At 36.9% G+C, this 72089-nt stretch overlaps 1 protein-coding gene across 1 annotated transcript; it reads left to right on the top strand.

Moving 5' to 3' along the window:
- Positions 1-35986: 35986 nt before the first annotated feature.
- On the top strand, positions 35987-38835 carry LOC145132095 (glucan endo-1,3-beta-glucosidase-like). The gene is made up of 4 exons (XM_079066744.1): positions 35987-36772; positions 36883-37231; positions 37948-38242; positions 38605-38835. The coding sequence occupies exons 1-4, from the start codon at positions 36099-36101 to the stop codon at positions 38631-38633; spliced, it is 1347 nt and encodes a 448-aa protein (XP_078922870.1). The 5' UTR covers positions 35987-36098; the 3' UTR covers positions 38634-38835.
- Positions 38836-72089: the final 33254 nt, after the last annotated feature.

The raw sequence follows: 72089 nt of genomic DNA, 5'->3' as shown, positions 1-72089 counted from the left end.
ATAGACATTGACACATCTCGCATTGGCGAAGCGTTCAAGGAAACCACAAAGTTATTCTTGTCCATTGAAGCAAAATCGACATCCTCAAACCTCTACCCACTCCATCTGAGTAACTGACAACAGGGTACCTCGTAAAAAAAACCTTCAAAATGAAGATCGATCTTCATGCAAACAACCACACGATAGAAAAAAGCACTTAATTGATTTTACAGACAAAAAAAAAATTGAGGAAAAGTTAGGAAGAAAACGATTGTGGTGTTGTTCTTATCCAACTTATAAATAAGCATTCTTTTAGGTCAATAATTGTAATTGGCAACGACGTGGCATGTTTGTAAACGACATGACAACAAAAACTGCTGATTAGGAAGGGTTGGTAGGGTGGATGTGGGTGAGGCCGTGAGGGTGAGGGTAAAATGGTAAATAAGAGCAAGGGTAAAAAGGTAGTTTTACAGTATTTAACGGGCTCTGAAGTTACAGTTAACGACTTAGGGACCAAGTTTGTAATCTCGAAATAACACAAGGACTGAGTTTGTCCATTATATTGAAGTTGGACTATAGTTGCCTATTATGCCATACCACAAGGACCATTTATCTACTTTTCTCTTTTTTAAATATAAAAAAAAATGAAAACTATATCCCTTTTTTAAATTCAAGTTTGAATAGAACTGACCATTCCTCACACCAAACAAACATGTAGCAACCTTTTCTTTCGTGAACAACAAAAACCAATAGCACATGCCATATGTTGATATGGTCAATGGCGGTCCTTTCAAGAGGAAACAACAATAAACATATAAAACTCAAGAAAATGTAACTACATATGCTGAGAACATTGTAATCCCTTCTGAATTAAACCTCAAGAATCCTAACAGGCTCAAAAGTTGCCTCATGGGAGAAGTCAAAGAGTTAGAGATGCTTGAAAAGCTATTATCCACACTCAAGGAGATGGAATTTGCAAATTACAACATGAAATACGAAAGTGGTCTTAACCTGAGACGTTGAGATAATGGACATGTGAGGCAAAAAAAAAAAAAGGAATAACCAACAAGTCAAAGACTGTTGGAGTACTTGGTTTCGAGCGTGGTTTGGGGTTCCAAGTGTGTTAGGCTGGAGGGAGTGGTGTCACACTCCCGCATTTTGTCATATTGCCACGTAGACACCACATCAATATTTATCACAAAAGTGTGGTTTTTTGCCACACCCAAATGAGTGGTGTCACACTCCTTTTTTAATAATTTAATTTTGTTTAAAAAAACTTCACTTTTAATAATAAAAACTCTATTTTAATAAAAACATTTCATTACTTAAAAATACTAATAAAAAAAACATTACATTGCATTACTTAAAAAAAACAACATACCATGACATTAAAATAACTAAAAATATAACATGACATTAAAAAAATTCTTAAAAACTTAAAAAAAAAAACTAGATAACTTAAACCTACAACCTTAAAAAAAACACAAATGAAACAATTAAAATACTATAAATTTTAAACCTACTTAGGATATACATAAATATACATAAATATATAGATAAATTAAAAAAAATGGATTATATATAGATAAATATGAAGAAATTTAAGTGAGGCATGATATTTTTTTATACATAGGTAAATATACAAATAAATTAAAAAAGAAATGTTGAATATTTGACCTTTCAAATAGTCACTTGCCCATCCACCAATCAGATTTCGTGGCCAAAATGGAGAGAGGTGCGGTAAAATCGCACCCAAAACCGCATAGGGGGCAGTGTTCCCCTAATTATATGGCAAAAGATACGATCAAACCGCTTCCACTCCCCACAGTCGTAGTTGATTTGTTTTTGTTTCCAAAAGACAAAATTACATAGTCCCAAGGCCACAACTTCATTCATTTTTATTTTTATTTTTATTTTTATTATATTTTATATTTTTTATGGTCTCTATTGTTTCTCAAACTTACATGGTCTGTGTGTCCTTGAACCACCTAAAATAATTTTTTACCCTTTTTAATTACTTTTATCTTTTTTTTTTACTTAACTTTAATTTAAATAAAAACAAAATAAAGCAGCCCCCATCACCAGGTCCACACCCACCCCAAAACCCCTTCCGTTATCTTTCTTCTGTCAAATACATATACATCTTCAAATTAAACCATTTATTCATTGAAGCAAAGCTGAAATACAAACCAAAATCCCATTTTCTTCTTCAAAGCAGAGCAGAGCAAGAGATGAATCGATGAACTAATGTTGCCTTCACAAAATTACAGTTGGAAGTTGAAAAAGGAAAATGAAATCGTGCAAATGGGGTTAGCAAAAAGGGCATAACAGAGCAAGAAAAACACGGTGGTACGTTACTGGAGAGGCACCTTGATGTGTTTTCACTTGCCGATCTGTCAAGATTGACTATTAAACACATCCATAATTCGATTTATGCAATTCAAACACAAATCCACCATTAAACCCACCTGCAAATCGATGTAGTCAAAATTGGCTATTAATTTCCATCTAAACTTCCATACGATCCAGATGATGTTGGCTTCTACTTGATCATGTCATCTTCTTTTTTTGGATTCAATAAATTAAAACCTAGTCTCCAAACAATCTTAAACTTATGTTGACAAGGTTTGTTGATATGTGTACAGGAAACTCAAGATGTTATCATCAGACCAACTCACTCTCTTCGTTGCCAATACTGTTGTGACCCATATGACCATTTATATAATTTTATTTGGATATATTTTACAATTAAATTGATTAAGGGTATAATTGTCTTTCCACCAATTATTCATTAACAGTATCAAAACATTACCTTTGGAAATGTAATGTTGATAAACCTGGATTTATCCGATTGGATAAAATGGTGGTTGTGCACTTCTAAGTTCTAACATGGTTATATGACCCATTCCATATCTTTCTTATTTTATCTCATATTTTTATGATCCAAAGATTTGAATAGATAGGTCTCGTTTACTTAATAAATTTAAGACCCACAAAGTTTATAGGAAAGATTTATCGGGTGTCGGTTTTAGTCCTCTATTTAATTTTGCATAAAATATGCGATCGAACATTTTTTATAAACGCCACGAAAGATTTTATTTGCTCGTCTCCATTCCTTACAATGAATCCGTTGAGACTGCCTACATGGACTCTCAATACAGCCCAATCAAAGGCCCAATGTATTGATGTTTTTTTTTTCTTTAAATGTGTGGTGTATGTTTGATAAAATTGGTCATAAACTGATCCTAGAAAAATATCAATTTATGATCAATCTTGTCGTAAACAACTAACTACAATATGATGATAAAAAGTATAACTGATGATGAAAAAGTATAGATTTGGGATAAAGTAGAAGTGGATTAGTGTTAAAAAATGAATCCTATAAAACTATAAAAAGATAAAAATAAAACTAATACAGTAGAGTATTTCTATTCAATGCTTGTATTTAACTTTTTCTAATAATATGTCCATAAATTCTATTTTTCTTAAGTAAAAGCTCGTGATAAATTACAGAATGCACTTAAAGTGATTTTATATGTGCAATGATTAATGATAAATGTTGGAATCCTAAGTCAATGAAGACTGTTGGAAAGTTTAGTTTATGGCAAGTGGGTCATAAGTTTCTAGTCTAATACAAGTTGGTTTGTTAGGCTATATATACATGTCCATAATCGAGTTTATGATTATGAGAACAGATTGTAAAGCATCGGTTTTGAGTTAGTTTCCGATTAATCAAAGAGTTATTTTGGTTATTTTGTTTTGCATTCTTGTTTTCTAAACTTTAATTGGTATCAGAGCGAGGTGAAGACGGTGCCGGTTTGAGATTCGGTTTCAAGAAAACTGTAGCCTTTCGTTGCGAGGTAGACGCAGCGGGAACCAGGTTCGGTTTAAGGGGGTGTTGATTGTTTTTGAGCGTGAGTTGAAGCATCTCAACAGCAGCCCCGATTTCTCTTGATCGGGCTTGTTCTAAGGTAGAGAGAGACTAACCGGAGGCGTGGAATAAACGAACAGGAAGACGTTAAAGCGGGTGGCTTTGATTCGGTTCGTTTTGCGGGTGATGGAAGACGGTAAAGGTGGACGTGACCTTGTCTTGTTGTTCGGTGGAAAAGTGCTCTTGGAACAAGCTTGATTAAAGAGGTCGGGGTGGTGAAAAGAGATAATATGATGTTGATCGAGGTTGAAGAATTCTCTAGAAGGACTTAGAGATTCGGGGGTGATTGTTGGAATCTAGAGTCGATGAGTACTTAGAAACCAATCAATATAATTTATGGAAAGTTTAGTTTATGACAAGTTGGTCATAAGTTTCCTAATCTTATTCTACAAGTTGGTAGTCTAGGTATATATATATATATATATATATATATATATATATATATATATATATATATACACACACACACACACACACACACACACACACACACACACACACACACACACACACACACACCGAGGCATGGACTATGCAGAAAAACATTATTAGTTTTGAGGTATTTTCCAATTAATCAAAGAGGTGTTTGATTAAAACTGTTTTGCAATTACGTTTTATAAACTATGTTTAAATATACAGAGTAATGGTATATTATACTAAAAGTTCTTTTAAGTCACATTTAGAATTATATAATGATGTGTTTATTTGTAAATGAAGGTCATGTGTTGATTATGTTATGTCGAATATCAGTTAAAATAATTATCAGGGAGATATAACATTATTTATATATGAATTATCAATAAATTTTGTTTTAGTAATATGTTAAAATTTCGCCATGCATAAATTTTAAATTTAGAACAATTTATATTGAACTTTAATGTTTGGATATTTTATTTTGCGTATTGGTTAGGATGAATTATTATTTTGGATTTCATATTAGTTTTGGTTAATGAAATTAGAAGTGAAACAACTCCATCAATAAAACATATGGTAGACGAAACTGTACAATCTCCTAAAAACTAACTCTCAAACCAATCTATATTTTTTTATCAAAAGCAAAATATACTTAATAATCAACCTCAACTAATTCTATGCACCTTTGCGACACTCTCTCTTTGTTCTCTATGCAAACAAATCGAAAAAATACCACATCGATTTTTGACAACAACAGATCTATCGAAATCCATACCATAAACTTTAGGGAAACGACTTTTAAAAGTGGTATCTCCAAGTCAAACATCTTCCCAAAATTTCATGGAGTCACCATTACCAACTTTTTTCCTATATAAAATTTACAAATGATAACCTTTGGATTAGGGATGGCAAAAAAACTCGAACCCAACGGCTTTCCTTGTAAACAATCGTGTCATTCTCTTTACCTTTCTCTATTGCACAAGTCGAACATCACAACCTCTCATTCAACTTGGTTGATTTATACTTGTGTAATTTTTGACAAAAACAACTGTTATGCTAAATTTTAGAAAAATCATAATTTCCTCATACGAAGTCAGATTTGGACATTCTCTATATGCACGATTTCGGTTTAACGTCTACTAAGACTTTCGTTAAGATCGCTATGGCTAAAGAATAATTTATCAAAAATTCACTTTTTACGTTACGCGGTAACATGCCGGTTTAGCCGTAAAACTTCGACGGGTCATAACTTCTTCGTTATAAGTCGGATTTTAGCGTTTCGGATTTTAGCGTTATTTATATGTACGAAACCCTTGTGACATATACTATAACTTAGTTAATATTATTTATTCTAAATAATCTTCTATTAAAAAGTCATTTTTGACGTTTATTGTCTCTAAATTGACTAGTATGAATCTGTGGGCGTTACAAATGTGTTCTTGAATCAAGTTGTTCACTTGATTTCTTTCACGTCTTGGATTCTTGCATTCCGCTGCATAGTGTCTGTACTCTTGACAGTTTTAGCAATGTACTCCATTCTTGTCTTGACTGCTGGACGAACAATTCTTTTTATTCTATCTGATGGTGTGAGCCACTTCTGCCACGACCGCCTTGACCACCCTGATTACCTCCTATGCTATGACCTCTGCCTCTTCCTCGTGAGCCTCCAAACCCACCATGGTTTCCTTTGTGAGTAGATTGGAGTCATCTTCTGTCTTCTTCTTACTTCTTTCAGACCATTCCTGGTGAGTCAAAAGAAGTTTTTTTTCATCATTTTCACTAGGCCCTTTGATCCGTTCTTCATGAGCCTTCAACCTCCCTATCACTTCTTCAATTGTCATCAAATCCTAATCACCATATTGCTCTAAGGTTGAAGCAATTTGAAGGAATTTGGATGACACTGCTCGTAGTAGTTTCTTCACCACATACGCTTCTTCAACAATTTCACCCGAGGTACGAATGTTACTCACGATGTTACTCACTTTTACAGCGAATTCATCTACAACCTCCGTATATTTCATGCTCAAGGCTTCAAACTCCGCCTTCAAAGTTTGAATTCTTGATGTATTTACTCTATCTGTCCCTAAAAACCGTCTCTTCAATGCATCCCATGATTCTTTTGATGTTTGCTTCTCCGCCAACGACAACCACATGTCTTCTAGAATGCCTTGGTAGATGGCTGCCAAATCCATCTTGTCTTTATTTACTTCTACAAAAGTATTTGCTGATATGGTCTCAACTGCATCCCAAACTCCTTGGGCTTGCATGGACACCTTCATTTTTATAGCCTAAGCAACATAGTTGTTTCTTGACAGCATAGGGTAGTGGAGTGTGATTTGTCTGTCTTTCTCATTCTTGTCATTTCATGTCATCTCTATATCATAGGGTTGGTATTTAGGCATGCACTAGGTTGTGCTCTAATACCAAATGTTGGTAAAAAGGGTAGACTATAGGTGAGAATTTGGAGGTTTTAAGCATAAAAAGGGAACAGAGGATCAATAAAGATATGGGGCAAAAGCTGCACTTTATTCACTTTTCAATTAATAACACAATGACACACAACCAAACGTACACTTTGCCATTTTAAAGGAAAAATCTAATGCAAGAAATTAGGAAGCAGATTCCACTACTACTCTAGACCCGGTACTATACCCCTCATGGTATATGACTTATTTAAACTACTTAAAAAGGCTAAAAGAATAAAATAAAATACTTAAAAATCTGGATTAAGTCAACAACGATCAATAGCAAACGACTTGTGTGTGTGTGTGTGTGTGTGTATATATATATATATATATATATATATATATATATATATATATATACTCTCGTATGAATCACTAGGGTTTGGAGGCTCTTGCTATACTTGTCGCAAAAGAAGAAGAGGGCAATCTAACCCATCAAAATGTTGTGTTGCTGACAAGGATTTTTGGTGACATTAGATAACGACATAAGCGAGAGATAAAGAGGAAATGAAGGTGAATTCGACAATGGGGATGGATGACCCACCATGGATGGTCTCTGGTGGTGACAGAAAATAGAAGAATAAGAGTTAGCGAAAGAAATCGGGTCTAGGCCTCCGGTAGGAGGTATGTGAAATGATCCGACGACTTGGATTCCTACGGCTTCACAACAACAACGTGATAAGAAAATATACATAAACAAGATACATGAAAGAGAGAAGTGACCGGTGATTGCAGTGAAGATGTAGAAACATAAAAAAGATCGTCTAGGGTGAGAGATGGAGGATCTTCGACGACCGCTTGAGAGAGACACCATTTCCGGCAACAACTCCATTTTCTTATTCGACAGGTGTGTGTCTCATTTTTCAATAAAGACCTTCGATGGTGGAAAAAAATGGTGACCTTAAACGATTATGTCTTGGGGTTGATGCTAATAACGTGGCTATTCATGGACTTGGAGTTAAGTTGACTTTGATGAAGTCATACATCAACATCAATATGGATAGTATAGATATAACTGCCTTTAAAAGATTAAGGTAACTTCTTTATTTTGAGTACCATGTACCTATGTATATTTTAAGAGTAGATATTATAGATATAGAAGACATGGAAGGTGGAGAGGTCAGATACTTTAGCAACTTTAGCTAGATCGACTTTAAATAAGCTTGACCTACTTCCTCCTTCATCAATGACAAATGCACCACTGAGTGCCATCAAACACTTATCCTTTCCTTTATCTTCATCATCCACCCAATTTTACACTTCAACTACCAGAGTTTTCACATCAATGTTCTGCCTCTTCAAAGAAGCCAACAACTTCTTATACTACAACTCATAATCTTAATTCATGTCCACTTTCTTAGACTTGCACTCTCTGACAGAATGATCAGTTCCTCTATAACCGACACACTTTGGTCATTCCTTATTCTCAGCAACAATCTACCTACCATCTTCATAACCCTTAGACGCTAATGTGTCAGACTTTGATAGAAATCTTCTAGGCCCATACGGTTTCTTTGCGCTTCGACTAATTTAGCGTTTAACTATCAAGGATTTACCTTCATATTCACCAGAGAAGCCATTGTCACTATTTGGGGTGACTTCCTTGAATAGAGAGCCACATATCTGTTCCTGTGAGTGTCTTGCATAATTTCCTTTCACAAAATCTTTGTTTCTTCATGATTACAAAGATTGCCAAATAATGAAGACAGATCCATGGTTGCAATCTTCTCACTGTTCTTTAGAACATCAACATGATGTTCCCAGCTATCATTCAGTGAGTCAAGAAACTTGAGAACCAAGGAGTTTCTAGTTTCGTTCATATTAAGACGACGCATTTTGTTCACCAAACAGTTAAAGTGATTGGAAACTTGAGTAAGGGATTTATTTTTCTACTAGAATAAGTGATTGTATCGTCGATTTAGACTGTTCTTATTGACAACCTTAACTTCATCGGCTGCTTCATAAGTTACCGTCAGCGTATCCATCATATCCTTGACAGATCTTCAATTTTGAAAAAAAAATGATAGATGTCATAGGGAAGAGCGTTTCCTATAGAGGCATGGGCTTTGACATCAAGGGCAACAAGACGCTTCTCGTCTTCAGTAAACTTATGTGTCGGTTTCTCAATCTCATAACCATCCTTAACATTATCCTTCATGGGTTGATAAATAGGAACATGATGACTTTTCTTAATGATATCTAACATGGAATAGTCAATGGTTTCGAGGACCATCATGGATTTTGACTTCCACGTGGTGAAGTTCTTCTCATCAAACTGTGGGATTTTGTGATTAGAAGTGGTTTTAGAGTGATTAGACGAAGAAGAAGACATTGTTAATCGATATCAGTGATATGCTCTGATACCAGCTGTAAGATCTTTGATCATGATCGATTAACAGAAAAGACAAAGAACAATGGTTTATCACAAAGGTTTTTCACTAAGAAAGTTCTCACCAAGAGAACAAGCACAAAGCTAGGGTTCGTGAATCAACAAATGACACGAACCCTTAATACATGATTTATAGTAAAAGCTAAGAGATTTGAATCCTTACAAATCAGGGATTTCACCTAATCTATATTAATATGGAATATGTATGTTATCCCTAAGCTATCGGATATGCTAACTATCTATGCGGATAACTATACATACAAAACATCATCACGCTGACGTTGGCTTTGTAGATTAAGTCTTCATGTTGGCGTTGGTAAGACGCTAGTGCTGATGGAAGTCAACATGTCCTGGTTTTACTTCATCAGATTCTAAGGTTCGACCTTATAGACCCATATGATATCCATTCAACGAACGACCAATACTACCATTACCTTATCCGTTTAGTACACGTAACAATATCATACAATCAACAAGCAAGACCCTACCAGTCTAGCATACCATGACACCAAGTTTCCTACACTTCACATGCATGACAAGGAATTAGCCTAGTCAATTAGCATACTTGTACTCTAACAATATCTATATCCTACCATACAAAGTATATACGATGTTACACGAGGTATAGTGAGAATACTCACTTGAATCGTAAAACCGGAGAAGTACAACTACACTATCAACTCCTTGCATCTCAGATCCGCGAACCGCCTAACACCAAATAAAGGTCAACCTCAGTCTACAACCCAAAACCTTCAAGTTTGACCCAAGGTCAAACTGGTCAAAGTCAACAGTTAACGGTCAACAAAATCAATGGCCACCACAACGTGGCAAATCCTTGGTCGCGTCGAGACCAGGTCAAAACAAAACAGTTGCGATGTAACATGTAACCACGTCGCAAACCTTACTTGGTCGCGTCGCGGTTTAGGTCAAAACCATTTTCTCCATTAAGTGCTAAATCCTAACAGATTAAGGCTCATAACTTCATATATGATTCATCTCAGTGACTTAATGGATAAAGTTTCTAACTTTATCCATTATAAGGGCTAGATCTAACTAAATCTAAAACCCTAACAAGGTTAAGTCCATAAAAGATCATAAATCTAAGCAAGGTTGGAAATGGACACAAGCAACCATCTTTTATTCTTCCTTAAGTTTAGAAACGTGATCATTTAGCATCCCAAAGTTCTGGAGTTACTCAACCTCTAAGTACATAAGGTCAAAGTGACAAAAAACCTATATAACTCTTAGATCATTGCACAAACTTGAATAAAATTAGGATCTTGAAGATCTGCAATGTAGAAAAGGGGATTAGGGGATGGTTCTTGAGCTGATGATTGAAGCAAACACCAATCTTGAACACTTTAGAGCTTTTTAGACCACCAAAATCTCCAAGGATGCAAACACAAGGTTATGGGGGCTAGAACTTCGAGTATGGAGGATGGAGCTGAAGAAAATAACATAACCTTGGAGTTTATGCCTTTAAATATAGAAGAAACCGTAGAAACTTGGGCTTCGGATGCAACCAAACTACTCCTTTAGCCCAAAGTCTTAAGCTCATAGTCCAATAACCTTATCCTTTTAAGGTCTAAACTTACTCCTTAGAGACTCGAAACCTTTACCTGATCAAGTTACAGTCCAATCATTTTAAATAAGAAATGTCTCGAAACAGAATGTTATAGTAGGTGTATAGAGAGTTGGACAATCCATCTTAGCCACTTCAATGGTTTTTTCTTTTGTTTTGTTGTTTCAGGTGAGTTCTCTTTTAGGAAGGTGGTCGGGGGACTCAGTACAACTATAATGTAAGTAATATATGACTTGTTATTTAAAGTATGTGCTATTATGTGTATTGCATAATATCTTTATAATGGGCGAGTGTTATGATTAATCATTAAGCCTAGGCTTACAGTTGCTACTTTATGTTTTTAGTTGCAGGTCCTTCAAGCTCGAGGGGCAAGGAGCTTTCATGATTGGATATGTGTACATTCTCGGAGGGGCATGGCATATAGTTTAACCATTCTATGTTATGTTATGGTTTTCAAAAAAAAAACCTAGCTTCCACATTTTTACTATGAATATGTTAATGTGACATGAAAAGATGATTCATGATTTAGTAATGAATATGAATGAAACCTTTTGGTAAAACCTATACTCTGATTCTTTCAAAGTTTTATTGTTGGATTTTTGGGATGTTACACGAACTTAGTAACGGACCGAAAGAATTTATCATAACAGGTATTTATGTGACTACATACTTCTCGTAAAACATTTAAATCAACTCATTCCATCATTATCCAACACAACCATCCCTTTACATCAATTCTCACGGATTTTACATGATTAGTTTTTTTATCGACTAGGTATTAACATATAATAATATTTTGGATGACCGAATGTTACCCAACTTGCCGCAACATGTCTCTTACATTATACACCACTCTTGTATGCATTACACACAACATAATCTCCCCGTTATAATCTTCGTAAATTATGTGTCGCTACTATTTCCTATTTGCATCGTGATTTCATTCAACTAGTTTAAACATCATAGTTTATAGTCTCATCGTGAATGCCTCTTGTTCGCGTCGCGTTCTCCACATTCAACTATAACATCATACTTCACAGTCACATCGCGTATAAAACCCAACCGCGCTGGGATCCCCACATTCATTTATAGTATCGTACTTCACGACCGTGTCACACATACCACTTGTTCGTGTCGCGCTAAAAAAAGTATATTGCTATTTTATTCGACTCATTGTGTCACGTATCTTCAATCGTCGTATCGTGTAGTTCGCTAATCGTCGTTCACCAACTTTCAGAAATATCTCTACAACTCTCCGTGCATTGTCAACACCATTAACTTCAAAAAATTTCTGGAACTCCTATTGGTATAAAATACCAATACAACTTCATCAAATTACCCAACACGCCTGTAACACCCCGTTTATTAAATAAATAAATAAATTAATGAGTGTATAGTAGCCCTAAAATCAATAATTATATAGCAGGGTGTTGGTTTCGAGGACTTAACTGGCATAATTTAGAAGTTTAGGGTTAAAAGTGTAAGTTCCGGATTGGTTTTGTAAGTATTACTGAAAGCAGGGACTAAATGGTAACTTCTGGGACTTCACTTGAAGAGATTTTGGCGCTAAGGGGTTGTTTGGTAAATTAGGTATCAAATTTGAGAGGAATTATGGAAGCAAGGGTGTAACTGGTAAATATTGTACCTAAATGTAATGGATTTTAATGCTGAGGGCTGAAAGGGTAAGTTATGGATTAGTTTCGAAAATATTTATGAAAGGAGGGACTATTTATGTCATTATGGTATGAAGTTTTTAATACCGGGTATATAACCCCAACATCACCGGTTATCAACCCTAACCCTAAGAGATTTCGTCAGCCGCCATCTCCTTCCCCTACCTCCAGCCGTCACCTTCCTCTTCGTAGTTCCGATCAGGCAAGATCGGCGTGCATAGCGCTTCGAGCCGACGTCGCTGCCGCGGCCACGGTTGTTGAGGTCGAGAGCAACCACCGCGACCATCCCATCTGTCGGCAAAGACGTTCATCGCTACTGTTTCATTTCCGTCGACCCTCCGCTTCCAACTTTCTCGTCGCCACCTTGCACCACCGAAGCCGCCGCCGCGAATTGGTGCATCGACGGTCGCTGTGAGCCGTTGCTTCTGCCTTTCCCAGCTGACAACAGTGCCACCGGACTTCCTCCAATCTTCTTCTCCTCCTTCAGCCGCCATCGAAGACGGAAGTCATCCAGCCGCCGCTGTCATCTTGTGGGCGGCCATGTTGGGTGTGTTTCTGTGATTTTATTGTGCTAATGTCCGTGTATTGCTGCTACAAGCCTAATGATCGGGTGTGTGTGTTCTTTTGGCCAAAAACTGAGGAGATAACCACCATGACCGCCAGCCATGGTGGCTGCCACCATATACCACCATCGGCCACCCCAAGGGTGGTTGTGTGTGTGTGTGTGTTTAGCTTAGTGTGTGTGTTACTAGGATTTTGCTTTGTATATTGTAATCTGCAACAGAATAATCAAAGAAAAACTCAAACCATCACCGTGGGGTGGTGGCTGCCGTCTCCTACCGCCATCAGCCGCCGTGTTGGGTGGCGGTGTGCTTTGCATGTGTTTAGATTACTTTTGGGACGTTTGGACTCGATTGGACTAGAACCCTAACCACCACCACGAGGTGGTGGTTGCCGCCGTGAGCCGCCGTTAACCACCACTACCCGAGGTGGTAGTGGGTGGTGCCCGACTAATGAAACCCTAATGGGCCTAGTGAAACCCTAATTGACCTAATGAAACCCTAATGGGCTTAAAGATTTAGTTTTGGGCCTATTGGGCTATGATTGGGTGGGAAACCCTAGTTAGGGTTTAGAAAACGCTAATATTGGATTTATGGGCCTTGGGCTTATTGGGACCCACATTTGGGCCATTGGAATGGAATTGTGAATTACACCAATGACACCATATGATTTATCCAGTAGGGTGATGGACTTAATGGATTAAGTCCTTAATGGGTTAAGTGAGAAACACTTAACCCTAATTGTCATTTTATGTAAAAACCTTAATCTTGTTTGGGCTTTAAGTTGGGCCTTTCCTATTGGGTTTTGGTAATTGGGCCAATAATGGGCCATCCAAGAATAATCATATGGACTATAATATTTAGATGGGCTTTAGGGTAAGGCCCATATGAGGGTTTGGGCCCAATTTGGAAAATTGGGCCATAGATGGGCTATAGTATGGGCCTTGAAGATTATGAGATATTGGGCCATCAGAATGTCAAGTGTTGGACCAAGAATAATTGGTTGGGCCTTAAGGCAAGACCATGTAGAGGTTTGGGCCCAATTTGGAAAATGGGGCCATAATTGGGCCTTGGTTCATTATTAGACTTTTGGGCCTTTGGTTTGGGCCTTGGGCTTGAGTCAAGCTAATTTAGGGGTAAAGTAGTCTTTTACCCCAAGCATAGATTTATGGATATGTGTTGGGGACCCAATTATTAATTGGGTGTTATTTTAATGTTGACAGATTCGGGAATTTGTCATCCACCAACTAGGGTTTTGTCAGCGGGACTTCAGCAGTGTGAGGTGAGTTCTCCTTCAATAGGAACGGGTCTAAGGAACCAAGGCCAGCTCGTATATGTGATATGTTAGTAGTTGAGTGTGGGCAGGGCCCGTATCTCATTATTACCAGAGTATAGATTTCAGTCAGATTGTTGGATTGCTATACTTGTTGCTGTGTGATACTTGTATGTGTTTGTTTATATGTGTGAGTGTGGGCGGGGCCTGTATCTCATTATTAGCTGAGTGTGGGTGGGGCCCATATCTCATTATTATTTGAGTATGGTTATTGGTATAATGGTAGGTTGTGTATTTGTTATATGTGTGATACTTGTATGTGTTTGTTTATGTATGTGAGTGTGGGCGGGGCCCGTATCTCATGATTAGTTGAGTATGGGCGGGGCCCGTATCTCCTAGTCAGCAGAGTGTGGGCGGGGCCCGTATCTCCTAGTTAGTGGAGTGTGGGCGGGGCCCGTATCTCCTAGTTAGCGGAGTGTGGGCGAGGCCCGTATCTCCTTGAGTGTGGGCGAGGCCCGTATCTCTCAGTAGCATGATTATGTGTATGGTATGTGGTAGTTTGGGGAGACTCACTAAGCTTCGCGCTTACGGTTTTCAGTTTTGGTTTCAGGTACTTCGAAGTACATTGCTCACGAGTATGCGTTTACACGGCCCGTGTAAACTATAGGCTTCCATTTACACGGCCGTGTAAATCTCTGAAAAGCTAAAATCTTCATTTTCCTCTTATCTCTCTCCTCAATGATCCGCAAGTCCCGAAATTTTGCCCTCAACTCTTTTTAACCTCCTAAAGCAAGATCCAACCTCCAAAAGTCCCTGAAATATCATAAAAGTGTGTGAATGGAATTGCATCATGAAAAATCCCGAAAAATATGCAAAATGCATGAGTTTAAACCTGAATGCAATGCACTTTTATGGATTAAAACTACAAAATGGATGCATGAAATGCACCTAACAAATCTCCCCAAGCTTGAACCTTTCTTGTCCTCAAGAAAGAATAAGAAAAATTTAAACAGGGGAAAATAGAATAAAGGAGAATAAAAGAAAATCAAAGTCAAAACGTTTTGAAATCTAATGCATGAAATTAAAACAAACATGATAAAGATCTAACCCAATTAACCCTGTTTTTGTACCATAGTTGAGAATGTATCTGTCGTGTCTTGAGTCAACTTAGCTTTAGTCTCAAAATATTATATAGCAATAGAAACAAGACTTAACATCTCCCTAATGCAACTCAACAGAATCAAAGATCACATCACTTGTTCCCTCTCAATATCAACAATTCAATTTCATGGAACAAATTATGGTCTTACTCTCGTAAAATTGTATGTGACAAAACATGCTCAATCATCTTTGTTTCACAAAATATATCAATGCCCGATTCCAGCTGTTTGCTGGTCAACAACAATCTTTTTCTGAAAAATCTTTTCTAAAAATTCCCTAATATTTACCCAGATTGGTTACAAATTTCAAACCACTTACTCCAGTCAAAGTAATTAACATTCAGTCCCAATGTCATAAGTTCAAATTCAAGTCCAAGGGAATCTTTTGGCAGCCAAATATTTTTCCTAGATATATTATTCAATAAAGATATAAACACAAATATATACAAACTTCCTAATTACATTTTCCTACAAATAAAGCTCATGGCTTTCTTTGAAATCCGTGTAATGGGCTTCCAACCAACACATCCAAATCAAAGGACCTTAGTGTGCTAGATTTAAAGAGATCCATCGGGTTTACTTGCCCGAACCTCAAAGGCCACAGATTAGCTTTATTTGCTATTATTAAGTTCATGACTTTCTGTGGAACCCGTGTAGCGAACTTTCAATCCAATCAGTCCCAAACAATTTAGCTTTAGGCGATTAGGTGTAAAACACCCCTCAGAGTTTACTTGTTCGAGTCCCAAAGGTCACATATTAACTTAATAACAATTATTATTATTATTATTATTATTATTATTATTATTATATATATATATATATATATATATATATATATATATATATATATATATATTAATAAGATATATTCACTAACTAAGATAACACATAACACTCTAGTTAATTTATTTGTTTGGCCTATTTCTTTATATTTTCATCCTTGACTTTTTTCTATGGTGGGACATCTCACAGTCTATTACCGTGAGGGGCTTCTAGACATTTTTTGGGGGACTGAAGTTAACATGCAAAGACCCGTAGGTATAGTCTGAAACTGTCAAGGTATATAAAAGGGAATGAGCAGAAATGACTTTTAGAGCACTGGAAGGCTCGGAACATTGAGATTTTATATTCTTTTTATGAATTTTTGAATTTGGCATTTTAAGTTCAATTGAGCATTACTACTCATAAGACCAGTCATATGTCCGAAAGAATTAACTCATACCTGCTGTTATGCTCCAATGTTGACAATCTTCTCACTTTCTGTTTTGCACAAGTAGCTTCGGGAGGCGTGTTCGTGTGTGATTAGCTTGATTTTAGATTTTTAATAAAATGAGCAAGCTAATCTCAAGGCACATGACTCACTTACCATCTCAACTGTTTTGAAAAGATTCGGATGCTTGGGATTGGATCTATTTTTTTTTTAAGAATAGACGAATGCAATGCAAAAATTTAGATGCAAAATGCAAAGAATAATAAAAATTAGAAAGAAAATCTTTTTGGCTTTTGAAAAATTTTCTATGCAGAAAAAAATGAAAATGAAAATGAAATGAAAATTAATGCAATATGTACAAAATTACATGCAACCTACATGCAACGGGATTTATGCATGGATGGATGCCCCTCCCCAAGCTTAAAATATAGCATCGTCCTCGATGCTTGGAGAGAGGCGTAGCCAGCCTATTGAGGACCGGGCGGTAGAGGATATGGCGAGAACTGTGAAGGGTAATCAGAAGGATAAAATGGAGGCCACTCGGGTTGGGATGATGATGGAGGCTGCTGCTGCTGGGTGGGAAGCACAAGTTGTCACACCCCAAAACCAGAAAGGCGGAAACGTTCTGGGGTGGAGGACGTCTTGTATAGCATCACAACCAATGTATAATAGCAATCATAGCAACACAACCATTACAGTGAATACTAAAGTAAAAATGTTTACATCAATTTGGAATTTGTCTGAAACTTGTTTGAATTACATCAAATAATTTGTATGAATATAAGCATAAAACTCTTATTGCTCCAACTCCTCAAAAATCCAGCAGGTACCTGTCTACTGATTTCCTGAGAATACAAGCAATTTGAAAGAATATTAGCATAAAGCTGGTGAGTTCATAAGCGGCAGTTTGTAATGAAAACTTGTTGATGAGCTCGTAAAAGTGTTTTGTATAGTTTCAAGAAAATCCGATATTTTCTTTAGTGAAAATGTAGTGTTCTCAATTCTGTATGAAATCGTGAATGTTTGTTACTGAAAACCGTAGTGATGTGCGAAAATAATACTTCATGTGACTAGCTAATGCTAATCATGATGTATAAGTATTTCGTACGTGAAACCATTGTATGTTCAGTTTTGTTTGAAAACTCTGAAAGTTCTCCAGTTGTAGTGTGTATTAGTTCTATTTAGTATAAATAAAACTATTGAAGAGTGTCAGGTTGTAAACTAAAGATGATTTATACATAATGTGAGTCGTATAACCATGCTTGATATGACTAGAGACCTTTCCAACGTTCTTCAGGCATCGAGTTAAATGACATTTGTACACCCCAGGCGTGCCCGCCTAACTGTAGCTAGCAGTTCAGGTGTGGGATTGTCAGTCCCGAATAGATCTATTCACAAATCTCACGCTCTCCCTCCAGGAGACTCTGGTTATACTATGATAGGATTTATCCCTGTACAGCCAAGGGTACAGTAACGAAGTAGCGCCTCACAGTATCGTACAATCTAATTTACATGTAGTGTATTAGCGTTCTACCATAGTGACAATCCGTATGTATATCGTATGTAGTGATAATTACAGTTATGAATACCATGATAAAGTAGTGATATAAACTGTAAACTGTTTCTGTCTTAGTGCATATGTTTAGTAGTGAAAGTCTCTGTACTTGTTATGTTTAGAAAATCCCAAACTATACCGATTATAGTTTGCATGTATAACGTAGTGAATAGTGAGTCCGGAAAACTATGCAATTTTAGTGAAAACGCCCCTTATGCTCAACACAGTACAAAAGGGTTAAAGTATGAGAACTGCATGAGTTTTGAAAACATTTATGTTTAGCTTGTATTTGTTGGGTTATGAGCATTCTAACACTCCTAAGTGTACATGCAACCCTAAATACCTTGGATCTATGTTTTCTCTATTATACATACAATTATGAACATCCAAGGTATTATCCTAATCTAGCATACAAAAATAATAAATATAACAAGATAGAATACATACCTCTTTGATGTAGAATGTCTTCATGAAGCTTGAGTGCCTAGTGCCCCAAGTGTGACACCTCAAATGGTTCACACAACACCAAATACACTTGGAATAACTTGAGAGAAACTTGAACACTCCTTGAAATCGTCTAGCCCTCACACTCACACATTAGTGCACGATTTCTTGAGCCATGGGATTCTTTTATATGGTGGCTATTAGGGTTACACCATGTAACTCATAACTTTACCCATTCCTTATGCTCCATGGATTTTAACCTCCATGGAGTATCCATGGGTCACCCCATGGACTTAGTCCAACATAAGGAATCTTGGATCACAAGCCCACATATATAAGAATGAATGATTTACACAATCAACCCATATATTTAATTAGTCTCCTTTTGATCACTTAATTAATTCCAAATTAATTCTTGATCAATACTAATTAAATAACCTTATTAATATATTAGAACTTATAATATATTAACCAACCTTAAGTGTTATTTCTCTCATTATAGTCTATCCAAATGCATGATGCCATGCAACCCAAATGGACCATGCCGGGTCGGGTCAAGTCTTACCAATTATAGTTATGGACTTAGACATTAATCCAACAGTCTCCCACTTGGATAAGTCTAAAACTATTATTGCGTATGACTTCAGGAACCGATCAGCAATCGTAGCTCTCAAAAGCTTCTGTCGAACTCTGACCTTGTTGATGAACTCTGACCTTTGTCAATGACTTGTCCATTAGATAAGGGATCATATATTCCTCCATTCTAGATATCATATGGACTGAGACATGGATTATCAATCATTCTCTCTGTCCATTTGTTGTTTCCCGATTTCCGATTCATGATGACTGACTGATTGAACAAATCAAATCAGTCCTGGCTTGGCCAAGCACTCACATGTATCATCTTTAAATCATCGAGGGGCCCACAGATATCGCTTTTATCCCGAAGGTAAAAGGAATGGATAAACTTCGACTCATATGGCTTGTTCTACTACTTGTTGAATCATACACAAAGGCACGTTTTATAACATCGAGTTACCAATGCGTTTTCGTGCAATCAATGTATAACCAACTCATAGTAACAACTCATATCTCTAGGTTTGAAGAATATAAGATATTATCGTCTCATGATCACTCGTGATAAAATCCATGAAGTGATTCAAATGAGCGCGGGTTGAATCCAATACTCAGAACTTATGAGCACTCATGAGTGTTGTAGCACCACTTTGTCCACCAACTTGGACCTCTACAAACCAACCCATGACAGTTTTGATTCATATCTACTTCCAACATATGACCGACTGTGGATGGTTTGAATAACTTAATCATTCAGGAAGAGCGACTTAGTTATTCTGGAAGTCAAAACATGCAAAGTAAAACACAATAATAAATGAATCAAATATGGTATCAAACCCTATGAATATAAATAAACACTTTTATTTATCAGCATACTGATTACTCATTATTCATTATTTCGGTTTTATCAACTTTATACTTGAATTTAAAACAATAGTTGTCCCATGCTCCAAGCATGTACACTATGTTTTCTAAACACTAGTCATGCCATACACCAAGTATGCATACTATGTTTGTCTATGATCTTTACTTTGTAAAATAGATCAATTGAACATCACTCCAATGATCCTCTTTTCACAGTCCCAAATCCTTACTGCAAATGCAAGAATTCCAAATTCATGCCATTTACTGTAATATGTTAGATTCTAAACTTATATGCATTGATCCTCTTAATGATTATGCACAAAGTCAGAAAGACTTGACAACAATCATTACAGAGCATTCCAAAGGAGATCAGCTCCTTGGAAACATCCTTCTTTCATTAAGTTTCCTAATCTTACACAGATTGAATAATTTCTAACTTTGAAACATTTCCATATTCCATTTTGACTATCATTTCTGAACAAGAGTTGCCTCCTTACAGATTATGTCAATATGGTCCTTCCAGAATTAACATTATACTTCCAACTGTCCTTGAGCAACCAATCTTTGGTAAACCTTAGATTGTCCTCGACAATTGCTTAATCATTTTAGTCATATCCAATTCTAGACCTTTTCCCTTCATAATGCCCCAGGCATTTGGAAAATTTTAGAAAGGATGAATATAGCACATGTAATCGATCCTATATCCGAAGCATATGGGACACGATTCATGATGTCTCACATAAAGACTAAACCAGTCTTTTGCTATAATATTTCAATTTCAATTTGCCAAGTTGTCAAAATTCAGATTATGAAAAGGGATGTCGTAATCATAATCGAATTTTAGAACGCAAATAATGGACCCATATATAGAATTTCCTTATGTTGAGCCATTCCAACATGAAATTCATATATATATCCTTGATTAAATATGATTAAAATCTCAATCTAAACTTTTAGAATTGAAATGAAGTATAATTTCCTCTCCCTTAATTATAGCAAAACAACTTTTTCAACCCCTGCAACCTCACGAATTGAAACTTTTGTTTTCTATAATTAACATTGCTAACTTGCAACCTTTGTCATAATTATCATGCTCCCACTAACATGATGATTATTAGCATAACACTTATGCTCCCACTAGCTTTGACATGTACTCAGAAATCAGCTGACTTTCTTACCAAAGTTCAGATTTCTGATACTAGATTGTTTTGATAAAACTTTATCAAAATCATACACCTCTCTTAGATAGCTCACATGTGTGTCTAAACAATTTTAGAACTATGAAAAGGGATGCCGTAATCATAGTCTCAATTGTTTAGACCTTTGCCACTTCTCACAAGTCCATGTTAGTGTGCCGGTAAACCACACACACTCCACTAACGACTTTGAGAATGCAAATATCACAATTGCTATCTAGCTAAAATCTACTTAGTGAAAGTGTTTCCTCACCATCATTTTCATGAATCGGAGAGAAACCTTATGACACTTAGATTTAATAGTGTATGTGTGGTTATCCATGTGAATTTGTCAAAACCATTATCACAAGACAAAATTAGTGACAAATCCAAACTCATATTGATTAAACTTGTGCAATCTTAAATTCTTGCCATTTGGCAGCTCAGGTGCCTGCCATTGCTTCCAAGTAGTTGTGCAACCAATTGAGAACTCTCAGAACTCCTATGCAAAGCCAACTTGAATAGGCACAAAAATTTCAACACGATAGGTTATAAACCTCAAGTCGTGTGCTAGTGAAGGACTTTAGGTTTTATTCTTGATTAAGTCTTGAAACTTTCAAGAGCTTTAAGACTCCCACTGTCCTCTTGACATATAAGACTCCCTTGTCAAATATTCAAGAGATAGTGCGGATTCTTTATCAAGACTAACACTTTACACAATTGGCCTAAGTTGGTATCTGTTTTATCCAAAACATCACAACTTACCAATTTCAAATGTACAAGAGTAGATAACCTTTTACTCTTACATTTGACTAGTGTTAACAAACCCTCTTTAAGATATGTCACTCAAGTTACAATCTTGGAGTATGACTCTAAGAATTGTTTTGGAACGAAGTATGACTCATCTTTTTGATTTAACCATTTCAACAATTCATGACTCCTCTTCTTAGTCATAAGAATGCACTAAGATGACTTTAGAGGACCAATTGTGATATGGTATCTTAATCATTAAGATGATCATAAACATGATACTAAAGTACTCTCCCATCTTTTCAGATTTGAGAAACTTTTATCTTTCTGCCATACTTTGATTCTTCTTATTCGTTCTGTCTCACATTGAAACTTCTCCAATGCTACAGACTTATACTTAAACTTATAAGTATAACCATATTTACTGAACTTAAGTAAATCACGACGAATAGTCTTCTTGATCTTTTGTGGTGGACTTGACTAGTGCACAAGAATGTGTACTAGATCCCTTAGTCCTTTCCTTATTCACATAAGGAATTAGTCTTAATTTTCCAAGCTGAAAGTTCTCATTCATCATACTATACAACTTGCATGATTCCAAGTTTCGGTCCAATTGAACCTTGGGTGATGAGAATCTTTCCTTATTTGGTAATATTAGACACTACCACAACCAAAAGAATCAAATCCATTTTTCCAATATTGCTATCAATGAAATCTTATAAGCAACAACTTTTCACAAATGCCATTGTAAGGATACTTAAAATAAATAAAATCAAAACCTTTTTCTTTTATTTTAAAACTTTGCGGAAAAACTTATCCTTACAATCCATATGAAAACCTTGTTGTTATCTATTCCTAAGCAATATAAATATCATAACTCTTAAGTAATAGCCCAAAATTCTGATCACCGAACCATGCGATTGAAATCCATCTTCGCGATCAGAATCAGCATGTACTTAATAGAGTTAGACAATGGACTTTACCTGAAGTAGAGCCAAACTTATTGACTTTAACATCCTTAGGTAAATTTGGCAGCTTCGTAACCAATGCCCCTTCCTTTGGCAATAGTTACCTATGGACCTTGATAATGGGACTATCTCAGACTTCGCCTCTCTCTTTACCATTGGGTCAACCGAGTTGACTATGGCCGATCCCTTTCCATTGGGAAGAGAGAGCTTTACTGGATATCCAATGTCATCATTGTCAATGTCCATAGCGTTTTAGGAAGTTGATCTTAGCAAATAGATAAGACCATTAAGGGTCTTGTCTTAGTTTGTTTCATAGGATTCCCAAAAGAACTCACTATGTGACTTAGAAAGTAGTTGAGCCACCAACTTTCTCAAGACTTTGACACCCAACTCTCCCGGCTTGTCAATATGTGACTACATCTCCAAGATGTGATCACACCTAGACCTTGCCTTGCCAATAGGGCTTGAGTGACCTTAAACTTTTTAGGAACTTGTGGGTTAGGGAGAATAATTGGAGGAGGTGAAAGAAGTATGATATCCATGGGACATCATCTTCATTTAGGAAAGCTTGTTTCAAGAGATTTGGGAAGATCATAAATGTCTAGACCAGACATCTTTTTGGGAGATATTCAAGATAGTTGATTTAAAGTCCTTAATATGACACCCAATATGAAATATTAAGGCTAGGACCCAACAAACTATTTTATAACTTAGAAGAGGGATGTCGTAATCCAAGCTATAAAATATTTGAAGGTAGGTGAATGACGATTCACCAATTTCCACCATGAAAAACGAAATAATTTATTAGGTTTTAATTGGATTTGAAAGTCCTAGATCTTTGAGATTCATTGAACTGTTCAAAGGCATGTTTCAATCTCGAGTGTGCCCTTCAGGTTTTGTGACTGGGATGCCGAGGATCACAAAACAAGGTGTGAATAACCATGCAAATATACTTGGTACCCTTAATATTTACCCCTTAATCAGTGTGCCGGTTAACCACACACGCTCCACCGATACTATGATAAATATTAAGTTACCCTTTGCCTACCTTGTTAAGTCCATGTTAGTGTGCCGGTTAACCACACACGCTCCACTAACGACTTAAGCAAAGTGCAAAGTGTAATTTCATGGGTTAGCACCAAATTCACATTTTCCTAAGTAACTAAGATTGGGTATTAATAAGAGTTTAGTTACTTAGTATTTATCATTAATACTTTTAATGAAAGGAGAATTATAGTCCTTGTCCTACCCGTTCGGCTAACGACCCTCCACCAGTCAAGGAAGCGGTGGGTGAGAGTGGACACCCATTAAACTGCCATTTTATAGGCAGTAACCTTATACCCCCCTTATAGACCGGCTTCGTGAATGAGGCCTACTAACGGTAAGACTGACTTTACTCTTATACATATATATAAATATTATTAACTTATAATATTATAAAGCATAAGGGTTGAATTTTAACTTATAAAATTCTAAGGGCTAACTTGGAATTAAAGTATTCATAAGTGAAAACTTTTCAAATTCCAAAACTTGAGGGCAAGTTTTGAAACTATTCAAAACTAATTAATTCCATAACTTATGAGTTTAAAGTAGTTTTAATTAAAAAAAAAACTCTTCAAGTTCCATAACTTGAGGACAAGTTATGGAAGACTTTAAACTAATTAATAAAAAAATAACTTTTTTTTATTGTAACTTATGGAACTAATTAAGGTTACACTTTTTTTTTTAATTTAATGAAGAGACTCTTGAACCTCCATAACTTGAGGACAAGTTATGGAGTCATAAAACCATTTAATTAGAACTAGACTCTTCATTTTGTAACCTTTGCCAACTTTTATGAGTTTTATGATTCTTAAATGTGACTTTTCATATAACTTGAGGACAAGTTACAAAAACACACTTTGGAATCAACTCTTAGATTAAAATGGATTGAAAACAACTATTTCACACAACTTTTCTATTAATCTAAGAACCTCATAAGAACAAGATAATTCAAATCATCAATCTTCAAGAAATTAGCATGAACATACAAACTAATACAAATCTTGAAATTATGACAATTATCTTAGAAATTGGATTAGCATGAACATTACCACATCAAAAACAAGTTTATAAGTCCAAAAACATCTTAGGGTAATGTTCCTAGTCCAATTCCAGCCAAAACAATCGAATATATGCATCCAACTCGATTTTTCAGCTACTTTTGCAAGTATAACAAGAAAACAAGCCTAGGCTCTGATACCACTGTTGGGTTATGAGCATTCTAACACTCCTAAGTGTACATGCAACCCTAAATACCTTGGATCTATGTTTTCTCTATTATACATACAATTATGAACATCCAAGGTATTATCCTAATCTAGCATACAAAAATAATAAATATAACAAGATAGAATACATACCTCTTTGATGTAGAATGTCTTCATGAAGCTTGAGTGCCTAGTGCCCCAAGTGTGACACCTCAAATGGTTCACACAACACCAAATACACTTGGAATAACTTGAGAGAAACTTGAACACTCCTTGAAATCGTCTAGCCCTCACACTCACACATTAGTGCACGATTTCTTGAGCCATGGGATTCTTTTATATGGTGGCTATTAGGGTTACACCATGTAACTCATAACTTTACCCATTCCTTATGCTCCATGGATTTTAACCTCCATGGAGTATCCATGGGTCACCCCATGGACTTAGTCCAACATAAGGAATCTTGGATCACAAGCCCACATATATAAGAATGAATGATTTACACAATCAACCCATATATTTAATTAGTCTCCTTTTGATCACTTAATTAATTCCAAATTAATTCTTGATCAATACTAATTAAATAACCTTATTAATATATTAGAACTTATAATATATTAACCAACCTTAAGTGTTATTTCTCTCATTATAGTCTATCCAAGATGCCATGCAACCCAAATGGACCATGCCGGGTCGGGTCAAGTCTTACCAATTATAGTTATGGACTTAGATATTAATCCAACAGTATTCCCCCCCTAAAAACATTAAAAACACGGAAAATGTAGGGGTATGAACTCACAGTTTGTCGTAAGATCCGAGCGTAAGGTCGGTGTGGATGCTGAGTGTCAACTGATGTTTCGTACGCAAGTGGATCCTATTAACATATGGTAACACATATATGCATTAGATGAGGACATAACACTATTTGTTATGGAAGGGAACCACCTTAGGGGCTAGGAAACACTTGAAACTAAGTGTTAGAATCACACGTGATTGAGGATGGGGAGTTTGCGGCCGTAATCAGGAGTGTACGGTCAGGGGTTTGCGGCGTAACAGGGTTTACGGCCCACGAGTTTGCGGCCCAAGCCTTTGCGGTCCACGGGTTTACGGCATGTGGGTTTACGGCCTATATGTTTACGGTCGTAAACACTTGGTGAAAGGTGCGATTTTTGGTGTTTCAAGGTCCTGTCTAGCCTCTTGGAAGTGTTCTAAGCCTTATGCCCAACTCAAGGAGGAGCTTAAAGGCCAATAATCGACCAAAAATGGAGTTTACGGTCATTGAAGGGATTACGGTCGTAAACACCTCTCGTGTTCGTGATTTCAGGTCGATTTCTTGGTGAAAACAAGTGATTCCTAGTAGATAACAAGCATAGGGAGTAGTTACTTACTGTAAGATGCTTGGAATGAGGTTTTTAGCCACCAAGAACTAGTGAGTGTTCTTGGTGTTCTTGGTGAGAGAGAGAAGATCTAGAAAAAAGATGAACTTTATGAGATGAAACATGGATTCATCACTAGAAAAGGGATTGAAACACCATAGAAGTGAAGAATCACTTACACTTTGAAGATCCTTGAGCAAAACTCGATTTTTTTAGAGAAAGAGTAGAGAGAGAGTCCTTTGAGCACTTAAAGCTGGAAATGAAAGCCACTCACCCTTTATATAGGGGTGAGTTTACGGCCAAGGGGGTGGTGGGGGGTTTACGGCCGTGAATAGGGTTTACGGTCGTAAACTGAGTTTGCGGCCGTAAACTCCTCTCGAAGGGGGTTTTTGGCCCGGATGCTATGCTTTGATTTAGAAACCTCATTTTTGAACCCAAAACTTAATTGGACCGAGCCTAGAATATTTAATTAAGCTCAAAATAATGACGGCAAGAGCAGAAATAAATTCCAAATTGATTTTTTTTAACGATTTGAACGAAAAAAAGTTTCGGGTTGTCACACAAGTACTCTGTGGATATCGCTCAGCAAATGATGAACATTGCGGTTATGCTGCTCTTGAGCCACCCATCGCTGATCCTGCTCGGCCCATCGCAGCTCTTGCTGGGCCCAACGCTCTTCTCGAAGGTTTCGGTAGTCATGAAATTCAGAAGTGATTTCAGCAACTCCCGTATAAATCTCTCTTACTTCCTGCTAGAGGCTCGTGTAATGATGATCTAAGCGTGCAAACTCGCCCATGTAAAGGTTGTGTTCGGGAAAAGGAATGGGGTGAGACGAGCTGGAAGCACCTGTAGTTGCAGTTTGAACAGGAGGAGTAGAAGTGGTGGTTGAAGGTCTACGGGCTGCAGTAACACCCAAGTTGGATTGGAGGTGCCAATTTATAGAAGGGATGTCATTGGCCAAGGCTAATATCTTCTTATTTCGGCTATCGATGCGTAAATATTCTTTACCATCGACGGTCCAATGAACATCCCCATTGGGATGACGGTGAAAGAGATGCATGATTTCCAAAACCTCAAGTGATAAACGAGTACGGCCCGGAATTATATTGGTTGGATTCTTGGGTAGATGGAGGCCAAGATGCTCAGCTATAATAGATACCATGCCTCCACAATGTAGCTGGCCACCATTGCTCATGGCATTTCTGAGCATTTTTTGAACTACCCAACACCCAAAATGAGGTACTTCATCGGGCTTGTTAATCATGCACCACAAAACTTCTAATTCTTTTTTGTTTTCCTTGCTAATCTCTTCTTAAGGAAATAAGAGAGAAGCAATAACCCGGTGGGTGACCTTCAGAACCGGATGAATAATACTAGAAGCTTTTGTTGTGCCTGACTGAAACTCAGCTTCACAAGAGATACTTCTCCAAAACCTTCCACAGTCTTGCTCAAATACAACATTTTTTCTGCCCTTTGCTGTATATATATCCCTTTTTGCTTTAGGAGCACCAATGATATCACAAAGGGTATCAACATGTATTTGATGAGATTGATTGAGCAAACGGAAGGTGAGGATATGTGTCTGGTAATCAAAGGCAATTGAGGACAAGAGTTCCAACATTGGTGTTTGATAACTGACTGCATGTAGATTCAATAACCCTTCCCAACCAATGTTCTTGAAGAGCTTGTGGACACCTTTATAGATATGAAGGTCCTTGAGGGCTTGGATGTCCACAAAATTTTGAGCCCCCATTACTCTTCTAATAAGTCTTGCATACAAAATGTTTTGTTGATTGGTCTAAAAAATAAGACCAAATTCATATGGGTTTTCCATGGGTTGTTGGTCTTGTTCATCATTGGGTTCTTGACCACCCATATGTGAGGTCCCAATTCTAGCCCTTTTCCACGGGAAGCCATTGTCCAATTGAATTTAACAAAGTTTTGCACACAATGTAGGACAATTTAAACTCAAGAGTATGCACAAAAACTAGTAATATCACCAAAATCACCCCAAAATCTAACTATATGCACAAGTAAAGAGTTTGGAACAATTATACCAATTTGTGCTTGAAAATGATGGTAAGCTGATGTCCAATGCTTCCCCAAGCTTATCCTACAAGAAATTACAAGCATTAGGTCGAAATTTGGAGACCCAAAAATTCTAGGGTTTGCTCAAAACCCCCAAAATCGGCCATTAGAGGGGTGAATTTGAGTTGCAAGACAAAGAATATGAAGAAAAGAGAAGAATTTCATACCTTGGAGCTTGATTTTTGATACAAAATTGAGGAAGATGGAGTGCTTTTGAGGGTATTTTCGAAGAGGGCAGAAGGGAGGAGGAAAAAAACGTAGGTATTGTGAAAAGAATGAACAAAAGAAATCGATTTTTAAGCCTAAAAACGTTCAGCCCTGTTTTTGCGTTTACACGGCCCGTGTAAACTATAAGGCGAAGTTTACATGGCCGTGTAAATGTTGCGTCTGATTTGCTCTGGTCTGGTCATTTACACGGCCCGTGGAAACTATAGGCATAAGTTTACACGACCGTGTAAACCTCTGAGAAGGCCAAAAAATTTTAATTTTTTAATTTTTTGAAATTGCAACCCGCTAATCCACTACTGCCCGGAAAATGATTTTTTACCCTCGTCAAACATGAGAAACAACTTGGGAACTTGGAAACAAAGAAAATATGATGTAAAAACAAGAAATGACAAAAATACCCCGGGTTGCCTCCCGGTTAGCCGCCCCTTTTTAATGTCGTTGGCTCGACTTTGCCCCCTTAATGTGCTTCAGTCTTGATACGTGGGCCTCTCCAACACATCAACCTACTCGCCACCTCCTTCTTGACATGTATATTCTTTAAGGGATACGGTGGAGTTTTTGCTCCTGAATCTTGTGCTTGTTCCACCGGTGGAAGGATTTTGACTTTGGTGGATGGCTTGGGTTTTATATCATCACTCCTCACATGCTTCTTGTCATCAATAAACTCCAAACTCTCCAACACCTCATTGTCCATATCGACCTCCTTTGCAAGCTCTTTGGCTTTGTCCCTGTCTAGTTTTCCTTGCAAAACTAACTTTAGAAATTCATTGTTAGACAAACTTAAACCCTGTTTAGTTAAGGGTTCGATCAATTTCACAAGATTGACAGATTGAACCTCGGAAGGAACCTTTTTTGCTTCATGAACATTGAAGTTGATAACTTGACCATCAAATTCCATACTTAAAGTTCCATTGTAGACATCAATTTTTGTTTCGGAAGTTTTAAGAAAAGGTCTACCCAAAAGTATGGAACTTGAACTTGGAGAGTCATCATCTCCCATATCTAAGACATAAAAATCAGCTGGGAAGATAAATTCATCGACTTGCACTAACATGTCCTCTAGTACACCCTTTGGGTGTACCAAAGACCGGTCGGCAAGTTGGATGATCACACCGGTTTTGCTCAATGTTCCTACACCAATTGATTTGAAAAGAGAATATGGTAGGACATTTACGGATGCACCTAGATCGAGCATGGCTCGGGGTACATGAAGATTCCCCAATTTGCAAGGCACGGTAAAAACACCGAGATCCTTGCACTTCGGGGGCATCCTCTTTTGCAAAACCGTGGATACATGTTCCCCAACTGTTTCGACTTGATTTCCTTTTAATTTCTTTTTAGATACACAAAGATCCTTAAGGAACCTTGCATATCTAGGTACCTGCTTGATGGCCTCGAGGAGTGGAATGTTGATTTGAACTCTCTTGAACATTTGCATGATCTCATTCTCCTCCCGTTCTTTCTTCGTGCTCTTTAATCTTTCGGGAAATGGAGCAGGTGTGGCTTTAGATTCATTGACAAAGGGCTTCTTTTCGATTGTTTTCTTTTCCTTCTTATCTTCTTTGGGTGCTTCTTCGACCATTATTTCTTCTTCCTTTTGATCAACCGACAATTTTGGACCATCATAGCTCTTTCCGCCTCTCAATGTGATGACACACACGTTGTGCCTTGGGTTTGTTTCAGTTTGTGCAGGTAACTTTCCTTGAGATTCTAGTTTGCTTACGGAAGTGGCAAGCTGTGAAACTTGTTTCTCTAAGTTCTTTATGCTTGCTTTTGTCTCTTGTTGGAAAGCTTGTGTACTAGTTGCCAAACTCTTCACTATGTCCTCTAAGGACATACTTGATGAACCCGATTGTTGAGGAGGGTGTTGTGGTTGCCTTGGCTGAAAGTTTTCTGGTGGAAAAGATGGTCTTTGTTGGTATTGATGTGGTTGACTTGGTTGGTAATTTGCCTATTGATGTCCTCCCCAACCTTGATTGTTACTCCATCTTTGATCACCCCGTGGCTGCTTATATCCCCTTTGATTAGACCCAAGAAAACCTCTCATGGCTTTTGCTTCTTCATAATCTTCCTCTTGAAGTTGAGGGCACATGTCGGTTGGATGCCCCACTTGAGTACAAATACCGCATGGGCGGGGTGTGGGCTGCACACCTTTGTCTTTGGCTAGCATCATAACCACTTTCGTAAGCTCGGACAATTGAGCTTCAATTTGAGGAGTTTGGACCTCCTTTACACCTCGGGGTGCATCCGTGTACCATTCTTCATCATGGCTTGAATGTTTACAATCTTCAGCCATGTTCTTGATTAGATTGCGGATTTCGGTTGGAGTCTTGTCGGGTAAAGAGCTGCCACTAGAAGCATTAAGAAGTCTTATCTCCATTGGAGTCATGCCTTCAATGAAATATTGGAGAGGCTGATACTCGGTGATTCCATGCTTTGGGCATCGGGCATAAAGTTTCTTGAACCTTTCCCAATATGTGTGAAAAGCTTCTCTCTTGTGTTGCTTGATTCCAATGATTTCCCTCCGTAGGGCTGAAGCTTTCATCTCGGGAAAGTACTTATCCAAAAACAACATTGCAAGATCTACCCAAGTAGTTACCGTCCCCGGTGGGAGGTCATAAAGCCAGTCTTTGGCTGCATCTTGCACTGCGAAGGGGAATGCCCTAAGCATGATTTGATCCTCAGTGACATTGTGTGGTTTCATCCCCACACATACTACATGGAACTCGGTGAGGAACTTGTGAGGATCTTCATTCTCCAAACCTCTAAAAGTTAGGAGTAAGTGGATAAGCTCGGATTTTAGTTCAAGGTTTGTGGCAGCTGGATATGTGATGCAAAGAGGTTGTTGAGTAACCTCTTGTCTTGACCATTGGCGAAGGGTTTGTTCGGGTGGTGGGTTTGGAGGTGGGTTTCCTCCATGGTTATCCCCCATGGCGTGAGAAGTAGTTGAAGTTTCCGTGGGTGTAGTGTTTGGGATGTTATGAGTAGGTGAAGAGAGTGGGGTGGTATTTATGGGTGAGGATGGTTGAGATTATGATGAGGGGTTTTCTGTTTCAGATGCGGACACACTTGAGAGGGGTATATCCTTCCAAATATTAATGACCGGAGGGGTAGATGATGAAGAAGTTCCGGAAACCGGTTGCCTCTTACGAGGCTTGGCTTGTTTCCTTAACTTCTTTGCAGTCTTCTCTATCTCTGAGTCAATTGGCAATGGTGTACCTGTACGGAAAGATCTAGGCATAAACAATTAGTAACACCGTGTCCCCGGCAACGGCGCCGATTTGTTGGACGTGTTAAACCCAACAAATAATAGGGGTACAACAGACTCCAAATACACTTCTTTAATGCACTAAAAAGGTAGTACAAGGCAAGCAGGGTCGAACCACAGAGACACGGGATAAAAGTCTATACCTCTTTGCGTAAGGTACTTTGGTCACAAAGGGGGGTTTGTTTGCAAAGGTCAAATAATGAAAATAACAATCAACTTTGAAACATGCAGAAAATGAAATAGATTTGTAAACAAGTTGTAAAAGTGCTTCCAGTTCTAGTTCTCAATGTTGTTGCTCAACTTGATTATGACTTGATGTACTGAAAGATATTAACACGCTCTAACACCTCTCGCTTGCCAAATTATCTAACCAAAACACGCTCTTTGACTAGACCTAGCTTTACTAATTCAACCTAAACACGCTCTTAGATTGTATTGAAAAACTGCATTAAGTTTTGTACAAGCTTCCCAACAATGTTCATTTCTTCTCATACGCTCGGAAGTGTGAAAACATGTGATAAATGTTCTACAATAAGAAAACCTATTGTTTGTTACCAACCATTAACTTTATAGAACGATTAGGTGCCCTAAAAGTTAATTAACTACATAAAAATTCAATTCATGAAAGTGGCCAATCAAACACAAATCAAATTTAAGGATTCTAGTTTAAACAAGAACATAATCACTAGAATAGAATCACAAATCAAGCATCAAATCATATGCTTTAAGTCAAGCAATCAACATATTTTGAACAAGAACTAGAAACTAGGGTTCTAGCCACTCATGACTAGAACAAGATCACAAATCTAGAAATTAAGAGTTAAATCTTACAAATTGAAATCAAAATGAAATCCAAGTATTTTCAAGCAACAATTGTCTTCTTCAAGCTCCCACAATTGCCTCCTAGAACTCCCAAAATACGACCCCCCCCCCTTTTTGGAACCGGTTCCCCTCTTTAAATTAGAATAAAACTGTTTTAAAAACTGGCGACACGTTTACACGGCCCGTGTAAACTATAACTGACCATTTACACGGCCGTGTAAATACAAAAAGTAAATTGCTCAAATCTGTCAGGCCTTCGAAGTACATTGCTCACGAGTATGCGTTTACACGGCCCGTGTAAACTATAGGCTTCCATTTACACGGCCGTGTAAATCTCTGAAAAGCTAAAATCTTCATTTTCCTCTTATCTCTCTCTTCAATGATCCGCAAGTCCCGAAATTTTGCCCTCAACTCTTTTTAACCTCCTAAAGTAAGATCCAACCTCCAAAAGTCCCTGAAATATCATAAAAGTGTGTGTATGAAATTGCATCATGAAAAATCCCGAAAAATATGCAAAATGCATGAGTTTAAACCTGAATGCAATGCACTTTTATGGATTAAAACTACAAAATGGATGCATGAAATGCACCTAACATATATATATATATATATATATATATATATATATATATATGTATCATCATATTCCCTAAAATATATAATAGTTGACTAACTTATGTCCACAAAGTCTATCAACCATCACCCAAACTTATGTCATCATACTACAATATATCATCATATAAATAATACATAACATATTAATATTACAATATATCTAATCTACATATTGTGTAGCAACACACGTTAACAACAACAAATGTTAGAGCATAGTTAGTAAGGCTAACTCTTGCTTCGGTTTCTATCTTCCACTGCCTCTCAGTTTGTCACTTAACAACACATATTCAACAAATACAAGTTCCTTAGAACCTGTTACAACTCACTTCGAGCTAGACTATATGACCAGTTATCACAAGACTAATTAAACATCATACTACAAGTGCTAAATAATTAAATCCTGTAAGTTATTAACTAATCTCATATTTCTAAAAATTTCACTAATTAGTGTCTATAACCTATATCAACCCGTCTGTGTACTTCACATGCTAGGTTTGCAACAAAGTTCATAATAGCACCATATTATGACTGCTAACAACTAATTCGGGTTCCAATATCCCTTCATAATTGAGCTACAAAACACAATAACACAATAACAAGACAAGATAATACCTCAGCTCGATTGATAACTCGTAACCTCACATTCTAGCATTGAATCTCTGATCATAATCCCTAGAAATGACAATCTACTTTACAGATTGTCATATTCTCCTTCCACTTCACAACTAAACACCCATACACATTCTATAAACAACTTAAAGCAAATTCATGCTTTATTTCTCTTACTTGTCTCATAAACAAGTTATACCCCTTGGAATAATTACATGTTATGGAAAACGAGTATTGCATTTTTTTCTTTAGAACCGAGTCAACTTTTTTTTATTAGAACCGAGTCAGACGATTATTTTACACTAATCAAACACACTACATGGATCGAGTCAGACAAAAACGTCGAACATGACCGGGTCAGAACTTATTCATATAGCTCTTTAGACGATATTATACTACATATAAAACAATCACATTCCATTATGTTAGTTATAACCTAATGTCACTAATATTATATGTTGGAATGTAACATTCTTCAAAAACCAAAACACTAAATTTGCAAAATTCAAAGGATGTGACTAAAAATTTTCCAACACCTAAACTTTAGTTAAAATATAATGTAGTTAATACAATAATTTCAATTGCATAATTTATTTTGTGAAATTCGTAGTTACTAGTTGATGTGAAAAAGAAGCCAATTTCCTATGACAATTTGTATCTTTCTATTATTTTAGTGATGTCTTTTAAATCAAATCATATATATATATATATATATATATATATATATATATATATATATATATATAGCTAGGTTATAATGTGGATGAACATCTATTGTGCGGACGTGTGGACAATGTTATTCTATGAGAATGACTAAAAGAATATGTTGTTTACTAATATGAATACTTTCAACCTCACACAAATATCGTCATTATGATGCATTCTTACTAATTCTTATTCATTTTTGTTCTTACATATCGTTTTTTTACTCATTCTCATTCTTACAGAATACGATTCAATAAACATTCTGATAATATTCTGACAGAATGAGAATAATAAAAAAAAATCAATAATAACCTTATAGACGATTTAATTAGTGAGAATGCGTGATAATGACAATAGTTATGTAAAGTTGAACGTATTCACATTACGAAACAATATATTTTATCTGTCATTCTCACATAATAACACCGTCAACACGTCCGCACAATAGATATTCATCCAAGTCCATATCCTCCCTAATAAATAAAGATCTTTTTGTCACATGTCACATTCTCATTTATTTTGCAACATGTAATTTTGTGGTTATTTTAAATTAATTTTTATTCCACATGTCATTTTATGGGTTTTTCATTTTATTAAATTTTAGATAGTGTTTAAATATAATAATAAATGCAGATCAATTTCATTAATGAACTTTCCTTCTAATTTCAAAATTAGTAAATTAAATATTCATTAATTTTGTTTATTTATTTATCTAAATTATTTGTTTAAATTTAAAAGAGAAAAAAAACACTTTAATTTTTATAATTCAATATTTTCTCACTTTTCTTATAAATTTATAATTCTCAAATGTTTAGAATTTTGTATTTAATTTTTCTTTTAAATAAACTCATGTAATACATGGGTCTCACACCTAGTATATATATATATATATATATATATATATATATATATATATATATATATATATATAATCAAGAAAGACAAAAAAATAAAAAATAAATAAATAAATAAGCTACACGTTTTTTCTTGGCTTTACGCGCTGTCTGATTTCAAATAAATTCCTTGAAGCATGTCCTACGCCACCTGCCACCGTTCGCTATTGTGCGCACTATGCACCACTCACGCTACCTTTTTCTATGTTTTTAACCTTCGACAACAGTCAACACTACAAAATTACTTTCCGTTTCACCTCAAAAATAACCACATAAAATGGAGCTTTCGAGAGTTTCTTTCTTCTTCCTCCTCCTCCTCCCCGCCGCCGTACACTCCATCGGCGTCAACTACGGCACCCTGGGCGACAACCTGCCATCACACTCTCAAGTCGCTCAGTTCCTGAAATCCAAAACTGTCATCGACCGCATCAAAATCTTCGACGTCAATCCCGACATCATCAAAGCCTTTGCCAACACCGGCATCCTCGTCACCGTCACCGTCCCTAACGGAGACATCCCGTCACTCACCAACGCCCGTAACGCCCTCCGGTGGGTTAATGCCAACATCAAGCCGTTTCACCCAGCTACCAAGTTCCATTACATCTGTGTCGGCACCGAGGTGCTCCACTGGGGGCCTCAGAACCTCGTCGATAACCTCGTGCCGGCGATGAGGGTGCTTCACGCAGCGCTGGTTAAAGCTGGGATTAACGATGTTAAGATTTCAAGCCCACATTCGCTCGGAATCCTTCAGGAATCTACTCCGCCAAGCAACGCGTCGTTTAGACCAGGATGGGATGTGGGCAATCTCGCCCCGATGCTCCAGTTCTTGAGAAAAACCAAATCGGGTTTCATGGTTAACCCGTATACGTATTTTGGTTACTCTCCAGCGAATGCTAACTTCTGTCTCTTCAAACCCAACGCCGGTATGTTCGATAAAGTCACCGGAAAAAGGTACCCTTGTCGTTCCCATGTCACAGCTATTAGTTAAAGATTTGTAGGGATTTTGAACTTTTTTAGTTAATGGATTTATGGATTTGTGTTCTTGATGAATGAAATTAAAGGTATACCAACCAGCTTGATCAACTGCTGGACGCGGTTTACATTTCGATGAAGAAGCTGGGTTACCCAGATGTGGAAATCATTGTGGCGGAGACAGGGTGGCCATCGGGGGGAGACCCACAAAACAAACACGCGAATCCTGTCAATGCGGCGTTGTATAACGGTGGTTTGTTGAAGAGAGATGCTTCCGGTGTTGGAACGCCATTGATGCCGGGAAGAAAGTTTGAGACCTACATATTTTCGTTGTTCAATGAGGATCTGAAAGGGCCATCATTGGATGAGAAGAATTTCGGTCTTTTTCGACCGGATTTCACTCAAGTTTACAACATCGGGATCTTGCGCGGATCACAGGTAATTGATTACTTTCCCAAATTGAAGTCCAAAATTTCGTCTGATTTGATTGCACATGTCGATGTTTCATTGGAGTTGGATAGTAACGTGACGCATAGATATCTGATCCAACAGAAAACTGATAACGACGTCGTATTATCGGATCTAGACAAATCTTGACGTCTATTTTGACTTCTAAATAGTCAAAAATGGAACAATGTTAGTAATTACGTTTACTAAAGAACGCATAGTTTAATAAATGTATTTAGCCCATTCTATTATTGATCTATGTTAATTTTGAATTAAAGAAAGCATAGTTTAATAAATGTATTTGAATTAAAGAAGCTAGTGATACACAGCCAATAGTAATTATGAAAACAAAATATTTATTATATTATTTAAACCAAAACGTATGATGCTTATTTTTTAAATAAGAAAAAACAATAACACTTTTGAAAAATTAAAAGAAGAATTGTCATTTAAGATATATTAAATAACATTTATATATAGTAATAGAGTTGTTGATAGTCATGTGAGGTTGTCATGTGGACCATGAACTATGCAGCAAAAAGTATTTGAGTAACCAACTTTATAAATCATTTTTAATATTTGTAAATCCATAATTATAACAAACACAATTCCAAGAACATCTGCATATAACATGTACCTTATGCAGAAATACTTGTACTTATCCTGAAACATATGTTCATAATATTTTTGATGTGGGTATACTACAGCAAAAGCCGACAGGTCCATCACCAAAACAATCATTGCCGGCGGCACCAATACGAGGCAAAAAGTGGTGTGTGCCTAAACCAGATGTCACCGATGCTGCACTCCAATCAAACATTGATTATGTTTGCAGCAACGGGGCAGATTGCAAACCTATTCAGACTGGTGGGGCTTGTTTTGAGCCGAATAATGTGCGGGCCCACGCCGCGTTTATCATGAATGCTTTTTATCAGACAAATGGCCGGAACGACTTTAATTGTGATTTTGCTCATACTGGAGTTGTCACGTTCAACGATCCAAGTAAGTTATAGTTTACTTCCGTTGATTTACTAAATGAGCTTAATAAGGAAATGACTTAAGACGCATAAGCCATAAACTCATTTGAGTGTTTGGATTCGAACATGGGTGATAAACAGTAGCGGACGCAGACTGTTTTAGTAGGGGTGTCCCTCGTACTTCAAATGGGTGCACCTAATAAAAAAAACCAAAAAAAAAAAATTTTTTTTTTTTACACTGTGTGCTGGAAATTGAGCAGTGGTCCGGGACCCCAAATGCCCCACTAAGGTCCGCCACTGGTGATAAAAAGTAAGAGTAGGGTACCTTGATGATGGTTATGGTTGTGTGTGAATTGTGATTAACTTGATTTTGATTTAATTTGTTAGGTAAAGGCTCGTGTAAGTATATGTCTTAAGCTAGAGGGAGATGCGACTCGAAATCAAAAGGGAGAAGGGGTTAAAGAAGGTCATGTAAGTTATGTTGGTTGAGGTTGTGATTGATTATTCTTTTGTTATAGCATTTTATCTATTTAACATATGATGATGGTGTGGCATGTAGTGATATTATTACTCGAATATTTAAATGTGCTATGTTATCATATTTCCTTTTGACTTTTATGTTCTATTTATCCCTTTCTTGTTTTTAATTTATTATAAAAAAAGAAAACAAAGGATGCCAAACAAACGGACAGCGTGAGAGGGGAGGGGAGGGGATGGGTGGGTTGATTATTGGTCAAATGACATAAAATTAGGAATAAAACTAAGAGTAAATTACACGAATGGTCCCTATGGTTTGGGGTAATTTGTGCGCTTAGTCCCTAACTTATTTTTTTAACTTAGAAGTTCCCTACTATTTGTTTTTATTACACGTTTGGTCACTACTGTTTGTTTTTTTTACGCACTTGGTCCCTGTCTTACCTAAAAAGACTAATTGTAGGATATGTAACGTAAAGTGAGAGGTGGGGTTGGGGTGTTTATTTAAATAAGTTAAAAAATAAATGACAAAATAGTCTTTTTAGGTAAGACAGATACCAAGTGCGTAACAAAAACAAACAGTACGGACCTTCCAAATTAAAAAAATAAGATAGGGACACACGTGCAAATTATCCTAAACCATACAGACCATTCGTGTAATTTACTCTAAAACCAATTAAAAAAAAAATACCAAATCGCAATCTTACAAACATGATGTAAAAATCAGTAGTTTGAAAAGAGAGTTTGAAAGTATACTGGTTTATTGGTTTTATTGTGAAAAATTAAGCGACTACTTTCATGTAAGTACCTCCTTTCTAATATTAATAAATATTTATAATATAATATAATATTAAATACTTATCGGTTTTATATTTATTGTCCACTTGTGACTTTTGAAGATCTTAATCTTCAGCTTTGACCTTAAATATTTTTGTTTTTGATATATAATACTTTATGCAAAATATATGAACGGATTATGTTTTAAATGTTTTTTCATTGTTATAATTTAATCAAGTAATTTATAACACAAATAAAAATATTTAAGGTCAAAGTTGAAAAATAAAGACTTCAAAAGTCAAAAGTGGATAATAAATATGGGACGTAATGAGTATATTATATGTAATTATATTAAGAATTGAAAATTTAAAGGGAAATTATCTAGAATTATATATGATAAGTAATCTTCTATCAATACAATTATATATAATTGTATTGATAGAAGATTATGGTTAACCGATATTAACCATTAACCATAACCATTAACCGGCTAAAACCGTTAACCAAAACCAATATTAACCGTTACCCAATTGTTATTGAAATACATTAACCAATTGTAATGATTATGGTTCAGTTTTGACCAATAACCGAACCAAACCGCTCCATACGCACCCCTAATTTTCAGGTTTAATATATCATGTGACTATTTTTTTTATCATAAGATAATCATTTATTTTGCAAAAGAAAGTCCTACGAGAGATTTTTTTGGTCACATGAAAAGTTTCTTAATGAAAACAGTCTCACGTTTGATCACCAATTTGGGAATATAGTTAGACTATGTTTAATATTGTACAACTAGTTTAGTTTTTGATAAATAATTTATAAGCTAGTTTCAGAATAACATTTAATATTCTAAATATACCATTTATTGCTTTGATATACAAGAACATGTTTCTAGGTTTATGTAATATTTTTCTAAAATATAAGATATGATGTACAATTTAAAATTATTTTACATTTATATATTTTTTATTTTTTTGCTGTGGAATCTATGCGAAACAAATACGGAAATACCATAATATCCTTTATTGAATTCTTCATCTGTTTCATCCTAGTTGAAGATGAGTAGTATGTTGAAAGTTCCACAACTTCACAGGCTTATAAACAAACAAAAAGAAACCAAAGAATCTAAGTTTTTAGTGCCAACTACTGAAAAAAAAATATTCATGATGTGATATTGTCAATGGTTTATGGTATTGAGTGTTTACGCCAATAACCATAAACATTTATATATCTTCATATTTCATATATTGTGGCTTTTTTTTTCTAATTTTAACAAAACAATGAAAAAAAAACACAAATAAAGCTAGTAAACATGCACGAAGTAAAAACTCTATTAGCGAGCTTAGAAGCTATATTGGAACTGATTTTAGCACATATAGCAATACATGAGTTTGAAAATTTAGCTTTCTTGGTTTGGTGGAAAGAAAATGAATTTCAATATCCCGTTCAAGCCACTAGAACATGATCTACTAAACATCCAAGTTTCTACGATAGCTTCAAAATCCATTTTTTCTAGTTAGTAGCAAAACAATATTTCCAAGAAAAACAAAATTCACTCCCATTTGGTGTGGAAGCATGTTTTTTCTTGAAAGACGACTTATATGTTTTTTCTTGAAAGACGACTTATATGGTGTCGAACAAACACAACATAATAGGAGTCAGTTTGGTATCAGAACCGAACCGAACCGGTACCAATCTAAGAGCGTGTTCGGTAAAAATAGCTGGTAGCAGGTAGTTGTAGTGGGTAGCTTCTAGCTGGTAGCGTTTAACAAAACGCTATGTGAAGTAGCATTTGGATTTGGAGCGTTTTGTTTAAACTAAACGCTAGAAGCTTGTAGTGCCAAACGAGGCTTTCTGTTCAAAATGGAACGTTTTGTCAAACGCTATAAGCTAAAAGCTCTCAAACGCTCTATGCCGAACATGTCCTAAAATTATTGAAATTGATTTGGGCAGTTTCTAGGAACTAAATATCAAACTGTTATGTGATATGGTTGTGGTACTCGGTACCGATCTCATTCTAGGATTGATTTTGCAATATACAACTTACAAAACCAAAAGTACATACACATTTAAAATTGCAGCAACTTCATATTTCATATCATCATATGAGAGAGTTATGACGACAAGGAACACATAGTAAAAACAAGAATTAAAAAACATATTGCATTTTTTGGATGATTTATGTGTGAAACGTACATGTTTGATGATATATAACTCGGGCTTAAGTATAACAATACATGAGGTTCGAGATTCTGAAATGAAGTTAAGGCAACAAAGAAAACATAAAAAAGAATCAATCTAATTTGAGTTCATATGAAAGAGTTATGAATGTTCAAACCTGAAAAAAATTCTATATAGTTGTATATTTATTCAAATCAGTTGATTCTTGAGCCTAGCATTTAGTCAAGACAGAGAAAAAGATATAGGAAGAAGAATACATGTAGAGCTTGTACAAAAAAGTTATGCAGGTTGCAATATGGTCACAAAGGTTCAAAGGATTGATCATTCATATTCCGATTTGGTACTAGTTTTTACCCGAATACCAACCTGAAGATGTATGGTTCCGTACGATACCCTCGGTCCCATTGCCCACCACCCACCCTTACAACATAGTGCACCACTTGAACGCAAAATTGCAAAGGTCAAACATCAAATATACAATGAAGAAATAGCTAGGTGGATGTCGGTCTCACTTACCTCAAAAGAATTTGACTTCAAAGAAGTGCATGCCAATGACGACTAAACTCCAAACAACGAATGACTATTGTTACTACTACCAAAACGAAGACGATGACCCTTCCTATTTCTATTAGACTAGGTTATAACCCATGGAATCTACGATTGACAAAGTTAAATATCATAAAGAATATAAAAATAGTATTCATAAATCATGGAATTATATATCTTTAAATTTATACAAAATAAAATAACAGATAGAGTCAACATAACAACCACAATCAAACATGTTAGTACACTGATATTATTAATAGACTTTTAAACATACAATGCCTTAATTAGAAAAAAAAATAGGAAATGTTAATCATTTGTCAATAAAGTATGTTGTTATTGTTAGCGAGTCACAAAAGAAAAAGAAGCAAATATTAACATGTATTACGCCATATTATAACAAATTTATTGAATTTAAAACAATTTAATGATATAATAAATGTTAAATAACATGTTGCTATTTTATAAAATTAACCTAAAACCAAACAACCATTTCTGAACTTTTGTTAAAATGGATAATTTATGATTTTTTTTTAAACCGATACCATCCATGCTTCTATTCTAAATATATATAAAAAAAACACACATTCTTCCTTTGATAGAATATGGTTGCCATTTAACATACTTTTCATAATATATGCATATAGAATTAGAAAAAGAATTGAAAAAGAAAATCAATAAAAAGCATTTTTGGTCATTTAGCATAATTCACATACCAATTTATTTGATAGAGTTAATAAGGGAAGTTAAAGTACCTCGATAATTACCATTTATCCCAAATTGTAACGTCCCAAAAATTAAGACAAAAAATTTTCATTTTTAAATTAATAACACTATAGTCTAAAACATCATCATGAAACCAAGGTGGAACAAAGTGTATCAATACATCATAAAATATCATAGTAAATCACAAAATGCGGAATAATGTGGTGTGTGCTCTGCAATCATCTCGGACTCTTCCCTTTCGAACTAGAAGTACCTGAAACATAAACTAAAAACCGTAAGCACAAAGCTTAGCGAGTCCCCCAAATACCACATACCATACATAATAAACACCTAATGGGCCCCACCCGACATCGAGCCCCGCTCGTTATATAAATCTGACAGTCATCAGGCCCCGCCTGGCATTGGGCCTCGCCCGATATACATATAAACATACAAACATAAAATCGTACAAACACATGTAATAATCACAAAGATAATAGCATACAGTACAGTAATCGGGCCCCGCTAGGCATCGGGCCATGCCCGATAAGCATACCAACACATACACATGCAAGAGTCATGCACTCATATTGCATCCTAACATAATAAACCAAGGGCCGACATTGGTGCCTTCGACCCGCTAAACACAGTGAGGAACTCACCTCAAGTTGTGGAATCACTCGAATGAATCTCTGACTGCTGGCCCGGAAAATCCCCGCGCTATCAAAATCAATAACATCCAATTATTAATTGGATTCTGACTCAAAACCAAAAGTCTAAGCTATTTGGCCCATAACCAGGGTAAAAGACCAATTTATCCTTTATCAAACTTGGCCCAAAACTAAGGCCCAACTCAACCATTCAAAGGCCCAAATCCTAAAGCCCAATATATGGCCCAATCTTCCAAATTGGGCCCAAACCCATCATGGGCCTATAATCCAAGGAAGCCCAAATCCCAAAATAGAGGCCTAATGGCCTAACTAGGCCTAAACTTCCAAATCCACACTGTGGCCCAATAGCGAGGACGTTAAGCCCAAAAGCCCATCTGCTGAGTATGCAAGGCGTACTCAGCTCGTATACTTAACGTACTCCATCTGGGGCTAGTACGCGCAACATACCAGCTGGGTACGCCTTGTGTACTCCCCAGTGTGCTAACTTACTCCATTAAACACTTAATTCGCGAAGTCCTTTATCCAAACTCTCATATCTGGTCCCTAAAGACGACTTATCACATAAACTTGGCAAATTTACATACAGACATGGCTTAATGGGGCTCAAGAGCTTAACAAAGGTCTTAATACATGCATGGGTCAAAATACACCATAAAGTTTGCATTTTTATGATCATAGGGACTGAATGGAGCTAAGATCTAGCATCCATTACTTATAGAGTAGATCAAAAGCCCACCTTTAAGGATTTAACATAAAAGGCTAAAAAATGCCCAAGAAACACCATATAGAAGATCTATCATAAATAAACATAAAGGTGTGAGCTTTTTACCTCAAAAAGCTTGCGAATGAGAAGGTGATACTGGATCTACAAGCTCAAGCAACTTCTCCAAGGGTTTATCTTCTTCTTTTTCACTTTAAGACACCAAAAATCTCTTTATCAAGCTTAAAAACTCACTAACACACTTAGGGTTTCGTTCTATGGGACAAGGAGGATGGAGGCTGGTCTAAAATGTCCAGGAGGTGGGTTTAAGATGTTTAACTAGGGCATAAACCCTAAAAATTAGGGTTTGTCCCAGACCTGCGTATGTCATGCTTATTCCACTTACGCCCTGCATACGTGGATGGAATCCGCGACTAATCAGCGGGCTAGTACGCCAAGCGTACCACTTAGTACGCCTCGAGTACTAGCTAAATGACCAAAATGCAAGGTTTTTCAATAAAGGGGGTTAAAAGTGAAACTTACCAAACTTGAGTGTTACACAAATATTGAGATTTTAAAAATGATTAAAGTGGGATATCCTTTAGAAAGAAAGTTAAGCTCAGTTACCATGTATGCAAAAGGAAAAATAAAAAATAACGAAAATATAAAAATTTACATGTCAATAGCAATGTATTTATTTTTAGAAACCATTAACCTATGAAATAATTTAAAAATCTATGGGAAAATAGAAAAATTCATGTCAATAGCAATGTACTTTAATTGACTAGTTTATTACAACATTATACTTTAATTTATTCCTATTATAACATTATACTTCAAAAAACTACACATTATATCAACCCACTCAAATACAAAGCAATTTTTATGATATATAACTACCAAAATGGTATCTATTAACAAAATTACAGAAATGGTCCCTTGTATAGCAAAATTACCAGAAATGGCCATTGTATTAAAAAAAATGCATAAATGGATCATATTTAAATTGTAAGATATATATGTATGCACTTTTGGTATATACTGGCAAGAGCTGCTGTGAAGTATTTTTAAAATAACAAAAAAAATGAATAAGTAACAAACTATTTAATGTAAAATAACAGTTGTGTAATACAATATGGAAGTTTTGAAACATAACGATTAACGAACAACATACATACGGAGAAACTATTTGAAACATCCCAAAAATCAGAGTAAAATTTTCATTTTTCAGAACCAATCCAAAGAGCATAATTGTTTACAAATCATTGTTTTAAAAGTAATAATCATAAATTAGAGTATCCCAAAATATAATATCATAAAATCGGAAGGATGTGCGCGATCACGCCTTTGCTTTTCCCCAATCATTTGAAGTACCTGAAACAATAAACTAAAAACTATAAGTCAAAGCTTAATGAGCTCCTATAAACTACCACACACAACCATAAAGATAACAACATGCATGCATGAGCCTTTATCCTGAATAGACCGCCTCGCAAGACCTTCAGCCTATCTGGACTGCTCTTTAAGCCTTCAGCCTGACTGGACCGCCTCGCAGGGCCTATAGCCTATCTGGACCACTCTTCGGGCCTTCGGCCTGACTGAACCGTTGTAACGCCCTGATTCTCGAATATCAATTTATGGTGATAAATTCTCATGGATTCAAGGTCTACTCGACGAGTTGGTTGCCTGACTCGTCGAGTAGCAGCGGGTTAGGCCGCACACTTAAGTGACCTACTCGCCGAGTCCAAGAAGGGACTCGATGAGTAGGATCTGGAGGATGAAACCCTAATTTCCGGTGTTTTGCACCCTATATAAAGGATCATTTTCCCCTTAGCCTCCCTTTACTACCTCTTGAGAGTCCAGAAAACCTAATTCGTGTGTGTGCTCCATATTAGTGTACATTTCAAGCTTGGAAAGAAGATTTTGTTGCTAGAAGCTTGAAGATCAAGAAGTTGGAGGCAAGAACGTTTGGGGATCTGAAGTCTACCTCAGTTTAGCATCATTTGAATGTAACAAGTTGTTACCTTGACCTTGTTCTTTCTAGATATCTTCATGTTGAAGATTAGGGCCTTTATAGCATGGGTGATAACCATTTTCGGGTATGGGCTAGGATCTGAAGTCGCAACTTCAGATCTGAGCTCATCTTGGACTCTAGAGCCATAAAGTCTCCAGATTTAGCAAGCATAAACCCTCCATGTTAAGATAAACCCCATTGTAAGCTTGGGATTGACATTCTAAGCCTATAGAGCCTTGCATGCACGTAAAGGTTGCAACTTTACATGATAAACATGCCTTTGGAAGTTGGATCGGTAGTATGGAAACTTAAAATGGCTTAAAAAGCATCTGTATGAATAAAAGACTGAAAGAACTCGACGAGTTGCATGGTCAACTCGGCGAGTCCGATGAAGGTTGTCGTGGGCTCGGCGAGTCAGTCGAGTGACTCGACGAGTCGGTGAGGGTTTTCCCAACCTTTGGACACGTATGAACGCGGCGAGTTGTAAAGGGAAAACTCGGCGAGTTGGCCAAGGAGTTATGGCCACTGACACTAGGAACTCGACGAGTCACTCAAGTGACTCGACGAGTTGGCGAGTCATGCCAGGAACTCGGCGAGTAACTGAGGGTACTCGACGAGTTGAGGTCAACATGGACTGTTGACCTTGATATTTGACTTTGACTTTGGCCGAGGGTTGACTATTGGACTCCTGGGATATTTTGGGAAATTGGAAATTTATGAACATGGTTTGATGGTAACTATAGGTGGTGGAGTTCGTGTCGGTGATCCGAGAGGTTGAGCTTATTTTTCGAATCGACAGTTACGAGGTGAGTTATCCTCACTATATCAAGAGGGTCTAAGGCACCAAGGTCGGCCCTTTATCGGATTTGTATCCGGGTATTTGCTTGATATGTTTATTGATCTGTTAGATTTGCATCCTGGTAGTTAGGATGGTATTATGCTATTGACCTGGTTTAGGTCGGTATCCTGGTATATAGGATGATGTTATGTTAGTGACCGGTTAGGTCGGTATCCTGGTTATAAGATGCTTGTTGTGTTAGTGATCTGTTAGATCGGTATGATTATTTGTTATATACATGCTAGCGTATGATATTTATGTGCATATGATTGTTTGATTGGTATGGGGGTTGGGTTGAGGCGGGTCCTGCTTCGTGCTGTAGGCCAACATACCCAGGGCGGACCGGATAGACTGCAGGCCCAGGAGGGCACATAGTCAGGACGAAGGCCCGACGAGCGGTCCGGATAAGCTGAAGGCCCCGAGAGGGCGGTCCAGACGTGCCGAGGCTCGGAGAGTGGGCCAGATAGACTGAAGGCCCGACGCGGGCGGTCCAGTCAGACTGTAGATTCAGAGAGCGGACCAGGTGGATTGCAGGCCCGGTGCGGGCGAACCAGTCACACTGTAGACTCAAGATGCATGGCTGTTCTGTGTTTGTTATATGATATGTTATGGTTGTATGAGGTTGGTATTTTGGGGGTAACTCACTAAGCTCTCGGGCTTACAGTTTCAGTTTATTGTTTCAGGGTCAGCAGATGACCGCGGGAAGGCGAAGGCGTGACCGTACACTTCCTCGATTTATGATTATGATTTCTGGGAACTCTGATGTTTAAACTGTTTTGAAAACAAACTGTAATAACTGAATGGTTTTATATGATTTAAAAAGTTTTAAATTGGCTCAAATTTTATGGGGGTTACAACCGTCTCCCAGGCCTTCAGTCAATCTGGACCGCCCTAGGTATCTTGGCCTTCAACACAAAGCATGACCGCCTCAACCCAACAAACCATAACATGTCGACATATATAATAATAATCACATAACCAGCACCCAGGTAATCAAACATATCTACCAATCTATCATATACACAAGTAATCATATAGATCTACCAACCTATCATATAGCATCAATCTAATATAACAGGAAATACAATCCAGTAGGCCGACATTGGTGCCTTCGACCCACACGTACAATGAGGAAAACTCACATCTCAGTCTAAACAAATAGTTTAATAGGTCACTGCTTTGAATATCAGCTCTACCAGTCACCTATACATCAATAGTTAAAAATCTCAATTACCACTCAAAATACCCAAATTACCCTTAGGTCAAACTTGGTCAAATCCTGGTCAAAATAAAAAAGTCAAAAAGTCAACGAGTCAGCTCAGCTGAGTACGCCCATCGTACTCAGCTTGTACACTTAGCGTACTCGAGTCTTGACCAGAAACGGGGTCGTTGACCTCGTACGCACGGCGTACCCCAAGTACGCCCAACAGACACAACTTCCTCATTTCCTTCTATGAAGAGCTTAATTCCTTAAGCTCTTTCGTCCAAAATCAATATCTAGTCCTCAATGATGTCCTTAACCATAAAGTTTCCAACTTTATGGTCTTGCATGACTATTAAGTGCTTAATACCAAAACCCTAACTTCTTAACTCATTAAGACATCCTAGTTAAAGCATGGAAGGAAACTAAGGTCCAAGCTTACATTTATGTGCTTCTAAACACTCTAAAACGTCTGAAAGGACAACGCATATGAATTAGAGTAACCCATACTCATACTACCAAGCTTACGAGACTAAAAGAACAAAAATCCAGGGCTAAACAAGATCTAAGCAATACATCATCAAGGTCAGAGCTTTTTACCTCCAAATGGTGTCAAATGATAATGTAATTTTGGATCCAAAGTGCTCCACTCTTTTAGGATGGTTTCCTATTCCTTCTTTCTCCTTCAAGAACACCAAAATACACACTCAAGGCTCAAAATGCTTTTAAAGGGATTAAGGTTTGCAAAGGGGTCGAAATGGGGATGGAGGCTGATGAAAGAAAGGTTAATGAGGCTATAAAGGTGTTTAAATAAGGTCTAAACCCTAAAAATTAGGGTTTGGGACTTTTCCATGTACGCTCAACATATGCAACGTATGCCCAACGTACTCATACAATCTCTAAAATTACAAAAATGTCATTAAGGACCAATTTGCAAACAATTCTCATACCAAGGGAATAAATGGAATACCTGGAAACAAGGGCGGACACAACACTAAGGGAAGGGGAAGTGCCCCCAACGTTTTGAAATTTCTTACATTTGAGTGCCTTAAAATCTAGGCTAAAATCTGATAAGTGGTTATTTAATACAGTAGGCCCCCAACCAAATATAGGCTAAGACTGTTGGCCTTTGAGAGTTAGGGGCATTGGACTTCAGCTGAAAACACAATGTTGCCTTTAATTGGTTAACGTTCAATGAAACCTTGACTTCTGTTATTTTACTCTCCGACTCTCCGTTCTTTGTCAAACCATAAAAGGTAAAACGACTTAAAACTTAGAAATTGTAATCCCTCTCATTTTAACGACTCAATAAAACTAGCAAATCTAAAAAATCAAATGGAAGAAACTCGAATTTGAAGCCCATGATTCGACTTACAACTCGAAATCGAGTTTGTACACATCAGGTTATCTTTTGTACATTAACTTGTGTTTATGATTAGTTGATTTCGTTCGTGTTTCATTACTTCGTCTTACATCGGTACATGGAATTGTTTAGATTGTAATGGGTTATAAATCAATATGCAAGAACAAATAAATCTCGATTGTGTTTCCTTAAAGCAGGAGGTTTGCATTCTTCTTGTCTGCTAGAGATATATTCTTCATTTAAATAACTTGGCTACTTGTATTTTATAGGGGTGTCAAAATTGTACCACGGAAAACCAACCAACATGCTACCAACCGAACCAAGAAAGTTGGTAGCCAATTTATTTGGTAGCCAACATATTTGGTTGGTAGTACCATACCAATTGAACAATCTTGTTACGGTAATGGTACAAAAGTTTGAATACTATGGTAATACCATACCAACCAATTCATATTATATATATATATATATATATATATATATATATATATATATATATATATATATATATATATATATATATAAACAAAATCGTTAATTTCAATTGTTAATTGTGTTTAGTGTTTACATTTTTAAAAACGTTATATAAGTTATTTGGTCGCATTAGTCAATAGTCATTACCATGTTAAAGAAAAAAAAATTAAAATATTACTTTAGCGTTACTTTCAATAGAATTCTTTTGTAAATTAAAAGAGCTGTATAACTAATTTCTTTACTAAACGTCTAAATTACTCGATGTATTTGCTTATTTTAAAATCTTATAATAGACTATTAAAAGAAGTTGGTAAATATCATTACCAATTTGTACCAACCAAACTTGTTGGTAGCCAAATATATTGGTACCAGGTATACTTGGTACGGTACCGGTAACAAATTTTTTATATCAATTATAATTGGTACGATACACGGTTTAAGGAAAAACGAATTGGTACCGTACCAATTCCACCCCTAGTATTTTATGCGATTATTGAGAGAATTAGTGACCTTATATACAATTAAAATTGTCATTTTAAAGAGAAAAACAAGTGCATATGTGCAAAGTTTTTTTGGTGTTGCTTGTTTACAAGCTTTAAAAATTGTTTATTTTTAAAATCAATTATGTAGTTCAAAGACAAAACACCCGGTCTTGAAAAGCTTGTTTAAAACCATTTTGATGCGACCTGGAAAATTTTATTTGATATTTTATGCTCCCAACAAATCAAAATCCTAGATCCGCCACCGCCTAAAAATCAAGATGTTACAGAATTTGAAGAAATCCTAATTTTATCATTGTAGTTGCAAAGTAGATTGCTATAATGAAGATATAAAAAATACATAAATGGATCCTTATTAGACAGAATGCATAACTATTTTAAAAATTACGGATATTCCTCTATACAAACTTACGGGACCGGTCCATTTATAACAATATTAACAAAAATGGTTATTGTTTAAAAAAATGCATAAATGGACAGGACATTTATGTGATTCATATAATACCTTGAAACTATTTATTTTTCTTGAGATCCAAAATCTGAGAAATTAACATTCATCGACTCGGATTAGCAATATATATATATATATATATATATATATATATATATATATATATATAGTTAGAATAACTTTGATATAATTACAAATAAATTGAAAATATAGTATGAAAAGTTTTTCCTGTGTACACACCAATCCATTTCTTCTTTTAGAGAAAGTCACCAAAATAACATTTAGGGAAAATCTTATAAAAATCCAACATATTTTCATCAAAGTCTTAAAAAAACCATTGTATTATTTTTTTGTACTTTAAAACCCTTATAATTTTTAAAATATATCATTTAAAGCATTGAGCTCGGTGAATCCTAGATAGCCGAAAATGCTAGGTAATCGATTCTGAAACATTTGATTGTCACAATTCACTAGATTAAAAAATTTCAAAAAAAAATATGAGGGTTTAAATGAACTAAAAAAGATAATATAATTGGTTTTTTAATTCTTTCATGAAAATAGATTAGGTTTTCTGATATCAGAAAACCTTAAATAAGAATTTCTTAAAATATAAGAGTTTTTGCGCACTAAAAAAAATAATATAATGGTTTTTTAAGCATTTGATGGTAATACGTTGGGTTTTTTTGAAGTTTTCCCTAATATTTATCTTTATGTTTTGGGGATGATTTGACTAATAGAGTTCAAATATCTTCTTATCTCTCATCAACTCGCCTTCAGGTTTCCTCACCACGAAACTCTTTTCTACAAACAACAATATCACAAAAAAATGCAATATTACAAACCAAAAAACATTAGAAATAGAATATGATAATTTGCATAAAAACTAAAAATGAGAGAGAGAGAGAGAGAGAGAGAGAGAGAGAGAGAGAGAGAGAGAGAGAGAGAGAGAGAGAGAGAGAGAGCTCAAAATAAAATTAGTAATTAAATATGTATTTCTGTTTTATTTTCATAATATATGCAGAGCAAAATCCAACTCATACCAAAAACCCATAAAAATACATAATTTCCCATATACTTCCAATGAAATTAAACTTGAGCAATAATCATATAAGTTAAAGCACGAGTTCCATATTTTATATATAAACAATCAAACAATGAAGAAAGAACTTTATCAATCGAAATGAATTTTCATCATCATAAAACAGTAAAAAAACCACCGTATTGTATATTTGTACCATAAAAAATATGATTTATAAAGCGGAAAATATGAAGTTGACAAAGATTGGAGAGAAAAAATGGCGCAAATGTGAAGGAAATTATGCCTACTCCAGAAAATATTTGGTGGAAAAAGAAACTTACACAGACGATCATCTAGCTCATCTTCTTCGGTTTGAGTTTGCAGATATCCATGGCATCAAACATCATGGTCAACATGTAAATGTTGAGATCAAGAAGTCACGAAATCATCAAGAAGGAAAACCCAAAGAAGAAGAAGAAGATGAGGGTAAGTAAAACCATTCAAAAACTAGCTGTGAAATTTTCAATTTTCCATGGATTTTATCACTCAGGCATTTTATCAAACGCTTTATATGCATTCATCAAACCTTTATTAACCAACACAATTTTTGAACTAATTCAAGTAGTAAACAACGTAGAGAGAATTTGTGAATTAGTCGATAATGTAAGTGTGTACAACAATCACGTGATAAATTATGTAAATGGGTTATTGACATTGTCATTATCAGAGACCAAGAAAAGCAGGAGGTCGTAATTAGACAAATCGATAAAAGTTTAAGAGAAGAAAACTTACATAAAATCGTTTGTGGCAACATGATGACAACCTTTTGATGAACAATAATCATTGGATGATGGCCATCTAAGGTTGTCAGGTGAAAGAAGGAGCGTAGAAGATAGAAGTAGAGATGTGAAAATTTAAACGGAAGGTAGTGTATATGGAGGAAGAAGCGAAAATTATTCATGAGTTCAAGGGATCTGGATATATCAAGAATAGGAATAGGAAACGTATTGAAAAGAAATGAACTTAAGCGCAGCGCGGGAAAATAAAAAATGGGTTAACATGAAGATACCATTTGTCAAATATAGGGTGCAGAAAAGTTTCATCTGGTTTTTTTTATTAGAAGAAGGTAGATATGCTTTATTTTCTCTTATTACAATTAAAGATAGTAATAAAAATTCCTTTTTGTATTTTTTAGAATAAAAAAATTCCTTTTTCAATGTTGTATGACTTGTCAACTTTAGTTTCAGTTGTCGAAGAAAATTTGAAAGTGAGATCTGTCATAATATTACGTGGGCCCGGCCCATATAACTGGGCCCAAAAGAGCATGTGAATTTTTTTTCCTTTTTTATTCGAAGATTTCGGTGGCTTCTCTCAGGTCTCTTATCAAAGGAACAATGGCCACGATCTAAAGTCTACATATTATAGTGGAGTCCAACAACCTGGAAATTAGAAATGTGGAAAACTTATTATTATCTCAAAAGATTATAACAAATATTTTGTAGTTACTTTTGAGAAATAAAAGTTAATTTATTTAAAATTCAAGGTATATTAAAAACAGAGCATTAATAAATTCTTTATAGTGATCTGCTTATTAATGGATATGATTTGATATTTATTGAAAATCCCGTGACTATTGATTTTTGTAAAAAAAAAAGAAAAAAAAAAAGAATATAGACATTTATCTATCATTTTTAGTTTTTTACCAAAAAATTATGCATTTCCGAAAATGACCACTAGCCTTGTATTTGGCGTGTTTATTTTTCGAGTTTTTTTAAGTTGTCATGTATGACAAGTAAAAAAGTAGCTCATAAACTAGTTTTTTTTTAAAAACTATTTAGACTAAGTTTTTTAGGATTTTTTTTTAATTTTCAAATACACCCCTTAATTAATTATAGAAACACATTCTTTAAATATTATTTTATGTCATTTTATATTTTTAAGCTAGTTTTATCAAACATCATTTTTTATCGGCTAACTTTTCAACTAACAACTAACTTTTCAGCCATTAGGTCAAACATAGTCTAAGTTTGCAAATGGTCTTCTACAGACTCAACATATATTTATAGGGGTCAGATTTCGGATTTTTATTTTCTAATCCGTAGAAAAAGAACGAGTATATAGAAGCTTTTTTACAAACTCACTATATGAAGATCTAGTCCCAGAAGCCAATCATAAAGAACGAGTATGCAGAGGGTATCCAATCAGTGGAGAATGTAATGTGGACTCATGGAAAATTGCCAAAAATTCCCTATATTTGAATTAATACCGAGTCCGCAGATGACAGCTGAGTCTGCAGAAGCCACTCTGTGGAGTCGATGATTATTTTTGAAAAGTTGTTTTTTTTGTTATTTAAAAAAAAAATTAAAAAAGTGGTTAAATTTATAAATTCTTTTCCTGTAAATCTGTAATGCAATTTTCATCTGTAAAGAATACAATAATTTTAAACGACTAATCCAAATGACCAAAAATGGAGTGCACAAAGGGTGGTCCAAGTCCTCAGTTGGTGTGTTTTATGCCACAAATGGTGTGTGTATTGGGGGAGGGGGTTGTGGGTTCCACAATTACTTAACACTTTTCATTTCCAAAAAAAACATTGCATGTTGTGTGCTCTTGTTTTTGTCTATTTATTAGCTTATATTTTTCTCAATTCCTTACTATAATTACAAAATATAATAAATTAAAACGAATAATATCAAATATTAATGAAATTTATCTACGTTTTTACACACAACATTACTTCTGCGACTGTTATTTTGTGATGCCTCATAATTATAGAAATTTTGGTTGTACAAAAAGTCAAAGCATTATTTAATGATATCATGGTAACAAGAATTTATGGTATTAAATCAATTTGATTTGTATAGACTATTTTTGTAATAATAATGATAAAATTAGGTAATTCTCGTTGACCAACTTATCATTAATTTGAATTTCATAATCTCCAATTTAAACTTTAAACTGGTTGTAAAAGATAGATTCTTTATGGGAATGTAATCATTTGAATATTTTGTAGTTTAGCCTAAGATGCCCAAAGTTAATTCCAAGATTGCATGTTTAGAATTTAAGATATATTAAGGAAGTTACATGATATTTTTAAATAAAACATACAAATAAATAAAAAATGAAAATAAATAACTTTAGAGTGAATTACACAAATGGTCCACGTGATTGGGTAGCTTGCAAATCTGACTTGACTATATTACCTTTAATATTATTTTTAGTTTTTTTAAAACTATTTTTTTTTTTAAATTTTGCACCTTTAAGGCCATTCTTGGTCATCTAACTTTCAGATTTTTGTTCATTTGGTCACTTAATTCATTTTAAGTTTTAAAATGTCATCGAACTTGTAAATTTGTGTCAAAATGGTTCTGAAACATTTTTGGTTACTTAATTTCTGGGATTGTATCATTTGGTCATTTTCGTTTTTAAAAGTTTTTATAATTTATTTTTTAACTTTATTTTGAAAATTTAGTAACTAAATGAGCACAATTTCAAAAGTTAGGTGATTAAATGAGCACAAAGTCAAAAGTTAAGTGACCAAACCAAAAGTTTAATGACCATTGTAGCTTAAATTTACAAGTTCGATGACCTTTTAAAACTTAAAATGAGTTAAGTGATCAAATGAGCACAAAGCCAAAAGTTAAGTGACCAAAAATAGCCTAAACCCTTATAAAAACCAAGTGGTCCGACCATCACCCATCCCACCGCCCCTACCCCTTTCCTATTTCACCCTTTGTGGAGAAGATTAGCACCACCTATGTCCCCACCATTAACCATTAATATGTTGGATGTCACATCATCATCACACTAAGATGTTGTTTGTTTTTTCTAAGGTGAAATATATGCAGTCTGCGGACCACATTTGTAGACCTGTGCGGTGGAAGGGGTGGACCAAACGTCTGCAGTCTAAAAGAAGAAGATTGTTTGTTTTTTTAACATCTGCAGACTACTAAAATAAACAAAAATCTAAATAAACTGATTTTTTTAAACTTCAGAGTGTTTTTTTAATATTTTTATAACTTGGTTATAAATAATTAACAAATATATATCAATTTTTATGTATTATTGTATAAAAAGTGAAAATAAAATGGTACGAATTAACGTATATATTTGATAAAAACCAATAATTTTGGTCGCAAAGTTATACCTAAACATTGTAGTTAGGAATCAAAGAATTTGATACATAAATGGATGGAAATAAACTTCTATGTTTCCAGTTAAATCAATTAAAAACGTACCATAAATATTTTCCCTAGAAACTAACGATACTGTAGTAAATAATGTTTCATAAAATTTTGCATAAAAAAATATAAGAATATATTATGATTTTTTTTCATATTTATATAAACAACTTCAACGACCACTATTGTAATAAATCTTTATTTATAAATTTGTCAAAAATGTCATATTTGTGTCGTTGAATATTTTTTTAAAGTATTGTAACTTTTTATTTCCAATTGTTTATCACTAATAAAGTTGGTATAAATATAAATTAAAAAAAACAAAAAAAATGAAGATATATATATATATATATATATATATATATATATATATATATATATGTGTGTGTGTGTGTGTGTGTGTGTGTTTAGGCAAGAAGATGTATGAAGATGTTAGAAGACTCTGATCCATATCTGCGCCAAGAACACGGCGTGCAAACATTTTTAGGTCTGTAGTCTTTAAAAAAACAAAATAGTCTGTAAAGGTTAATGTATGCGCCTGGTCTGCACGGCACAGACAGAAAAGGCCAACAAGACCTGCAGACAAAAAACAAACAACACCTAAAACACAAAACCTATGGTGTACCTACAGCTAAAATACAATTCCACATCATTTTTTTAATAAAATTTTAATAAAAAATAAAATAAAAACATAGATTCTTTAAAAAAATGTTTTTCATTCAATTAAAAACGCACTACATTAATTTTAAAAAAGAAATTACATTAATTACAAAAACGTGAAAAAATTACCAAAACATAAAAATTCCAAACATAAAACACTACCCCCATATTCCTATATTCGCTCGTACGGATTCTTTAAGTGCGAGAAAAATCTTCAATTCTTCTCCCTGGTAGTCATCCACTTTCATTTTCAATATCTCTAAATCGTTTTTCATTTGAAACGTCGTTTGTTCCTCTTGAAATGATGTTTGTGCTTCTAGCATTTTTTCCACCCGACTGTAACACCCGATTTCGAATCGTTTCATTATTCGGGGTCGTGGCCAGAGTATTAGTTGTCGCAAGGCTTCAGGCCTTGGGGAAAGAGAGAATTGGACGTTTTTTGGATGTGGGTATTATAGATTAGGTGATCCGAGAGTTCGGTTGTGTTTCAGAGCCCAAGGGTATAACCGTGATTTGGCAATTCGTGCCTTTATAAATTTTAGGCTTTAGTTCGGGAAGTTTTCAAGCAAAGGAGAGTTGATAGAATGGTAGAGCTTCTCTTTACCTTTCCGTGGATATAAAGAACGTCGAAATTGGACTTAGAACGAAAGAGTTATGGTCGTTTGAGTTGAAATGTTTTGGAGCTTTGCCTAGTACGTGGGGCGTATTCATGGAGTACGCAGGGCATAGTGGAAGACATGATCACGGATGGAATTTGAGTACGTCGGGCGTACTCAGGAGTACACAGGGCATACTCCCTCCATCCAGAAACCCTAATTTTTAGGGTCTTACCCCTATTTAAGCTTATTATCTTCATGGGGCATTGCCTTTTATCAACCTCCATACCTCCTAAACCCTAATATCGACCCCTAGCCACCATCTTTGAGATCTTAAGCTCTTGTAAGGAATATTGGTGTGTTTTGTGCATTCTGAAGAGATTGAAGGTTGTTGAAGAATCATCACTTGGAGTGGAGCTTGAAGATCCAGAAGTTACACATCCTTTGTAACCTATTGAAGGTAAAAAGCTCTGATCTTGACATCTCTTTGGATAGATCTAGTTTGGGGCGGTTTATGGCACATTTTGGTCTCTTTGGTTTCTCTTTATGAGGATGAGATTACTCCAGGATTTTGATCACTAGATCTGGACGTTTTAGGTGTCCCAAATGCATAAAAATGTAATCTTGATGGTTGATATCTACCCATGCATGTGAATTAGCTCCTTGTTGAAGTTGTAAGGTTAGGGCTTGGATTTGGGACCTATTGAGCCATGCAAAAGCTCAAAGTTAATGACTTTATGGGTTAAGGCATGATTTGGAACTAGTTCTGAGCATTGGATGTTTTGGCTTACAGGTTTAAGACCTTTTCTAGATGGATTAAGAGCATGCAGCGTACGCGGTGCGTCCTTCTTAGTACGCAGCGCGTACTAAGTCAAACCCTGATGGGCTGGTAAAGATCTGTAGTACGTTGGGCGTACTCAGTCTATATGGACTTCCTTGAATTGTTGACTTTTTGATCTTTAACCATTGACCAGAAGTTTGTCCAAGGTTGACCAATGGATATTTTGGGCCTTTTAGGAAGTTGAGCCTTCTTGGATTAGGCCCATGATGGGTTTTGGGCCCAATTTGGATATTGGGTCATAGTGGGCTTTTGTTGCTATTGCTTTGGGCTTCGGATTTTAGGCCAAGTAAGGAAAGGGTAAAAAGGACTTTTACCTTAAGTATTGGGCAGTCGGACTAGGTTTCCAGCTATGGGTTGAGAACCAATCATTTATTGGTGTTATTTGATGTTGTTAGCGCGAGGATTTTCTGGATCGGCAGTTCGAGCTTTTGTCTGTGATATTTAGCAGCTTCAGGTGAGTATTGTCCCGGTGCTCGTGAGTCGAAGGCACCAATGTCGACTCACTAAATTGTGTATGTAGGATGCTAGTTGTCTTTGTGACTCTTGCATGTTTGTATGAGCCTATGTGGTAGGATAGTTGTATCTGTGATGACCACCTGGGTCTAACTGTTATTATTGTGTTATGTTGTTTATGTGTGACTGAGATTGCTGATAGTCTCCATGGTTGTTGATAAACCATCGGGCGTGCTGTTAGCCCACTGGAACTGCTGATAGTCCCCACGGTTGTTGATAACCCATAGCTGTTTATTTGTGTTGTGATGTGTGTGATATTTTGGGGAACTCACTAGACTTTGAGCTTACGATTTGTGGTTTACATGTTTAAGTTTTTCTTATATTAAAGGAGGGGGCACGACTCGATTGCATCGCATCAATGGGGGAATTCTGCACTTGATACCTTTTAATGATACTCTGATAAAAGTTTTAAGATCTTGCAGTTGTGAATTAAATAAATACTTAAAGTTTTAATCGAAAAAAATGGGTTAAAATTTGGAGCATTACACAGACTCATCACCGCCGCCTTGCTATCTTATAGTTGGACATATCGATCAAAATTTTCTCCAAAATGATCGATAACGCTAGATCCCAAATCCGACGAAGCCGCTTTCTTTGCTTTATTTCTTCCTATCGGTCGGCGAAGAGGTTTTTCATCTTCAAGATCTATCGCCCCTACCCCTTTCCTATTTCACCCTTTGTGGAGAAGATTAGCACCACCTATGTGATACCCCCAATTTCACAGTCATTTTAAAATTTTTATTTTTGCTTATTTTAAAACAGAGTATTTCTTTTGTTGCGGAATTGGTCCCAAAAATATTATTTCAATGTGAGATAATATTAACATTAAACATTTCCGAATAAATGTTCGATATTGATATCTTGTCAAAACTTGGATGCCATAAATGATACAAAACATAAGCATAAACAAATTTTACATTAATTTATACTAATGATGTAACGTCCCAAAAATTAAGACTAAAAATTTTTGTTTTTAAATTAATAACAATTATCCAAATTATCATCATAGAATTCATGGTGAAAAAAAGTGTATCAATAACATCCCACTACATCAGAGTAACATAAAATGCAGAACGAGGTGGTGTGTGCACTTCAATCGCCCCGGGCTCTTCCCCTTCGAACCAGAAGTACCTGAAAACATAAACTGAAAACCGTAAGCACAAAGCTTATTGAGTTCCCCAAGATACGCCATACCATATAATAAACATATAATGGGCCCCGTCCGACATCGAGCGCCGCCCGGTATACAGATCTGTCAGTCATTGGGCCCCGCCTAGTATTCATATAAACATATAATCATATAAACATATAAACACATAACACATGCAATAATCACAAAGATAAACAACATACAGAATGGTCATCGGGCCCTGCCCGGTAATCATATAAACACATAACATATGCAAGGGTCACATAACATCTGGCCCCACCCGGTAATCATATAAACACATAACATATGCAAGAGTCACGCAGGCATCTAACATCCTAAACATAACAAACCATGGGCCAGAATTAGTGCCTTCGAACCGCTAAACACATTGAGGAAACTCACCTCTAGTTGCTGAAACACTCAAATGAATCTCGGTCTGCTGGTCCGGAAAATCCCCGCGCTAACATCATCAAATAATATCCAATTAATAATTAAATCTCGACCCATAATCAAGAATCTAAGCTACTTGACCCATATCCAGGGTAAAAGACAAATTTACCCTTTTTCTTACTTGGCCCAAAACCAAGGCCCAACATATTCCTAAATGGCAACCCGAAGCCCAATATTGCCCAATCTTCCAAATTGGGCCCAAAACCCACCATGTGCCTAGTTCCAAGAGAGCCCAATATACTAGCAACAACCCAAAATCAGAAGTCTAATGGCCCAACAAGGACCAACCTCAAAAGTCCAAAGCATGGCCCAATACCGAGAACGTCAAACCCAAGAGTCCATCTGCTGAGTACGTAGGGCGTACTCAGCATGTACACCCAACGTACACCCCAGACTACCAATCCACTCCATTAAGCACTTAATCAGTTACGACATCTTATCAAACTCTCATATATGGTCCTAAAGGGTGACTTAATACGTAAAGTTGGCAATTTTACACCCATGCATGACTTAATGGGACCCAACACTCAAAAAGAAGCTTAATAAGGCCCTTAACACTTGCATTGACCAATATCTTTCATAGAGTTTGCATTTTTATGAGCAAGGGACCTCCATGGAGCTAAGATCTAACATCTGTGGCTTCTGGAGTAGATTAAAAGCTCAACTTTAGCTCAAAAGATCCAAAAATGCATAAACAAAGTCCCAAAACTAGATCTAGCATAATGATCCATCAAGTAGAGAACTTTATACCTCAAATGGCTTGCAATGATGATGATGAATCTGGATCTATAAGCCCAAGCTACTCCCAAGCAACCACCAAGAGTTCTTCTTCTTCTTCTTTCACTAAAACACCACCAAAATCTCACTTACAAGCTCAAAACTCACAAGAGGCACTTAGGGTTTCATTTTTAGGGTATAGGGCGATGGAGGCTGGTCAATAAAAGGTCCAAAGGTGGTTTAAGTTGTTTAAATAGGGTGCAAACCCTAAAAATTAGCGTTTACCCAAACCTTGCGTACGCGCAACGTACTCCCACGTACGCCTAGCGTACGTGGGTGAAGCTCGCGACCAGGAAAGAGCTAGTACGTTAAGCGTACTCGTAGAGTACTCCCCGCGTACTAGCTAGGGACCAAAATGAAAAGGATTTTGCATTAAGGGGCTAAAAGGAACTTACCAAATTACGAATGTTACAAATGATCTACGTCTACTTTAATCTCTCAGCAGAATGTATCTTTCATATCGCTACCTGTGATACAATAAACCGAGTGGGTCAGGTTGGAAAACCTAGTGAGTACATAGGGTTTTCAACCCACAATAATATAATTAATATGTTTAATCATCAAACAATTAACTCAATTTTCCATCCCCATTATCTTCTTTATTCTTAAGGATCTACCCTAAGGATCATCTATGCTGACAGTACTAGTTCAGGGATTCCTCCATGGTACTTGTCAGTAGGTTTTCTTCAATATTTATTCCTAAGGATTTGTCCTAAGGAATAGGCATGAAGTCCATCGTTGCCAGGGTTTATCTAATAGGCACTAAGTCCATAACTGCTAGTGTTATCTATTAGGCACTAAGTCCATAGCTTCCAGTATATATCTAATAAGCACTAAGTCCATAGCTGCTAGTGTACATCTAATATGCACTAAGTCCATAACTTCTAGCGTTTATCGAATATGCACTAAGTCAATAGCTGCCAGTATCTACGGGACTATCATCAATTAGTCTGGTAGTTGTCACCTATACTTTGCTAAGTGACTATAACGTTGGTAAAATAACAATTCCAAAGTTGTGGCATTCTATCATTTCTTACTTCTTTTGTCATATTATGGCATCATATCTTTCATCATACCATGGCATCTTTCATTACCCATTTGTTGCCCAATGTATGGTATTTATAAAAATACATATACGGAATAAATCATATAAACTTATCTTTATAACATTTCATCTAAAACATATCATCTTTGCACGTAAGTGATGGAAAACGTAGGTTAAAAAATTTCTATGCACTAAGCAGAAAACATTCAAATAATTCAAATGATTAGGGCACATGCAACCTATTGAGGATCTATGACTTTCATATATAGGAAACATACTATGAACTATCATCCTACAAAACTTTTCTAATGAAAAACGAATTCAATAGGATAAGAAACTTACTTTGAAGATTGTTATTGCAAACAACCTTGAATCTTTCTTCAAATCTTTTGGTAGCTATCACCACAAGCGTCGTGCCTCTGACGGTTCACACCCAAGACTAGAAACTAAGGATTATGGAGAGTGAGGAGGAGAATTTCGGCCAAATCTCTTCTAGGATTATGAGTGCCGAAATTAATATCCCTGGGGGCCTATTATAGTGCAGTTCGGAAACCCTAGAGAAGCCCAAACCCAATATAATAATATTATATTGAACCAGGTAATTATCCAGCTTCCTAGTTATCCACCAAAGATAATTCTAGAAACCCTAAGGCTGTTTAAAACCGCCCATAGCCTCATGGAGGGTTCTAGAATGTCTATTGCTCAACTATTGAACAATTGCACTTCAGTCTGTGCACTTTCAATTAGTTCTTTTAATCACCAAATTAATTCTAATTAAATTATGATTAAATATTAATTTAAATAATATGATTTCTAATTAATATATTATTTTCATAAAATATTAGTAAATCAATTATTTCAATTAATTATTCAATTAATAAATTAACCTCTCTCTCCAAAATAATCTTGTCCAATTGCTAGGTTGAGGGCAACCCAAAAGGATTGTCCTACTATCTCAAGTTTATACCAATTATAGTTATGGGCTTGGACACCTAATCCAACAGTAAGCACATATAACAGTTATTTAATTAGATACTTCATATCTATGTGTAAGATGAAAGTAACTATGCACTCACTTGTTAAAGTGATGACTCGAAACTCGGACAACGCTTTGCTTCTAGTAATTGTTTTTTCCTTTGACGTGACATGGTATCATTATCACTCAGTCTTAGTCTAATATTTCTTGCGACTAATTATTAGTCTAGATTCATCATGAATTCAAAGTCTACTGAACTATATCTGATAAGGGACAACCAGGTAAGATCATATCGGAGGTAGGGTCCGTTTGGTATACAGAGTATACTGTTTGGAAAGCCCACTTTAAACACTTCACTAAATATAGCCTTTCCATCATCCCCGTAAGCAGATTAATCAGTATAATGACTTGGAATCACTGATAAATCTTGTTTATAGGTTCATAATAACAATAATGAACTTAAACATAAGTTATTCTTAAAGCACAGTAAGCATTACTCAACTTACAGGTGGTTTAGAGAGAAACCAGAATCTACGCGGGTAGAACTTCTAAACCAAAATCACTATTTCTCGGGGATTTCTGGCGCTCTGGAGCTTCGCTACTAACACTTAGGAAGTGCTAGAGAAAGGCCTTGGGACCTTGGGGGGTTTGAGAGAGAATGGAATGGAAAGCTGTGGAGAAATTAGTGAAATTCGGCTCTATTTATAAGCTGCCTAGGGGCCTCTCATGTCGTGAGACATGGCTCTCACGTCGTGAGCTTGCGTAGGCACCAAGGCTTCTCCTCAGGTGCTGACACATGGCACCGGTCGCATGTAAAATGCAGATCTTCAAAAATTCATAACTTTCGCATATGAGCTCCATTTTGACGTTCTTTAAATCCACAAGTAGGTATTTCCGAGTACTACAACTTTTCTTTTGACTCCACTGGCTAACTCTCGACCGATCTTAAATTTTAACTGCCTGAAAAGATTATACCGCTAATAACCGTGTAAAATTCATAACTTCTACTTACGGACTCCGTTTTTTACTGTCTTTTTATCGTTGAACTCCTATTAATGAGATCCTAAATTCTCATTTAGATCATTTCGGCTAAAAATCAACTGATCTAAAATTCGAATTCTGTGTCCACACTGTTGCGCTGAAACTTCGAAAAATCATTACTTCCTCTACTGAAGTCATATTTGGACGTTCTCTATATGCACGCTCTCGGTTTAACGAATACTATGACTTTTGTTTAGATTACTAAGGCTAAAAATTAATTTATCAAAAAATTACTTTTTACGATATGTAGAGTTGTGTGGGTTTAATCACGAAACTTCGAAGAAGCATAACTTCTTCATTCGAAGTCGGATTTTAGCGCTCTTTATATGTACGAAATCCTTGTCATATATACTATAACTTTTTTTAAGACTATTTGTCCTAAATAATCTTCTATCAAAAAGTCATTTTTAACGCTTATTATTTCTAAATTGTCTAGCCCGAATCTGCGGGCGTTACAACCTATGTCCCCACCATAACTCCTCCTACCACTCTTTTGTTTGGTAAGGTTATCTGGTATATCACCACTAATCACTAATATCGTGGATGTCACCTCATCACCTCATTAAAACACAAAACCTATGGTATACCTATAACTAAAACACAACTCCACATCATTTTTAAGACAAAATTTCACAATTGGTCCCTGTGGTTTACATAATATCGTACTTTGAGGACTTCTTAGCTAAAAGTCACGCGAATGGTCCTTAAGGTTTCAGTTCATTGTGCGGTTGGTCCTTGACCCTAACCCCGTCCCTTTTGAACCGTTAGTGCAGGGATAATTTTGTTTTTTCATATTGTTGTGCATCAGAGTATTAAATGTAAGCCCCAGCTTGTTGCCTTCTTCTTCTCGTTCCTTACCTCTGTTCTTCCCTCCCCACTCACTTTCTATTCCAAAGTTGAAGAAGATGGTGATATGCCACTGTGGAAGGCCGGTGATTTTGGTGACATCGTGGACTGATTTGAACCTAGGTCGTCGATTCTGGTTATGCTCAAGGTTAGGAGGAACATGCAGCTTTTTTGGATGGCTCGACCCTACCATGTGCCCTAGGTCAACTGTTGTGATTTCGGGGTTGTTGCGTGGAAGAAACAATCTCGAAGCAAGATTGATGATGGTGAAATGGTTACTTTGTCTGAGTTGGTTGTTTTTCTTGGCGTGTTACCTTTTCAAGTAAAAAATCAAAAAGCTTTTGGGGGGAAATTTGTGACTTGGAATCTATGTTTAGTTCCTATTTTTGTTATAGATTTTGAAGGATTTTCCCTGCGATTGTATATAATGTTGGGACAAGAAAATGTAATGAATATTATATGTAATGTAAGTTTGATGTTTAGTTTTAATGTGAACTGGTATTAGCAAAGAAGCAAATTGTCAATTTGATTGCATGTAAGTGTAATGTTGATTATTAATGTGCAATAACATAACCAAAAAACTAGTTACCAAAGTGGCATTACCAAAATTGAAAATGTACTAGTTCAAACATAGCAGAGCAAAATACCATCAACCATAATGCATGTAAGTGCAATATCATGTTACAAACGTATATTACCCAAAATACCTATCAAAAGTAATTGTTTCTACAAACATACCATAACCAAACTTAGTAAACATGTTCTAACTTTACTTAAACATAATAGCAAAAGCATACTTGAAACTACAAACTAAACTACAACATCTTTCCCCTTCTTTTGTCCACTCCCCTTTCCAGCTTCACTAGGACCTCCCTACCCCTTGCATGTCCTGGCATTGTGACCTTTGTTGTGGTATTTGCTGCAAGTGACTGTCAAGTATTTCCTACTTAAACTGGTACTTTGAGTTGGCTCATCGGCTGCCCTCTTCCTTTTTTTCTTTGGCCTGCCAACCTATAAACAAATTTATATGGTTACATATCAACAAGTTTAGTAAATAGTTTCAAATTAAATTATGCAAAACATGTATAACAACAAACCTGTTTGTGATGTTTGGGTGGGAGAAGGGTTGTTGGACAATCAGATCTAGGCCACATGCTCCTTCCATTTATTGGGTCAATTGTGTTGAAACATCCCGAAAATACAAGCCAAAAATTTCGTTTTGAAAACATTACTAAAACCATAAGATCCAAATATTATATAAGAAAACCATAAGTCGTGTGTCTCATAGTGTCATAAAATATGTCTCATAACAAAACTGATGTCAAGATCATATCAAAATATCAGAGTCTAACTCCGAGGCTAAAAACTGTGGTGTGTGCCATGCCATCATCCCGAGCCCTTCCCCTTGCTAGCTGAAGTACCTGAAACCAAAACTGAAACTGTAAGCACGAAGCTTAGTGAGCTCCCCCAAATTACCACATACCATACAATATCAGATAAAGCACATATTGGGCCTTGCCCACTGCATCAAACCGAAGTCCGGAACTGACTAGGGCCTTGCCCCCTGCATCGGACCGAAGTCCGGAACTGACTAGGGCCTTGCCCCCTGCATCGGACCGAAGTCCGAAACTGACTAGGGCCTTGCCCCCTGCATCGGACCGAAGTCCGGAACTGACTAGGGCCTTGCCCACTGCATCGGACTGAAGTCCGGAACAAACTAGGGTCGCGCCCACTGCATCGAACCGAAGTCCGGAACTGACTGAACATAGCATATAATCATAACATATAATAATAACACATTGACTGCATACTGCATGGGACCGCAGTCCGGAACACATAACACATAGATATGCCTGAATCAGAAAGACATCAAGCATACTGAACTACTCCTCGGGACCACCCCGGTATCGGACCGCAGTCCGGATCTACTGCTATCTAAATGGGCCCGCATTGTGGCCGTAGACCCATTCCTACTGGAAGGAAACTCACCTCGTGAAGCTGACTGTTGAAAAACTGAGCGGGAAACGTCTGACAGCTGCTCCGGTAACTCCCCGGCTACAATTTCCACAAAGGAACTTAGTCAGAACTAGTCTTAGAGTAAAGCGGCTATTTTACTCCTGGTCAAAGTCAACTCCCAGTTGACCTGACTCGCCGAGTTGGGCCGCCAACTCACCGAGTCCCTATCTTCTCTTCTGCTCCCTACCCGATTCTACTCGCCAAGTTTAACAAAGACTCGACGAGTTCTCATTCTTTAATAACATCGAGTCAATCTTCATCCGACTCGCCGAGTTGTATGAACAACTCGTCGATTCCACCTCCATCATATGAACATGTCCAGTTTACGACTCGCCGAGTTGTATGAACAACTCGTCGAGTCTGTTCTTGTGGGTAAGAAGATTGCCTTGGACTCGCCGAGTGTGTTCCTACACTCGTCGAGTCCCATGGCTTCCAGGTTATGGCTATGTCTTAATACGTCGAGTCACTCCTCTGGACTTGACTAAGTCCCTGCTTTCACTCAACTGGGCTCCTTTGAACCACAACAGATTGGGGACTTCAAGCCCCAGACTCGCCGAGCTCCAAGAACAACTCGGCGAGTCGCCTAATGTCCAAGTCTATAACTCGATTTCTAATGTACAACTCTCATCAAAAAGATAGATCTGGGCTTCTAAGGTCGTTCTAATACGTAAAGTTATGAACTTTACGTGCATGCATGCATCAATGGAGCTTAAAAGGCCGAAAATGGAGGTTTTAGCATGCATAGGGTTCTCATGGCCCTAAGGATGGCACCTTTATGCCATGAGGACCCTTCAAGGTCCTAGATCTGAAGGTGAAACAACTTAGGACGTCCAAATCTCAAGAGTCAAGCTTCTTAACCCAAAATAACCATAAGAAGATCTAGGAAATCATAAGTCAAGAGGGAAGTTTTATTACCAGAAAGTGAGGGGAAAGTGATGTTGATTCTGGATCTGAACTCTTTTCTTGAAGTCTTCCCTCTTCCTCTTCTTCACCCAAACATCAACACAAAAGATATCTCAAGAAATGACACTCAAATACTCACAATACTCAAAGGTGGCGATTTAGGGTTTTCTGGGTATGGAAGGAGTGACAAGGGAGGCCAAAGGGGCTTTATGTTCCTTAAATAGGGGAACAAACCCTTAAAATTAGGGTTCTCATCAGACGGCGCCTACTCGCCGAGTCGGTCTTCCGACTCGTCGAGTAGGTTACTTATTTCCCCGATCCGGATTCGATCTGACTCGACGAGTCGGGCCATCAACTCGTCGAGTCCAAGAGTGAAATTATAAGATTGACTTAAGTTAAAAGTATACCTGGAATCCGGGTGTTACAACTCTTCCCCACTTGTCTTAGACTTCGTCCTCGAAGTCTGCTGTCTCTGAAAATAACTCGGGGTAGTGCTCTCTCATTTCCTCCTCGGGCTCCCACGTCCACTCCGAGCCCTTGCGGTGCTGCCACTGCACCTTTACTAACTCTACCCTCTTGTTCCTCACCTCCTTCACCTTGCGATCCAGAATCGCCACTGGTCTCTCGATATAGTTCAGGCTATCATCAACCTGAATGTCCTCATGGGGTACCACTGCTGAATCATCCACTAAGCACTTTCGCAACTGAGAAACGTGAAAAGTGTTGTGGATCTGGCTGAGTTCTGCAGGAAGATATAACCGATACACAACCCGACCCACCCGGGCCAAAACCCTAAAGGGACCAATGAACCTGGGGCCCAGCTTGCCCCGCTTCCGAAATCTGATGACACCCTTCCAGGGTAACACTTTCAGGAGGACCATATCGTCCACCTGAAACTCCAAGTCGGAACGCCTCCTGTCGGCGTAACTCTTCCGCCGACTCTGAGCAGTCTGGAGTCTGCTCCGGACTTGCTGAACCCGCTCCGTGGTCTTGAGTACTACCTCCGTACTCCCCATGACTGTCTGACCAACCTCACCCCAACAGATTGGGTTCCTACACTTCCTCCCGTAGAGCATCTCGAAGGGAGGCCGATCTATACTGGAGTGATAGCTGTTGTTATACGAAAATTACGCTAACGGAAGATACATATCCCAATTGCCACCGAAATCTAGTACACATGCCCGAAGCATGTCCTCGAGAGTCTAAATCGTCCTCTCGCTCTGTCCGTCCGTCTGAGGGTGGAAAGCGGTGCTGAAATGGAGACGAGTACCCATCTCGTCGTGAAACCGCTTCCAAAACCTGGAAGTGAACCGGACGTCTCGGTCTGACACCACCGAGACAAGCACTCCATGACGTGCCACTACCTCTCGCACATAAATCTCGGCCAGCTTCTCTGCCGAGATGCTCTCCTGGATTGGTATAAAATGGGCGCTCTTGGTCAATCGATCCACGATGACCCATATCGAATCAACCCCTCGTGCGGTCCTGGGAAGCTTAGTAATGAAATCCATGGTGATATCCTCCCATTTCCACACGGGAATATCTAACGGCTGAATCTTGCCGTGGGGTCTCTGGTGCTCTGCCTTGACCTTCCTGCAGGTCAGGCACCTCTCCACGTACCAAGCTACGTCCCGCTTCATGCAGGGCCACCAGTAATCGGGTCGAAGATCTCTGTACATCTTTGTCGCCCTTGGGTGGATGGAGAACTGAGACTTGTGGGCCTCATCCATCAACACCTACCGTACTCCGCCCCAGTACGGTACCCAGACCCTCCCATGCAGATACTTAGCCTCGTGAGGCTTCAATTGTCTCGAGGCATAAGCTATCACATGCTCTCGCTGCATCAACACTGCTCCCAAACCTGTGATCGAAGCGTCACAGTAGACTACAAAGTCATCCACTCCCTCTGGCAGGGTAAGAATCGTTGCCTCGTACAAACGCCGTCTGAGGGTCTCAAATGCTGCCTGCTGCTCCGGCCCCCAGCGAAACGCCACCGACTTCTTGGTCAGTCGGGTGAGCGGAACTGCTATCTTCGAGAAATCCTGGATAAATCTCCTGTAATACCCTGCCAAACCCAGGAAGCTCCGAATCTCGGATGGAGACTTCGGGACCTCCCACTGCATCACGGCCTCAATCTTGGCCTGATCTACCAATATACCCTTCTGGTTGACAAGGTGCCCTAGGAACTGCACCTCGCGCAACCAGAACTCGCACTTGGAGAACTTTGCGAAAAGTCTCTCCCTCCTCAAGGTCTCAAGCACCTCCCTCAAGTGCTCCTCATGCTGCTCCTGAGTCTTGGAATACACCAAGATATCATCAATGAACACTATCACAGACCGATCCAGCATCGGCCTGCACACGCGGTTCATGAGGTCCATGAACGCGGCTGGAGCGTTGGTGAGCCCAAACGGCATCACCACGAACTCATAATGACCATAGCGAGTCCTAAAAGCGGTCTTCTGCACATCATCATCCCTGACCCGCATCTGGTGATATCCGGAGCGTAAATCAATCTTGGAAAACCAAGATGCTCCCTGAAGCTGGTCAAACAGATCATCAATCCTCGGAAGTGGGTAACGGTTCTTCACCGTTACCTTGTTCAACTCTCGGTAATCTATACACATACGGTGTGACTCGTCCTTCTTCCTCACGAACAGGATCGGGGCTCCCCATGGTGAACTGCTCGGCCTGATAAATCCTTTGTCTAGCAGCTCCTGCAGCTGCATAGACAACTCCTGCATCTCAGGAGGAGCCAGCCGATACGGTGCCTTGGCTATCGGAGCCGCACCAGAAACCAGGTCAATCCTGAACTCAACCTGTCTCTCAGGAGGTATTCCAGGCAAGTCCTCTGGAAATACATCTAGGTACTCCCGTACTACCGGTACATCGACAACTGTCGTCTTACCCTTCTCCCGGGCATCCATAACATAGGCGATGTACCCCGCACATCCCTGCCGGAAGTAGCGCATCGCTCTCGCTGCTGAACAAAGAATCGGTCCGCGCTGTGGCCTCTTGCCCTAAATCACTAACTCTCCCCCACTAGGAGTGCGGACCCTTACTAACTGCAGCTCACAATCAATCACTGCCTCTTGGATGAAAACAAGAGGTTGATTGAAGAACATGAGGCAATCGTTGATCGTAAGACTATGAAGTTGCGACGCAAGATGGTTGATTTAGTGCTTGTGCGCTGGAAACATACGAATGGGCCAAATCTCACCTGGGAAACGGAGAGTGACATGATGAGTCGCTACCCGCAGTTGTTTGGTGATATGTGATTTCCCGGACGGAATCATCCTAAGGGGGAGAGAATTGTAACACTCGTGTTTCTAGCCTAGGCATTAATCTTGATATGATAGTCTAGGTTAACCTTTGTAACTCATTTTGAAGAAATGAAAAAGGAATTATGTGAATTCTATGTGTTTTATGTGTTTTATGCTTAATTACTAGGAGTTAATTAATTAAGAATAAAAATGAGCGTCGAAAATAAATATTAGATAAAGCCGATATCTATTAAGAAAGTTGTAGTGGTCGTGACAAAGATTACGGATATATAAAGAACGCCGAAATCCGAGTTATAATGAAGAAGTTATGACCTGTCGAAGTTTCGCGACAAAACCGGCACGGTGCCGAATGACGTAAAAAGTGAGTTTTGAAAAACTACTTTTTAGCCTTAGTGATCTAAACGAAAGTCGTAGTGTTCGTTAAACTGAGAGTATGTATAAAAAGAACGCCCAAATCTGACTTCGTATGAGGAAGTTATGATTTTTCTAAGTTTCAGCTTAGCAGTAGACAGCTAAAAACTCGAATTTTAGATCGAGTGATTTTTAGCCGACACGACCTAAACGAGAATCGAAGGTCTCGTAAATAGTAGCACAACGGTAAAAAGTCTGACGAAAACGGACATCGGATGAATAAGTTATGATTTTTTAACGGATTTCCTGTCCCGGTCTGTTAAAAATAA

Source organism: Lactuca virosa, chromosome 8, assembly GCF_052849685.1.
Source record: "Lactuca virosa cultivar CGN04683 chromosome 8, Lactuca_virosa_CGN04683_v6, whole genome shotgun sequence".
In the NCBI taxonomy this organism is placed as follows: domain Eukaryota; kingdom Viridiplantae; phylum Streptophyta; class Magnoliopsida; order Asterales; family Asteraceae; genus Lactuca; species Lactuca virosa.
The sequence above is the reverse complement of the archived record's forward strand: the minus strand, read 5'-3'. Positions and strand labels throughout refer to the sequence as shown.

Bases quoted from the DNA above. Each gene is read 5' to 3' on its own strand.
- LOC145132095 (XM_079066744.1), top strand. From the start codon at position 36,099: ATGGAGCTTTCGAGAGTTTCTTTCTTCTTCCTCCTCCTCCTCCCCGCC. The intron at 36,773-36,882 runs GTACCCTTGTCG...ATGAAATTAAAG, and splicing joins GATAAAGTCACCGGAAAAAG to GTATACCAACCAGCTTGATC. The intron at 38,243-38,604 runs GTAAGTTATAGT...TTAATTTGTTAG, and splicing joins TGTCACGTTCAACGATCCAA to GTAAAGGCTCGTGTAAGTAT.